The sequence below is a fragment of the Patella vulgata genome, chromosome 4 (genome assembly GCF_932274485.2).
Source record: "Patella vulgata chromosome 4, xgPatVulg1.2, whole genome shotgun sequence".
Lineage (NCBI taxonomy): Eukaryota > Metazoa > Mollusca > Gastropoda > Patellidae > Patella > Patella vulgata.
In genome coordinates, this window is record NC_065882.2 from 22436274 (window position 1) to 22496618 (window position 60345).

General features: G+C 34.4%; 2 protein-coding genes and 1 long non-coding RNA gene across 3 annotated transcripts; all 3 read left to right on the forward strand.

Moving 5' to 3' along the window:
• The first annotated feature begins 9931 nt into the window (after window positions 1–9931).
• Window positions 9932–33349, forward strand: LOC126817480 (3-hydroxy-3-methylglutaryl-coenzyme A reductase). The gene is made up of 11 exons (XM_050544491.2): window positions 9932–10089; window positions 22572–22778; window positions 24301–24415; window positions 25142–25229; window positions 27475–27665; window positions 28070–28176; window positions 28296–28418; window positions 31276–31439; window positions 32257–32426; window positions 32799–33010; window positions 33230–33349. Exons 1-11 carry the CDS (start codon window positions 10078–10080, stop codon window positions 33347–33349), a joined length of 1509 nt encoding a protein of 502 aa, XP_050400448.1. The 5' UTR covers window positions 9932–10077.
• A 3952-nt stretch (window positions 33350–37301) lies between these two features.
• On the forward strand, window positions 37302–42184 carry LOC126817481 (uncharacterized). The gene is made up of 3 exons (XR_007679026.2): window positions 37302–37387; window positions 40433–40539; window positions 42153–42184. It is a non-coding gene; the product is annotated as an uncharacterized LOC126817481 (long non-coding RNA).
• Window positions 42185–42282: 98 nt separating this feature from the next.
• LOC126817854 (3-hydroxy-3-methylglutaryl-coenzyme A reductase) lies at window positions 42283–43710 on the forward strand. The gene is made up of 4 exons (XM_050545020.1): window positions 42283–42357; window positions 42619–42777; window positions 43020–43174; window positions 43620–43710. Exons 1-4 carry the CDS (start codon window positions 42283–42285, stop codon window positions 43708–43710), a joined length of 480 nt encoding a protein of 159 aa, XP_050400977.1.
• The last annotated feature ends 16635 nt before the right edge of the window (window positions 43711–60345 follow it).

Genomic DNA, 60345 nt, shown 5'->3' on the forward strand with positions numbered 1-60345 from the left:
GATATTCCAAATCTATGGGATGTGAGCGAAATGGATCTAGGGTAGCAATATGCCACAGAAACACCACTGCTTGTTTTGGAATTGTAACTGGTGTGCAACCATAACCTTGCCCTCCTAACTGCATTTCTGGTAAGTCATGGAGCTCGTTAGCAATGTTATCAAACGTTACATGGGTTAAACGAAAGTGTGATTTAAAGGAGCTAATATTTGGGACCTAGAAATTGACCCTAATGGATCGCAACGCATAGAATAATGTAATCTGATTGTATATAAACTGATTTACATTCAATTGTTTCCGTTTTGTCTCTGATTTCAAATCAGTTATGTCCAGCGAAATACGGCACGAGTCTCAACCGAATGGCAATTTCTAGCGTCTGGTTATTCCGGTCTATTGCGCATGCTCTCCAGATAATAGTATGTCTATGGAGTTGTGGAATATGTCTAGCATCGTTCTTTCTGGTCACTTGTTACAAATGACGCTGAAACGCACTATAGTACACGATTCGTGTGCCAATGGTAAAATGTTTTTTTTGTCTTAAATATTGGATATTAGAAGCGTCCCTTTTCCCAGTAAGATCACAACATCAATGTTGATTTGAATTGACAAATAATTCGTGTTTTCAACGTGTAAGAATTTGAATGATATTGAGTAAGAGACTTATATAGCTACTTTAAAGTCTTCTAAGGATTGTAGAGCCGGACTGTATGTTCTGCATAATATTCTATCCTTGGGGCTTTATTTCGCTTCTCCTGTTTTAATTTTTCCAATAAGATGCCAATGAAAAAGTCTGTATCAATTAAAGTTTGTTGGTATTGTCTGTTCGCCGTTATTTATCAGAACACCAAGCCTAATTGTTTGGCGGCGTTTATCTTCCTTTTTGATACCTGAAGAAAGCGCCGCGCCGTTCGATTACCCGTTCCCACTGCGCATGTCGAAGTGTACTCGAGGATCCTGGTCGAGTAAGCCCGGAGCAAGTAATCGAACGCGATGAAGGTAAGAAACAATAGAAGTCCGCAGAATACAGAACTACAGAAACAAACATCCTGGGAAATTTCAATACAAAAGACTCCCTGCACAGGCTAACCAGGTCTGCAATACACGTTACTGGTTATTTGTTCAGCTACAGGTACTTATGTTTGTAATCGTTATAACCAATTCAGAAAATGCGGGTGTTTAAAGCTAGTCTGTTTTAACACTGAAGCATTTTTCCTTGGATCAATATTTTGTTACACTTCGGATTGGAAGGTCAAGAGTGATTTTTAAGTTCGACACCGGGGCGGATACTACAGTTATTTCAGAGAAAACTTTCAAATGTAAGGCTGTCAAACAAAGATGTTTGAAACAGACACTTGCGGTGTCAAGTTCAAGTGGCCAGGGGCCGGTTGCTCAAAACTAAGTTATTAGAGTTTAACGGATCGGTATCTTGCTGGAAAGTCAATTTCATTATCCGTTAGCCAACGGAATGATTAAAGTTAATCCAAAACCCGTGATTTTTCGTACAATCAGGGGCCATAATCCAGAAAGTCATAGTCTGAAATGCGCAAAGATCGAAAGAGACTCAGATCTTCGGGATATAAACATATTTTAAGTTTGATCAAAATCGGATAAAATTGTGACCTCTAGAGGGTCTACAACCTTGGTTTATACACTTTTACACTATTTGGGTACAAGGAGCGGCCATTTTGTCGGGCAGTTTTGATCTTTGTGAAATTCGAGTTCAAACATCAATATGGTGTAACGGTTGATATATTTAAATGGTTTTTAAAATCGGGTAAAAATTTTGACCTCTAGAGGTAATTGTGTCAACAATCTACCGGGACGACATGTTGGGCTTGATGACATTTGTTTAGGAAGTAACTTCATACATATTTACTAATAGCATGTGAACCAATCAAAATCGTAGTCCGTGAAGAAGTAGAACTCAACCTTAGGCAGCAAGATCGGATTATCGTAATGATCAGGGTTCCAATGGAACAATTTTGAAGAAAAGTAGTGATAAAGTTCGTATTTGCGTTGACCTGAGGGAACTCAACCAGTCTGTCAAAGGAGAGAAAAATATCTTGCTAAATCTTGAATACATTGCTCCTCTTAAAGCTCTACTGTATTATAAGCACTATGGATGTTTCAAATCGTTTTACCAATTACGTTTATAACACCCCTTTTTGAAAATAGTGTTGGATTATTATAAATTTGTGTCCAATGGTTCCTTTTTGCGAACAAAGAAAAATTATGGTGAAACATAGTAGGTAGCGACACCAAAATAACATTAGAAAAGAGTTATGGTAGAATGGTATTTTCATATTGTAGCTTAATAGGAACGGACAAGAACAGCGGTAGATCGTTTCCAAAGGAACTGATCTGTGTATTGGTTTTAACTTACATTTTATTTGAAAGGAATCCGTGAATACTGTAGCCTGTAGATTGAAGACAGAAAGATTTTTCTAGGGTCGGTGCCTTTTCGTTGTGAACCAGTGGTTGCAAGGCAAGATACGCCCACATTTTGCAAGAGATGGATAGAGAAGAAGCTAAAACAAAAACGTGATTTTTCATACAATCTGGGACCATAATTCAGGAAGTTACGATCCGGTATGCGTGAATATCGAAAGGAACCAAGATCGTTGGGTTATAAACATGGATTTCAAGTTTCATCAAAATCTGATAAAAATTATGACCTCTAGAGGGTCCACAAGCTAAAAACGTGAGTTTACGTACAATTAGGGGCCATAATCCACGAAGTTATGGTCCGATACATGCCGATATCTTTGAGAGATAGACCAATATTTCAAGTTTCGTCAGAACCGGATAAAAATTGTCACCTGTAGAGTGTCCACAAACAAATTGTGTTTTAGTGGTACAGATTTCAGCTAATCTAGCCTAACCGTGGTCTGGAAATTAAATTACTCTGGTCAGGGACAATCCACCGCTTCAAATGTAGCTCTGTCAGGAGTACCTCACCACTAGAAATGTCTGTCAGAGTGTTTTTGTAATACCTGAAGATGTATGGTACACTGCTGTACGATTTTCTGGTAGTACACTTTTGAGCTAATCTAGCCCAAGAATTCACGGCCCCGAATCACGACCCTGCCAGTCACACCCAACATCAAAATCCCGATAGAATTACATTCTGATGATACCAGATATACACGCATTGTTACCATAAAGGAGGAAATGGGTACATTTTTCAGTTTTACCCTCTAGAGCGTCAACAAGAAATTTCAAAGTGATTAAAGGCCATAACTCTGATAGTAATTATCGGAAATCGTCTCCGACCTTAAAAACTGTGTATAAATTTAAAGTCAATCGGATATTAAATTTAGTCTCTAGAGCGTCCACAAGATTATTTAGAGTGATCAAGTGTCATAACTCAGGTAGTAATTATCAGAAATGGTTGAAAATCAATAGGCCCATTCGTCTAGAGGATCAACAAGAAATTTCAAAGTGATTAAGGGCCATAACTCTGATAGTGATTATCGGAAATCGTCTATGACCTGTGTATAAATTTAAAGACAATCGGATATTAACTTTAGCCTCTAGAGCGTCCACAAGCAATTATGGACGCCGGACCGACCAACGGACGGACGGGGCGATGACAATATACGACCACATTCAATGTAGATGTGGCACTACGGTGTCGTTAAATAGATGAATTATGAATTACTTTCACGTTGTGTATACGGCTCGTGACGCTAGGGTGACACTTATCTTATGCAGGACTTCCACGCTGCATATGAAACCTCAATTATCAATTGACTCTGGAACACTGTGTTTTTATAACTATGTTTATATGTGAAATACAGGAAACTACAACATCTATGATGGTACATTAAAAGTTAAATTTCGCTATCCCTTCGCGCATGTTCTGTGGCGCGAGCCATTCCGGCCTCTGAGTGGTGTCTACCCTGGGAACCTCGAGTGATCACCCTCTCTAAGCCGAGGAGGCTGTGGGTATGAGGTTCCCCTAGGAACTCCGAATGATCTCTCTAAAAGCTAAACCCCGCACGTTCCTTATGAAGAAAATACGTGCATGAGTCCGGGAAGTTGGCCAGGTGCTTGCTTTGTCTGATTGGGCAGTTGCATAGAAGCCACCCTGGATTTGAACACAATGGTCTAATATGGTCACCAAGGAGAAAGAGCGGATGACGGGTGTCCACTTTTCTAGAGCGAGAAATTCCATATTTGGATAAGTGTTTCATTAACCTTATGTTTATAACAGATGAGCTAATTTGTACTCCAGAGTCCTCCGATCTGATGTCTTATCGTTACGTACATTTAACACCTCGAGATATGGTGGCAGGGACATCGTTAACCCTTTAACACCCTATTTGTTTAACCACTTCACTAATATATTAAACAGAACTGAAATTATTGAAATTTAGAGTACTGAAATTACCTCTACAGTGTATATAGTATTACATGGGCGTATAAGTATAAAAATGCTTCTGGAATCATTTCGAAACACGAATCTACAATTCTGTAATTATCACGACCACATGAATAAATTGTGTGCCTTACAATTATCTCCATTATGTTATTTTTGTAGCATGTCTTCTTGTTTCTTGTTTAGCTTTATTTAACGTTCGCTTCCACCGAAGTGATATCGCAGACAATTAAATCTTATATATACAAGGTGAAAATATTTACAATGTGATTAGTGGAAAAAAAGGATATTTAGGTTTTTATATATATGTACAGAAGACAATAAATAACGGGACGTAACGTGATATAACAGGTGCAAAAATAAAGAAGTGCCAGTAGAGACGATCACAGACTTTGACAGACGAATGAATATGGACGAACATTTAGACAAGCATAGACATTTACATACGGACATTTTGACAAAACAGACATGGATGTGGACAAACATTTAAACATAGTGACATAGTATGTACATATATATATTTCTTTGAGTCGTTTTCGTCGGTGTGGTCGATTTGTCCGGTTGAATGACAGGGCGGTGCAATTCTTCCTTGGGGCTTGTTGGTGAGTGTATGGCCTGGTCCATTCTTCCTTCCATTTTTGGTTTTATTGTCCGGTATGGTGGCTGATTTCGTCTTTAGTTTGTTATTCGTTCCTTTTGTTTATTGGTTCTCTGAAGGAAGAATCCAGCACCTGAAAAGAAAGAAAAGAAGAAAGAGAGTATACTGCCTCCTATAGGCGTTTTGGTGTTATCTAATACCGTAATCCAGACTCCTGAACAAGAGGATTAACAGCAATTAAAGCAAAGATTAGGATGACGGAGACATCTGGCGATGTGTATACTGTGGTTCGATGTGTATTTGACATATATATATATAAACGGTCATTATTTCGAATATTTGTCATAAGCTTGTTCTGAAATTGATAAACCCTGGCTTCAAGGTACATACCACTTTTATATGGCCATTTTATGTGCACTCTTTAACATTTTCGAAAGAAAGTGCATATTATGTGATATCACTGTTGGTGTGCCCTTTAAAGGCTTGATACAAGACCTTAAGAAAGACCGTTCGATTACTATCATACCTGCTGACAAAGGGAAATCTACAGTGATCATGAATACTAACGATTACCACTTCACTGTTAACAATCTACTCCAAGATACTTCCACCTACAGGCGAATAAGAAAGAACCCTACCACCAAACTAGAGAAAAAACTAAATAGTAAACTAAAAGAAATAAGAGAAGGAGGGCAGCTCACCAAAAAACAATTTTACCAACTCCGGTGCAGTCATCCACGACCACCATATGCCCGTGCCACTATCAAGACACATAAGAACGCAATAAAATCAAGATTACTAATATGTTCAAGGGACTCTGTTTTCTACAATGTTACCTAGCATCTCAGCAAGCTTCTCTCTCCATCATGTTTTGCGAAAAGATTAGATATATAAGTGACCCAAGCAAAATTGTATCTTATGACGTGGTAGACTTATTCACCAATGTGCCCCGGGATGAAGCTATGGAAGCCCTAAAATCACGAATTAACAAACTTGAAGAACCATTGGATACCAATTTGTCAACAGAGAATATAGTCAATCTAGTCAGTACATGTATGTGCATTAACTCCACCTACTTCACCTGGGGAGACAAAACTTATGAACAGATCCATGGCCTACCGAAGGGAAGCCCTTTATCACCACTCATCTCAGAAATCTATTTAACACAATTCGAAGAACGTACCTTGGAATCATCTCCAATAACACCTATTTGTTAGTTTCGTACGGTCGATGATACCTTCGTCATCCAGGGGAAGAAGATGGCCCAGCAGTTCTTCTTGACCACCTCAACAACTAGCACCCGAGGATTAAGTTCACTATGGAGAGAGAGGTCGACCAATCGCTCCCCTTCCTAGATGTTCATGTCCACAGAAGTAACAATGCTATTAAAACCAGTGTGTACCGTAAACCAACCCATACGGACCCATACATCAACATCAACTTTAACTCCACACATCCAACCAATGTTAAAGTATCTGTAGTTTCCTGTTTAGTCCGCAATATATGTGAACCAGAATATCTCAATGCAGAACTTGAGCACCTCCGACACGCCTTTTGTACCCTCAACAACTACCCTCTAAAGTTTGTCAACGATATTATTAAATCTACTCTGAACCATATACCGACAAAAGAGATAACCCAAAATCTGAAAAACCAGACATCCGAGTGTTATTGCCCTTCTATGGTAAACTATCTTACCAAGTTAGCAGAATCCTGAAGACGGTGAATATTGGAACAATATTTACCACATCCACAACCTTAAAACAGATACTCAAGGCAAATGGGACACTACTACCGACCATCTCAATTCAACCAAAAGGAGTAGTCTAAAAAGTTGATTGGTCCTGCGACAGATCATACATTGGAGAAACGAAAAGACCACTAGACAAACGGATTGCAGAACACAAGTCCATAGCCAAAACCATTGTATCCGCAATAGCAGAACACATTACCAAGAACCAGGACCAGAGAATACGCAAGCTAAAAATGCGATTTTTCGAACAGTCAGGGGCCATAATCCAGGAAGTCAAGTTCGAGTATCCGCGATTATCAAAAAGAACCAAGACCTTAGTGTGTAATGGTGATATATTCACACGATTTTTTTTTAAATCGGATAAAAATTGTGACCTCTACAGGGACCACAAGCTAAAAACGTGATTTTTTGTTCAATCAAGGGCCATAATTCAGGAAGTTACAATCCGATATGGGCGAATATCGAAAGGAACCAATATCTTTGGGTTATAAACGTGTATTTCAAGTTTCATCGAAATCGGATCAAAATTGTGACCTCTAGAGGGTCCACAACCTTGATTTACCAGATGTGTACACTATTTGCGTACGAGGGGCGGCCATTTTGTCCGGCAGTTTTGGCCCGATTTTCACGAAATTCGATTCAACAAACATTACGGTGTATATTCGAACGTTTTTTTTTTAATCGGATAATAATTGTGACCTCTAGAGGGACCACAAGCTAAAAACACGATTTTTCGTACAATCAAAGGCCATAATTCAGGAAGTTACGATCCGATATGCGCGAATATTGAAAAAAAAACCCGAGATCTTTGGGTTATAAACTTGCATTTCAAGTTTCATCAAAATCGGATCGAAATTGTGGCCTCCAGAGGGTCCACAACTCTGATATACCAGATGTTTACACTATATAAATTTGCGTACGAGGGGCGGCCATTTTGTCCGGCAGTTTTGGTCTGATTTTCATGAAATTCAAACTCAGACAAAATTACGGTGTAATGGAGATATATTCGAACGTTTTTTTTTAAATCGGATAATAATTGTGACCTCTAAAGGGACCACGAGCTAAAAACGCGATTTTTCGTACAATCAGGGGCCATAATGTAGGAAGTTACGATTCGATATGTACGAAAATGGAAAGGAACAAAGATATTTGGGTTATAAACATGCATTTCAAGTTTCATCAAAATCAGATGAAAATTGTGAACTCCAGAGGGTCCACAACCCTGATACACAATATTTTGACAATATTTGCGAACGCGGGGGCGGCCATTTTGTCCGTCATTTTCGGTCCGATTTTTACGAAATTCGAGCTCAACCATCCTTTGGGTGTAACGGGGATATATTCATACTTTTTTTTTTAAAATCGGATAAACATTGTGATCTCTATAGGGTTCACAAGCTAAAAACGCGATTTTCCATACAATCAGGGGTCATAATTCAGGAAGTTATGGTTCGATATGCGCGAATATCGAACGGAACCGAGATCTGGGGGTTATAAACATACATTTTAAATTTAAACCAAATCGGATAGCAATTGTGACCTCTACAGTGTTCACAAGCTAAAAACGTGATTTTTCGTACAATAAGGGGCCATAATCCATGAAGTTACAGTCCGATACATGCCAATATCGAAAGGAACCGAGATCTTAGGGTGATAAACCTATATATAGAGTGTTCACAAACAATTGTGGACGTCCGGACGGACGGACAGGGGCGACGACAATACGTCCACATGAAAATGTAGGCGTATAAAAATCATAGAAGCCATCCAAGTCAAACATCACAGCCCAGAACTGAACAGAGATACAGGGTTAAACATTGCAAGGGCCTACGATAAAGATGGATAAATGATAATAATTATTTATTTTACACAGTTAAATTTGACATTTCAATTATTCTTATATCTCAATTACATTTCTTTCAATCCTTCTATATCTCACTTTACAATTATTAAATGTTTATTAATCTTGAATAGAATTTTACTAGTAGGGTACAGTAAATGTGTAATTAACTTTTTTTTTTCTTTGCTTGATACGTCATTTATAGCGCTATAGGAATCTCTTGCAAACTACAATATTGTGGAAATTTAATCCATAATAGGAGTATCAATGTAAAAAAGGTCCAATTGAAATCAGTTTTCTCAATCGATCTAAATTGTTTCAATGGCATTTAGTAACTGAACTGGGTCTGTTTCACGAAATTTTAACTAAGATAAAATCCAAATTTTAGTAATTTGATTGGATAATATTAGATTGATTTTGCTTAGCCAATCAAAATTGAAGTATCTACTAAAATTGGATTTTATCTTTAGTTAAAATTTCGAGAAACAGGGCCCAGGAATATACATGTAACAATTCTATGAAATACAAATACTGCTTATTACTGAGCGACGTTTCGATTAGACTTCTCTGGTCATTATCAAGCAATGATAAAATTAACATGAAAATATAAAAAGCAATATGACATGCACACAACAATACTAGGTTAATGCTGACCAACCAGAGATACCCCTTCTGATTAGTATGTACCTAAAGGGAATCTGACGTAATTAAGGATTATAAAAGTTCAATGAATAGAAGTTAGAAATTAGACGATGGTACGTTTGAATTTTGAAATTTTTTAATCTAATATACTGCCATACAGCATATCTCAACGTTTTCAGCTACGAGTGGTGGGTGGGTTCGAAGACCTTTTGGCAGCCAGCACCTTCCCTGGCACCGCCTCTGGTTGTTCAATGATAGAAGAAAAATGTAAACTTAATACAAAACCCTATCTAATTAAGATACTACCAGGACATCTGGATATAGTACAGTATTCAATGTCTGGTTCTAACTACATCTAGCTACCAACTTCATACTCATAGATCCACCCCAACGTAAGTAAATGCGTCATGAATTTTAATCGATAGTGTTGGCTATTGAGAGGTTTTCAAATATTTCCATTGATATGTTTTAGTATGCATTTTTGTTTTGTGAAACTGTTGATACCATGCGTCAATTTACAAATATTGTGTTTAATAACCAGTTATTACTACCATGCGCGAAATATGTTCTTTTATAGTACAAGATAGTGTTGGTAGTGAGCATTAAATTATATCTGTCGAGGTGACGATTGGCTAAGACCGACCGCGTGGTCATGCTGTCTGGTGATGGTTCAATCACGCCATAACAGGGATAGAAATCTCCTAAAGGGCAATAGCCTTCGATTGCATTATAATAACACGCATCTAAAACTAATCTAGTCGCCTTCCGAACATCTGACTATAGGTAGACCACTGGCAGTGTTTTACATTTTTGTAAATATGTAGGCCCCCATTATACGTTGTCACAACAAGTATCGATAACAGCCATGCTGCATAAGGTGAGACAATGTTTACCTCATCATGTTTTTGTGTATTTGTTTTATTGGCGTTGTCTGTTCAATTGCCCTTTTCGTGTTCATCTAACCTTTTACAAAAAGCCTACCTTTAACTTTTAACTGAATATTCTTCATTTGACATTTGTAGACCATTTAACACTATAATTGATCTGTTAAAACTTTCCATTTTTTTTTAAACAATGGACTATGTGAAAATATCAATAATATTGAAATTTTAACAATAACCAGGATTTTTTTTGATTTTTTTTTTTGACTTCAATATTAAATCACCAGCGTCATAAACCGACCCGTGAGAAGCGTGATAATATTATGAGCTACCAATATAAGTATACTATAAAAGCACTAGTCAACTCTTTATCTTTGATGTCCAAAATTTGTGTCAAAGCATAGTTTGATAGCTACTCGCCGCCCCCGCCCCCCCCCAAAAAAAACAAAACAAAAAAAACAAACAAACAAAACAACAAAAAACAACAACAAAAAAACAAACAAAAAAACAAAACAAAAAACGAAACAAAAACAAGGCGTTATTTTTTTCGCTCCCCCAATAATTCGGTCTTCAAGCGCTGATACATCCGTATCAAAGAGCTTTTAAAAGATCTATTAACAGTCATTGGATTGACGTGTAGGTTTGGAATCCAGGATCGTTGTTTGCAGAGTTGCTGTACTACCATCGGGACCTTGGCAGCATTCTGTGAAATTTTTGTGTTGAAATATGTCGAAATTGTCAAACGGATCGTGAGTCAGAACCCAATTCAATTATTTTGGTCTCGGAACCTCGTAAATACTGCACGAGTCAAAGTGTTTACTTTGTAAAATTCTGGACAGATTATGTTAAAAACTTCAATATAGTGACAGCTTTTGAAATTGTATTATCTTGCCATTTAAATCAAGTTTTTGGTCTGTGAAGAAATTATGCTCAGAATGGAATATTGGCAATCTTTGTAAAACAATGAGAACGACTTTTGGGTTAGCGGGCGTACATGTTTCATTGCATATTTTCATTAGGCAGTTACGAGACCCCCCCCCCCCATCCTGTGGGAAAAATCCGAACCAAATGATTATTGCTTTTTTTTGTGAGGAGGTATGTACACAGTAATTCAGGAAACAATCCGCTGTCATCCACCTTGGGCAATTATTTTTATGGACGATTTAGTTTTGGTATTAGTTTTGGGCTGGTTTCCTATAAACTGAAGTTTGGGGCGATTTGTTGTTTATTCGGACAATGACATCTAATTACTTGATGGTTTGCAATCTAGATCCCTTGCTTCAGTCTCATCTATTCAAACGTTTGACTTTTCTACTTTGTACACTAAAATTCCCCATAGTAAATTAAAAGCCCGGTTGAAAGACATTATTCACAGTGTCTTTTCGTCTAAATCAGGTACTGCGAGATATCAATATTTAGTTGTAAATTACAATTCCACATATTTCGTTAAGAATCAGTGATTCCAAAAACAAATTCACGGCTATCAAGATAATTCAGATGTTGGATTTTTTTTAATTGACATCTTTGTTTAATTTGGAGGGGAAATATATCAGCAAGTGGTTGGCATTCCCATGGGCACCAACTGTGCACCTTTGCTTGCTGATCTGTTTCTCTATTCGTACGAAGCCGATTACATACAGACGCTCGTAAAAACTAATAAACGATCAGTCAGACTTTTTAATTTCACTTATCGATATATCGATGACGTTTTATCACTTAATAATCCTAAATTTAGTGATTATGTAGAATTCATATATCCTGATGAGCTCGAAATTAAAAACACCACTGACAGTGACAATTACGCTTCCTACTTGGATCTGCGTCTCGATTTTGACAATTGCCATAAACTGAGTGTTAAATTGTACGATAAACGTGATGACTTTGACTTTCCGATTGTTAACTTTCCATTTATTAGTAGTAACATTCCAATACCACCAGCTTATGGAGTGTTTGTGTCTCAGATAATTCGTTACGCGAGAGCTTGTTCCTTTTATTCTGATTTTTTAAGTAGATCGAGGCATTTGTCATCTAAGCTTCAACTACAAGGATACTTGCGCACTAAACTTATTAAAACCTTTAAAAAGTTTTATGGCCGTCATATTGATTTGATTGGTAAATATAACGTGTCTCTCTCGGCTATTCTAGATATATTTAATTGACACGTATACTATTACTTTCTCCCTGATAATATCTACTACATCGTTAACACAGTTCATCGCGTGCATTTTGCATACCGATAGTTCATTGGCCAATCACGCTATTTTACCGACATTCGCCTAATAGTTTGGATGCAGCTATGGCGGGTGTGGCGCCAGGCAGGGTAAGCTTACTCTTCCGGACACCTGTTACCACTGTTTGTCGTGTAATTTGTACACGAGGAGCAGTCCATTTGCTGATTACACTATTTTGCTTGAATACACTATTTTGCCTATAACGTTTTTTAGGACTTCGAATTCTGTCTTATGGTTTGGATTGTTCGTACTTGGTTTTATTTTATCTAGAAAGGGACGGCAGTTGCCTCTTTCTGTTTCCATGTTGAATTTAATTTATGCTGTGTGTTGAGTCTAGTAAGGATTGGAGTGTCTCCATTCATCAGCATGCAGGCGGAAGTATGATGGATGATGAACTAGGGGTTTATTGGTCAAAGGCTGTCAGGTAAACTTTGCCTAGAAGAGGTGAAAGTGGGCTTCCGATTGGTAATCATCTGGTTTGTTCATAGATGTCTCTCCATATGAAGTACCTGGCAGTGATACAGGTTTGGACTAGGGTGGGTATTTCGTGAACTTACATGAGTTGGTGAATTATTTGATGTTGGTATCAAAATCAGAATGCCTGTAACCTTTTTTGCCCGAGGCCGCTTTCGACGGATTTCCTCTGACGTATTCATATAGACCTTTCATAAAAAGCATGAATCGTTTGTTTTTGATTTTTCCCCCACAGCTCAAGTGAATCCGAATTTCTCCTACCAGCCTACATTTAACATTTAAATAATATTGCAACCACCATAAACAGAACGGGCGACTTTGCGACTTAATTTCATTACCTGGCAACCTATCCTTTCCTATATGTGACCTGCATTATGTGTCATGTTGCAGATCGAAATGTCGACAATATCAATAGAAAAAAGACATAAATTATATAGACTGTAAGGCACGGTATACTCGATGGGGTGTGTTGAACTTAAATCCTTTAAGCCATCTTCATGGTGGGTCGTATTATATTTACGTCATATTGTAAATTTTTACAAATATTTTTTTGGCTTCACCTCGTCTCTCATAATACATGTTACACGTGTCTAAAATTATGCATTGGGTTTTCAAGGAATTGTCATTTCCATAAACTGTTGTTTTGGAAAATATTTTAAAGCGAGATATCGGTAAAACAACAAGAAAAGAAAACATTCAGCGTGTGGTAGAGCGAAAATGTATGTCGTAAGCTAATACGTTTGCAATATACAAAACACTGGAATTGGTTATTTGGCGTTTGAAGGGGTCAGTTTGTGGTGGTCTAAGACTTATTTTCAATTTATGATGAACAAGAATAGCTACAAAGTAATATTTTATATTCTTGAATTGTGGTAAAACGGCTACCTCCAATGTCGTTCGGTTTGGGGGCTTTGTGTTTGTAGCTTATTTCAAACGATGCATTTAAGTTAAGACATCCATTATCAAAGCTCAATGTCATGCCCGAAAGTCTGTTTACATCAAGAAGGAATAATATGAGCTTTCAAGTTTTTAAAATAAATGCATTAAATTTAATGTATATATATCCTGAAAAAGAAATATAGTTTTTACAATGATTTATATCGGAGAGTGGGTTAGATAAGAAAAAATCTGGAACATAAATATCAGACAGATCTTAATTTTGATGGAGTATTGTGGCTGCCTGTGTGTAATCGTGTTTTATTAGTTCTTGTTTGGACTACATATTATAGTGGACTCTGTAGCAGTGAAAGTAATTCACCTTTCTACATGCAATGTCTTTAGATGAAAACAACTGAATTATGTTCTTAAGACTGTTGTCGAATGGAATATGAGTCTTCTTTAAAAGGAATTAATATTTGGATGTTTAAAGCGCAAATTACTCAATAGTAACCACTTAGTGGAAATGCTCTGCAACATCTGGTTTATTAGTTTTCGAAAGGTAAGAAAAGAGTCAGTATTTTAATTCTTACTAAATAAAATATTTTTTAAAAAAAAAACCCAAATAATATTGTTTAATAAATGTATAGAACTGGAAAAAAGAAGTAAACAAGTACTTATATACAAATTTAAACCGAATCCAAATAATATCTAGATCTATTTTTTTTTTAACTTTGTAAAAAGTTGAGCGTGATAAGGTTAGTTAGCGCATAGGCCTACATTAATTTTTGGGTGTTATCAATATTTTTCGGTGTATGCTATTAGCATATAGACATTTCAACAACCACCGAACAGTTATTAAATTTTCCTAAACAGTTTATTAGTTTGGCCTGAGCAGGATCTGTGAGAATAAATCGAAAACTGTTTAAGAGTCAATGATAAACTATACACAGTTACTGTTCATTTCTGAAAAAGAGATAACGGATATTTTTTCACTTCTGTGGTTAAAAATAATTCGTTTTTCAAACAGTTTTTGTTTTGATTAATATATCTCCCGTCAGATTTTAAGTCTGTAATGGTCTTATTAATTTTTATGAAATCAGATTAAATTAGATAATAATAGCATATTGGGTATAATACTAATTTAGTGGGAACAAAAAACACTTTATAGTCAATTTTCATAATATCCGCTGCCAGAGATTTGTCTCGTTAGTGTTTTTCCAGGACTCTTGGTTGCCCCCTTATCACATCTATTTACTTGATTTTCTTTCTATCATTACACTCTCAAGACAAACTGTTAATGTATTCTTGTATCAATAAATGTTGTCTGCACCTAGATTTTTTTCTTTGGATAACCTCCCTTGATTATTTAACCAATCACAAAGTACAAATACATCAGCTGACAGCTCGCGCGATCGCCTGCTTTTGTATCGGTTAGCTCATCAGCTGTGGAAACTAACGGCAAGTTATTTGGTAGAATCTCATACAGAAACAGAATATTTACTATATTCAGGTAGATATATTACTTTATGACATTTTCCCTATAACATATTTTTAAAAAGAAGAAAAAAAATATATTCGATTAAATAAATCTAGATCTAGATCTACTAACTAAATAGGCTAGGCTTGGTCCTCCTAATTTTTGAATGAAATTTCACTTGTCAAAAAAATAATTTAGGCACTGTACTTGTAGGTAGTGTGAGTGACTGGCATGTTACGCTGACCACATTTCTTTTTTTTTTTGGGGGGGGGGGGCGGGGGAAGGAACTTGTCTATAATATTTTATTGTTTATTTGTTTAATTCTCATAAATTTATGGGACGTGACCGGCCGAGTCATCGTGTCATGGACATGGTACGATGTTGTCTAAAAATAGAACGCCGGGTGCCATCCCATGTTTCTATAAATAGATTCTATAATTTCTATAATTAGCATCCGAGAAAATAGGAAATCTATATGTTATGCTCTTGAGTTCCTGAGAAATTTATTTAGATCCCATATGATCATGTTACAATAATGTATTGTGGACTCTACAGCCCATTCATCAAAGAATAATATTTGTTTTGGCTAAAATACGAAACTAATTCCAAAGGCTCCTTCAACTTAGTGTGTGCGGAAGCTCTAAAATGAAGACAATATAAATCATATGGCGTAAAGGCCTAGTATACTATAATTCAAGGATTTCTTACGAAATTATTTTGCTTTTTAAATCATAACCTGTGTTATGGGTTTAAAAGACAAATGAGCTTACAAATCATCACGTGAGTGAACTTTTCTTGAGTCAGACTGATAATAGTGATAGATATCGAAATAGCAGACAACCGAACCGACACTGAACAGGCCCGTGTAGCTGGCCAAAAAATGTTTGTTTTTATTGGGGGGGGGGGGGGGGGGGCAAGGGATTCTGGAGGCGCCGATTGTATACACTTGACGGTCCATTATAATAATTTGAAGGAGGAAATACGACTTTAGCGTACTTATTATAATTTATGAGAAAACCTAAAAGTTCGGAAGCGGGTTAGACCAGTGTGACTTGTTGGAATGGCGTCGATTTTTTCCAGCCCTTCCCCCCCCCCGCAATCTATGGGCCTGCTGTAAAGACAAATTTTGAGAATTAATTATGAATTTCTAAGGAAAAATTCACTGTACTAGTATTCTATAGATTTATAACTCAAGAAGTAGGCTATATGCCATGCAGGAATGTCTTTTCAGTTATTACCATGTAAAAGACCATGTTTACAGTGGTGTGAGTAAAGACATTATAACTGAATAAGACAAAAAATCAAAGTCATCAATTTCATTCAAGTTGTCTAAATAAAGTTTGAATACAATTAGAATGCATAAAAAAGGCATTTTTGCAGTATAATTTTAACAAAAAACCTTTTGTTTTGTCTATCAGGAAAAGACATACTTTGAGTTTGACTGCCTACACTCATTCACATTGCATAGACATGTATGATATTAACAGAGTGCTTTGAAAACTTTATTCTCTGGTTTTCTTAGTGAAAACCTCTCCATCAGTCAGTGTTTTATGCCTTGGAACAGACCAACGGAAGAGACATACAATTTGTGCGACAACCATGTGCTTTCAACTTAATTGTTTGAATTTTCCTTTCTATAAACTGTTTCTTTCTATTAAAGATACATTATGGCAGATTTTAATAGAGAGTTGGCCATTCTTGCTCTAACAGTTCAAAAATAGATGATGAAAGAAGAATATATTGAAAATTTCAGTCAAATTACTTTATTCTGAACAAAGTTATCCCCATTGTAATTTTTGACTAGAAATAGGAGTCAACTCTCTCTTCACCATCTCCGAGAATGGCCGATCGTTTGATTGACTGTAAAAACGACAGGCGTTAACTCGACCTACATAATCTCAATTCTGTAAACGCAAGTGACAAAAGAACGTATAATACCGACATCCAAACTCTCATTTTAACCACAACTAAACATAATATCAAGACCGTATATACATTGAACTTTCAATCAAATTGACTGACATACGGCCTCGCTCAACAGCGGCCTCGCTTCGTACACTCTACTTAGCCTCGATCTAAAATTTCGGGGAGTATGACGTCAAAGTAACGGTTAATCTCCTCTTACGACGCCATTTAAAAATTTAATCAATCAATGAAATCCTTTTTAAATCCAAGCCGAATACAAGCCATCCGTGGGTCTACAGAGTTGATTTTGTGCTTGTTGTGTAAACAAAGATCTAATTTATAATTTCTATGACATCTAATGCTTAAATAAAGAGTTGCAATAATCAGATTTAGGTCTTGCATAATGTATGTTAAATATATTATATGGGATTTACCTGCTTGACCATAACCCTGTCTTTGCTTTAATTGACACCTAGTGACCAGGGCTGTCGACAACCAGTATCGCAACACAATTGGCGATACATATTTTGTCTGTTGCTAATCAAAAAGTAAAATCTTAACGTTTTTGATTTGCAGTAACTGCGAATCATTAATATGCCTGTCATTTTGGATATTGACATGAAGATTAATCCACATTTTGAAGACTAGTAGGTTAAACTCAACACTTTCAACGTGTATGAATGATGTCAAATAAAATTTTATAAACAAAACTGAATTCTCCGTGTGACATTTTCTTCTGGAACTACCCAGACACAATTCATCATACTATATAATACGGGGACATAACTCTATAAATAGGGACTATTAAACTGGAAATAAGGAACCAAGTAATACAACTCATGTTGCGAGACATGTCAATTATATCAGTATTCAATTTGAAAAATATAAATCCAGTATATCCCCCACGTATTGTAAATAAAATATAAAAAGATAAATACATGTAAACTATTGTAAAATGAAAAATGAAAGTAAGAATTCCTGTAAAATATTATTGTTTATATCGTGTGTGTCTAGTTAATCTAGCTTATTCGTTAATTTCCGCTTGAACAAAAATAGTAACACGCGATAAAACTTATTAAAAGGCAGACAAAATTGTTTTCTAACAAAGATTTCTAACGTTATAAAGAAATAACAATTAAAATGAGTGGGGCTTCAGACATAAGACCTAACCAAAAGTCCACATCACATTCACAAACTGTCACAGCTACCTCTAGAAGTGCTAAAAACATCTAAGAATGAAATCTAATCAATTGTTATATGTATATCTTGTTATTTGGGTGTTTTATGTTGAAACTGAAAAACTGCTAATCAATTTCTAAATTTGCTAATCAATTTTGCCAAAATTGGACCTATGATTAGCAGTGATGCTAATCTGTAATCAACTGTGAAAAATTACCAACAGCCCTGCTAGTGACAAACTTGATAATGTGACATATGGCTAACTCAGTAACAAAGCATTAATGGAGAAGACAAATTGTTTGCAAAATTTTGATGGGGGGTTTGATGGCCGAATGGTTAGTGCGTGCACGTTGTATCATAAGGTCTGTCATTGAGTCAAAACTGACGTGGTTTCACTTTCCTGGTTGTACGTGACAAGGAGTAGGGTCGCCTGTCCAACCTCGTGGGTTTTCTCCAGATCCTCCGATTTCCTCCCACTGCTAAAGAACCCTCTGCGCAAGCGAATTATTGAAATAAAAAATTGAACCATATGTTAGTCCCGAAATAACCTAGTTTGTGTCGAGTGGACGTTAAACCCCATTTCTCTCTCCCTCTCTCTCAAAATTTTGACAGAAACAGTATTTGATATAGTCGATTTCTATTTCTTTTTTGAATAGTTAATAGGACATTTTATTCCCCATATATTGGATGGCTAATTAAAAAGCACTTTAAATTTTTACTGACCTTTCAATTTTAAAAGGATATTCTAAAGTTCAATGTTGAGAATGAGCAGTTTTACCATGTAACGGAATGGACATTTTGACTACATAATTTGATATGCTGATTTTATTTTGAATAATATTTTCCCAACGAAGTTACTTCCATGCTGATGTACAATATATAGTTTTGTTTCATGGTTGTGAAAATTTTATATGACATATTGGGTATACCATTTATTTCCATTATTTGTGTACGTTTTTTGTAAGTAATTCATGCTCTTATCAATATCATGTTAAATTTTGTTATGCCTTTAGCTTTAACAAAGGCAGGGGACTATTAAAATGTGTTTGTCTGTCTGTCACACTTTTTGGGACACAATATCTCGCCTTCTAATTGAGCTAGAATGTTCAAACTTGGTGTAGTTGTTTATTAAGTGAATGCCTTGATGGAGTTCAAGATGAGCATTTTCTGCTTAGGGTAAGCAGAGATAAGCAATTTCGTTGGTCGATGTTTTGATACACAATAACTCTTCTCCTAACTGAGGTGGAATGTTCAAACTTGGTGTAAGCGTTCATTAGATGAATGTCTTGACTGAGTTCAATGATTAACATTTCCCGCTAAGGCTAAGCAGGCTGATTTTATTGTCACACATACACTAAATGTAAATTTTCGAGAATGGTACAAGAAATAGTTGATTTAACTTACCAAACTAATTCTCTGATCTCATATGAACCAAATCTAGGAATCCACTTGTATTTCCAATCTGTTCTTAAATGTCTTTGTTCAAACCATTAAATCAGGGCTATTCTATGTTTGAATACGCACCCAGGTGATACATATGGATGAGCTATGAGTGGGGGGTGGGTGTAGTTCATTACTGATGGGCAGTATTCTGGTGAAGGTGGTCACTGTGCATTAAAAGTCCAATTCCAAATCCGTTTCAATATTCCTTTATACAGTTAAATATACATTATATACAACTTACAAGGTCATATCAAAGGGGTAATGTCTTAGCCCTATCTCTCCTCTCATCTCTTGATTTCATGTCTCCTAATGTCTGTGTAGGTTTGTTTTTTTAAAGAAACTAATTTGCATACAGACATAAGGACAATTGTTTCAACAAATAAGATTAAAGATACATGTATAGTTAGGGATAAATGTATATTGTAACGAATCAAACGAAAGAAGTTAAATTAATATAAATTTCATTGATTAAAGTTAATAATAAAATGTTATTAAACATACATTATGCAAGAGCTAAATCTGTCGCCTATTGCAGGTCTTTCTTAGGCCTAAAATGTGTTCTAAATTATTAAACATACATTATGTATTGGTACATGTATATTGAATTGAAATTGAATACAAGATTCGATAAATAAGGCTTGTATATAATTTGTAGTGACCTGTTATGGAACAGGAGCGAAAATTGCAATCTGTGATCCATATGGTGTGCAGTGTGTAGACTACAAGGTAGCACAAGTAACATTATTACATGTTGCCAATTATGACATCCTCTTGGGGAATATTGTGGGCAGTAAAAACTTGTGAATCTACACGATCTTTAAATACAGCTCTTGAAAAATTAATTCATAATATACGATGAATTTCTGAATACATAAATATGGATGTTAATTTACAATCAATTAATATTAATAGCTTAATTTCAATGCAAGTTACATGTTTAATTAGAAAATTTTAGATGCAATCAGGCGTTTTGTGCTATCAGCTGGTCAAAGTCTGACAGCTACTTATTTTGTCAGTAAGCCGGCAATGACGAATAATGGATGCAAACAGGATTGATGCTCTGCACCTTCTCTGGTTCTTTTATTGCATGTTAAATATGGTTAATATTTTGAAAATTGAAATAAATAAAGGGATAAAGGTAGGCTAAAAAAAAATCTTTCATCTTTACAAATACAAGATCTTGTCAAGAAAAAACCTTTTGAGGCATTTTTACGTACAGCAGGCTGGTAGTAAGAAGCAATTTTTGATTAAACTTGATTTCAATGACAATATAATTGTATATTATGATAGATACATGAAGTTGCTCGTTATACTGATTAATGGTGACCATGTGAAAATTTGGATGATGTAAAGATTTCAAAATAAAATAAAAGGGTCTTATAAACATGTATTTTGGCAGATATGGCAATCTGTGCAACTAAATCTAAACTAATTTTAAATTCAGCAAAAAAAGTGTTGGTTCCATATGAAAATTCCAGCAAATGTCTGTAAAATGTGACAACTAAAATGTTTTCAAGACAAAATAATACAGTGTATAGACCAATTTTACACCCACGGGTTCAGAAATCACTTATTGTAGTACTGGGTAAGCCCTTAGTTGAAGATGTTTCAGTTGCTTGTTAATTGTTATAATAATAGCTTCTTTAGAAATATTGGTCATATTGCCAAGGTTAATGGTGTTGAAGTATTTTTTTGAATCCTGTAGATTTAAATCTGTTGTCACTATTCTTGAATGTATTACTAACATGGGTTTTTTTGTCCCCCGCCTTTCGTAGAAAGCAGGGGACTATTAAAATGGATCTGCCTGCCTGTCCGTCCGTCACACTTTTTGGGACACAATAACTCTCCTTCTAATTGAGATAGAATGTTCAAACTTAGTGTTAGTGTTTACCAGGTGAATACTTTGATGGAGTTCGAAGATGAGCATTTTCTGCATAGGGTAAGCAGAGACAAGCCATTTGATTGATTGATGCTTTGGGACACGATAACTTTAGTTTGAAGATGAGCATTTCCCACTAAAACTAAGCAATTTCATTGGTCGATGCTTTGGGACAAGACAACTTTGATTCTAACTGATGGAGAGTGATGAAACTTATAGTTTCACTACCAGGTACTTCAAAAACTTAACTGAGTTTGATCGTGAACATTTTATGCTTAGACTAAGTATAGATAATCAGTTTGATTGCTCAATACTTTTAAAAAAAGATAAATGTGCAAATAATCAATATGTGCCATCTATTTATTTTGGGATTTTGGGAGGGACATCAGCCTCACTGTTGGCTTGTTTTTTTTATACTCTTAAAAACATTGTGGAAATCAACAGTTAAAGATGCCAAGCAATATATAAGAGCCTAAGAAAACTTTTTTCTAATCTTAAGAAAATATTTTTGTAATGTATTATGATTGATTCTATTTTGATTCTTTTCTCCTACATGTATGTTATAATGCATTACAATACTGTGTTATTTCTTTGTTTAAAACATCAATAAAACTCAAATAAATTGAAGAAGTCTAAGCTTAAAACTGTTTGTTAGAGAAACAAATATAGCTGTTTGACAAAGTTTTTCCGTTGATATAGCAACCAGTGCAATGTAAAATAAAAATTTTACAATCATATTATTGTTCTCTTAACAAAGAAATACATAGAACACCACTAAACTGAGCTAATATGTTAAAAATTGATCTAACTAATAGTGATTATAAAATATAAAAAAAAAGAAACCTGAACACGTAGAACAAAAAGTGGCATGGGAAGGAAAATAAAATTTGTACCACTGTGTAACATTCATTTTTTTTTTAAATTTTTTTTTTACTAACTTAACTTATAAAATTGATGGAATGAAAATTATTTTGCATTTATTATAAGCTTAATATTTTCTTTTCTTTTCAGTTAATACCTCAGTTCGCTCCTGGTAGTGTCACCATGTTGTCCGGGTTATTCAGGGCTCATGGTCAATTCTGTGCCTCCCATCCATGGGAGGTTATAATAGGAACAGTCACCATTACACTATGTCTAATGTCCATGAGTTTATTTACAAGCTCAGAAAAAGTATGTGGCTGGAATTATATTTGTCCTCACGAAGATTTACAACTGAATGTAAGTAGACTATAAACTTTAATGTGAATTTGAGATGTACATGTATTTTACTTGAAGAATTATTCAATTAATTAAAGAGCACATCAAGTGAGAAAACAATATTATATGTATGTATATATAGCCAGTGGTTACTATATACACGTTACGGCAAGTACACACCAATATGAATAATATTAATCAAGCTATCTTCAGTTAAAGTCGCAAATATAGACCTGCTGTAAAAACGACTTTGCCAAATATTCCATAATTACCTATACACACCGTGATGTGTACTCATTAATGCCTGACTGATTCCTTAATCCCCTAATTAAATAAAACAATTAACTAGGGATAATGTGATTTGTAATTTATTTTAATTTTAGATCCTATTTAGAATTTGTTTTACGCCTCCCTTCCTCGGGCCCAACCTTCCACACAAGTCATAAAAAATATGCCGCATGTGCCTACTCGTGGTTTATCCATTGTCAGACATTTCCATACGGCCACATTTCCAATTTCCATGTAGACGTATATTGTCGTCACTTCTGTCTGCGTGTCCGTTAAAAGTTAACGTTTAATTATCGGACATATGAAAACATTATAATATGTTGAATAATTTTAATCAGATTGCTGATTGGTGTGAACTTGCGGTAATGTATATAGTAACCACTGACTGACTATATGTAATATTGTTCTCACTTGATTTGCTTTTTAAGATAAAATATTCAGATAAATCAATCTACTTAAAAGTTGTAAATCCATTTCAATAAGAAACTTAAGTCAGGAAAAACAAATGAAATGGGGTGTAACGTCCTACTTTTCTGCACTAACCGAGCTATTGAAGTAAATGTTGCCTGGACAGTAATTGAACTCCGAACAGTCAAGGTTTCTTTTACGTTCATGTCAATATGTACATAGAGAACATCTTTTTTTTTGTCCCATTCGAATGATTACACACTTTTCCTTGCCATGCTCTCCATCCTCCACCAGTGTACAAGGGGGGAAACCATGATGAGGATCCTGGGAACTATCTCGACCAACGTCGGGATCGAACCCCAGACCTCTTAGTTAATGATCCAGCGCCTTACTTACAGAGCCATTGTTAATTAGCCACTGTGACTCCAAATTTAGAAAAAAGAACTGAGCCCTGTTTCTCGAAATCTTAACCAAAGATAAAATCCAAATTTTAGTAGATATTTCAATTTTGATAGGCTAAGCACTAAAATCAATCTTATATTATCCAATCAAATGACAAAAATTTGGATTTTATCTGAGTTAAAATTTCGTGAAACAGGCCCCAGGGTTGTAACTGGGTAGTATAGTGGCTAAAGAAAAATATTGATGTTGCTTTGAAATAACAATAGAAATATGATAAGAATTTGAGCTGAACAAATACATTAATTAATGTCTCTAGACCCCAAAGATAGTACACTGAGAAAGGATAAATTTGATTGCATGGTTTGATCTTCATACTAGTAGTGATATTAGGTCTGGTGTGGTGTATTATTATATTTTGTCTATGATATTATATTTTTTTTTTCAGCCTGATGTAAAGAGTTCAGATCTTATTATAATGACAATAACTAGATGTCTTGCTGTAATTTATATTTATCTTCAATTTAGAAATTTACGACGTCTAGGTTCCAAGTACCTTTTAGGTTAGTAATACTTGTACCTTAAAGATGTCTTCCCGCGTACAAACTGGGTGATTTAATGGTATATATGGACTAAAATATATTTAAACTAATTAATTTGTCATAACTTTGCTTCAAATCCTTCTCAAACATTGTAATTGCGAAGGAATGTCCTGCTATAAAAATTCGATCAAACCAGGTCATGTTTACGTCACGTGACTTACCTCTCTTGGAAATCAGAAGAGAATTCATTGCATACATAAGCCGAGGTTGTCTTTTGTCGCTTACTATTTATTACAAATATCAAATCCTAATTAAATTCTCGGATTATCCACTACCCGTGTCTTTTTCCGTCATTTTTATCTCAGAAATTGTTGTATGTCTAACTCTTCATAAAGTTTATCAACTTACATCAAGCGCTCAATGTTCGCGTGTGACCTTTGACATCATGCGTGCAGAAATTCCTAATCGTCAGGCTGTTGATTAGCCGAACTCTTACATTTTTGTCCTGTATACGCTCCATGAGTGTTTTTCGGGGAATCCAGTATTTTTCTAGTAAGATTGGGTATCTCTACTTTCCATATATACCAAAATTACTATACTTTTATTGGAAATAACCACCCGATAAATACTTTTCTGGGAACCCATCTTTAAAATTCAATATTTTTTATATGCAAACTTAGATTTGATTTTGGACAGATTTTCATGATATATTTAGAATTTATAAAGCTACTTTTTTCTTTTCTGTAGGTATTTCTGGAGTGTTCACCATTTTTTCTAGTTTTGTGTTCAGCATGGCTGTTATTCATCTACTTGGCAATGATTTAACAGGACTTGAGTAAGTGCATATGTTCATATACATCTATTCCAAATTTTAAGATACATCATTTATTAACAAAGGAAAATAGCAACTCATCCCAATAGAAATTAAATTGTGTTTTGAAACTTTTACTGAATTAGCCAGGAGTAGTTTTCGTAAAATAACTCAATCTGATTAAATTACAGATCTATATTTCGTTTCGTTTTTTTATACTTTCGATGGCCTACACTACATGAAGATCTGACAAGTTATTGCGATAGGTCATGACAGGGGTCAAAAGACCGACTTATTACCCTATGACGTCCGACATTTGATTAACCAATTAGCATTGATGTTACTAGTGGATTACCCACAGTTCCTTGAAAAACACGCCTAAAGCTTGCCGTAACGGACCGTTTCATTGGCTTATCCCTGACGCCATTCAGAACACGAGTTAAATAACAACTCTTCCAGATCCAAGTGTAGTAAAGACAAGTAAAACGAAATTTTGAACTATAAAAACGAAACGAAATAGGATCTGTGTTTTAACCAGATTGTAAAATAACTGTATATCATCCAAGACCTTCATTGCATTTTTTCCATTTACGAAATTTGCTGTCAAGAAGGAATGGAATTTGCATATGATTCATTGGCTGATAGACTTGAATTTTGTACTGAGTAGATTAGTCTCTATCATACAGAAAAATATTCTATGGATATTAGTCCGATGTGTTGTTGCATTGTCAACATTTTAGAATAATGGGAGATTGGCTAGATTAACCAGTCTTTTACATTATCATAAACAAAGTCTGAGGTAACTAGTCTTAAATTCAGATGTTGGCGCCCATGATGGGAGACTGCATTTTTCGAATTTTAAATCTAACTCCATTTACGAAATTTGCTGTCTACTAGGAAAGGAATTTGCATGATTCATTGGCTGATATACTTGAATTTTGTACATAGTAGATTAGCCTCTATCATCCAGAAAAGTATTCTATGAATATTCGTTTGGATGCGTTGATGCATTGTCAACTGGCTGGATTACCAATACCAGTATTTTACATTATCAAAGTCTAAGGGAGGTAACTAGTCTTAAAACATGATGTTGCCGCCCACGAAATTAATTTAATGCCATTTCAGAAAATCCATTTGATTTCATTGGCACTTCAATATTCAACAATCTTATTTTTTTTTTTTATTGTAAAATTTCTTTCTTCGTGGACCATATCTATATTTTTTTTTTTTTTTTAATTAATCCTAATTCGTCGTCACGATTCATGTTTGTTTATATTATTGCAAGAATTGTGGGATTTATTGCGGGAAGGAGTGCAACTCTTACTTGACTTGGCCAAAATACTGGATAATCAACCATATAAATATAAAAAAAAAAAAACCTCCTGCTAGGCATGGACAATGGAACTTTCGTCAGATATTGACAATGGTCCCAGACCCTCCATACATTGAAGACTAGGAGGTGGTGGGTGACCAAAACTAATAGTTAGGGCTGTGTATTGTGGCCAAGAATCGTATGCGATATATTGCAGTATTGCAATACTTTGATAAAGTCAGGGTTTATCACAGTTTTATTTTGAATGGTTTTATTGATTTTACACTTATCGTTTACTGCAAGGCCTATAATATGACTGTTTATGTGAATACACATTTCACTTTATTGGTTTTTACAACTTGGGTCTTGTCTTTGCAGACTTATTGTTTATTACAAAGCCTAAATAATATGACTGATTATGAAGTCTTTATAAAGTCTAACATTTGATGTAAAATAAATGTAGAAAGATATCAATATGGCAAAAATGTATTGATTCAGTTTATCGCGGACGATCGTATTGCAATAATAGCAATATTTTTTGACAGCCCTACTAATAGTAGATATAATTGAATTTTTGTGGTCTAAGGGGAGATAATATGATGTTAGGGTAATGTAGCAAGAGTTATCCCCCTTCAATCCTATTTGTTCCTCTGACAGAATAGCAGATTGATTTTATATACAGTAAGAAATCAACAAGTTTAGAATGCAAGACTCTTAAAGTACTGAGGTATGAATGTGCCAGAATATGCTGGTAAAGATTTATACAATCAAAAGTTTTTTCTTTATTAAAAAGCATTTTTCTCCAGAAATTAAACATCTCTATCAATCTTTCCTGCTCTGCTTTATTGATGGAGCATTTTAAAATATTATCAATCTGGCCTGTTCTGATTTATTGATGAAGCATTAATATTAGTATGAATATATGTTATATATTTGATATTTTTCTTGGTTTTTCAGTGAAGCTCTTCCATTTTTTTTATTACTCATTGATTTGTCTAAAGCTAGTGCCTTGGCAAGATTTGCCCTAAGTTCGTCTTCTCCTGAAGAAGTAAAAGATAATATAGCTAAAGGAATGGCTATTATAGGACCTTCTATAACATTAGATGCAATCGTCGAAACACTAGTCATAGGTGTAGGAACACTGTCAGGTATGTTCCAATATGGAATTTTATTTCATGCAAGTTAGTAGGTTAAGTGGAATGTCTAAGCTTACTATCCATATAAGCTTATTTAAGCTTATCATGGGGATACAATTTTCAATTTTAACCACAGATATTCTCAACAACTTAGGTCTTTTTTACTGATGTGCTAACAAGCAAGGTGTCATATAACATGTAGCTTTTCCTCTCAGGTTAAACCTGTAAGTATTTTTGATGGGTGGAGCATTGTTTGTTTACAGGTTTAAACCAATCATCATGATCAAACAAACTTCTATTCATATTAGATCTTCTCTCATACATGTCCTTAAAAATATTTCACTTGTAGAGAGTGGTTGTGATTTAGCAAATTTTTTGGATAAGATTTTAATAATTCTATTTTTTTTCTTCTGCAGGTTTAAGACAGTTAGAAACAATGTGCTGTTTTGGTTGTCTTTCCGTTATTGCCAATTATTTAGCTTTTATGACATTTTATCCAGCTTGCCTTGCCCTTGTTTTAGAGGTAAATATTCATATGTTCTTATTCTTTAACCTTAATGAAAATTTAATTTATCCAAGGGCATTAATCTAAAGAATATTTGATTGATAATAATATACTTGACTGATGTTATTATTTTTAAGTTGTCAAGAGATAGAAATCAAGGAAAACCTTTGTGGCAATTACAGAAAATATCAAAAATATTACAAGAGGAAGAGGAAGAGAAAAAACCTAATCCAGTTACTCAGAGAGTTAAAATAATAATGGTAAGTTATGCACATAGAATTTTATTTCTAGATTAATTGAATTTTTATGCCAGTAAGAAATTTTATTTTCATGTAGATGACAATCAAGAGATTGTACAGTATGTGAATCATACGTAAACCTTGTAATCCACAAAACCTTGAAACTGAGTAAATGATGCAAGTCCAATTACATGTCCAGTACTTAACATTTGCAGATATTTTTATGATTTATTACTGTGTGAAAAGGAAATTATGGAAATGTTTTAGCCATGACGTGTGTTATCAGGCTTATGTCTGGAAACACATGTGACATAATATACTAAGCAGCAAAAGAAACGTCAGTTTGGTATGTTACTCTGAATAGACGCATTGCATAAAACTTGCCAAATGTTTTTATTGTATATTTGTGACCACATCTCCAACTTTACCTGAGCAATAAGTAAGGCTGGGAATCGATATGAAATTTCAATATCGATTATCGGCAAGAATTTGTCAGCGATTATCGATAATAATCGATTATCTTTTTTCGGAAAAATTCGAACTTTACCGACCTGTTATTTGTGTTGATCGAGTTACAGTAGTGTTATTATCCTAGTCTAATACTGTGCCGATGTACGTAAAAAAATCAATTAATGTAAAATAATTAGTTGCTAAATGTAGGACTAACTTGAGTATTATTCTAAGTTCTGTTCTTGATTCATTTGAACCTTTTTTTATCTCAGATAAATACAAAGACAATACATGGTTTCTCTTTGCAAGTGACTGGCGATCACACAGTGTTACTACTAATAGAATAAAATAAAATAGAAGGCGTCTATTGATTGGACAATAAAAAAATAATTACGGGCTTTCAAAGTAGAATTTTTATGATTGGTTAATTTAGATGAAAACCAAAGTAGAATTCTTCCACGAAATTACGAGAGATATAGATATTTTCCCTGGAAGTCAAAAACGTGTTTTGTATGGGCTGTATCTGACATGATTTAGTAATAAAAGCGGAGTTGATCATTAATAATACAATTAGTTTTATCTTGAAAGCAGACGATTTCTCTACAAATCAACCAAGAACAAAGAAGAAGATAATTCTAATTTTACTATATATCACATGCGATTGTCATTGTTCACAAAGTGCGTGACCTATTTTAATTTCAACTAGTAATAACAACAAAAACAACGAAAATATTAAAATAATGTATTTAATCTTAAAGTTTAGTTTTTTACAATAATATATTTAAAATGTGGCAGTTTGTAAGCAGAGGAGGGAAATAGTTGTGTTGACGTTGTGTATTCATTCATTCGTCTGCTAATGCCAGACTACAGCAAGTTCAGTCATGTGAAAGTGACCGTAACTTGCCGTCAGAAGGTAAATATACCGATAATCGATATTTGAATATCGATTATCGTATCGCTAAATAACTTCTAACGATTATCGATTATATCGATATTTTTGCACAGCCTTAGCAATAAGGCTCCTTCCCAAACACAGAATTGAACCCAGGAAATGTTCTCAAAATCACAACCTGACTTCTGAGATGGTAATGTGTTCTCTATGATTTTCATGTAACTCATGCTGCAAGTGCTGTTCAATGGAACCAGCACTATAAAATGCACCCACGTACCTGGTTGAATCATTCACATTACAACGTCAGCAGCATGTCACGACCTACGACAGCTCAAAGGAACCAGGCGCTTGGAAGACTCAATGCTGGCCACACTGCCCAAACCGTTGCCAATCACTTCCAGGTCAATGTTCGGACCATCTACAGACTTCAGCAACGCTTTCGGGCCACCAACACCATGGATGATCGTCTCTGAACTGGTAGACCAAGGGTTACCACAAGGTGCAGAATCCCTTCACACAGGCATCTGAGACAGCACGTCAGACAGTGGAAACACACAGAAGATCCATCAGTACCGATACAGTAAGCTGACGTCTTACCAGAGAGAATATCCATCGCCGTACATCTTACCGTGGACCGATCCTTACCCCTCGCCATCGATGTCTACAGTTTGCCCAACAACACCAGAACTGTCGACACAGGCAATGGAGAACTGTTCTGTTCACAGATGAGAGTCGGTATTGCGTATATCAACTGCAGATGGCAGGACCAGAATATGGCGTCGACGTGTCCAGCATTATTCTGACCAATGTGTCATGGAACGAGACTCATGGGGAGGTCCAAGCATAATGGTTTGGGGTGGAATCGGCCTGAACCAGAGAGTGGGTCATGTGGTGTTCCAAAATCTTGGTCCAGGGTGAGGAGGCGACATCACAGCAGTGCGCTACATCGATCAAGCTCTCAGACCCCACATCATACCACATTTCGCACGTTTACCAGCATGACAATGCCCGTGCCCACACCGCCAGAGTTACTTGGGACTTTCTACAGCAGAACAGTGTCAATGTTATGCACTGGCCAGTCCTTAGTCCGGAATTAAACCCGATTGAACAACTGGAGACCAACCACAGCCGATGGATTGCGGCAGGATTTTCTGAGAGCGTGGTTCCAGGTACCAATGGCGTTCATCATTCGTCTGGTCCACTCCATGTACAGACGCTGCGCTGCTGTTATTGACACTTGCGGTGAACACACCAGATACTGATGTATAGACTGTGTACAGACTCTTCTTGTAATGTCTTGGAATTGTAAAGAATTAATCACTAATGTCAGTAATGTGTCAACATACTGTTCACAAAAAATTACTTTGATCCATTTAGTAAGTCGTTTTCTAGAATGATTTGATTAAAGTACCTCTCTGATTTTGAAATCGTACTGACGGGGTTTTTTTTTGCTGTTTACGGGGTAGTGTAGTAAAACAATTGAGCCAGTAAGACTATCTTCAGATAATGACTTAATATGTGTATTCATTTGTTTAGTCTGCAGGATTAGTGTTAGTACATGCTCACAGTCGTTTTTCTGCTGGATTTACATCATCAAATACCAATCCTACTTTAGATGCTAGGTTTCCATCAACAGAACAAGTTTTTATGGATAAACAAATCAACCCTGACCTGCCATTGTGGCAATTTTATCTTTTCAAGTAAGTTTTTTTTTTTATTCCTCTTAAATGCAATTCTACTATGTCCTGTCATGTTCTTAAGGTTTTGAAATGCTAGAAGGCCTAGTGATAGGTCAAATTGGTGTGAAATAGCTTTTAGATTTGCATTTTAAATAGTAATACATTATTGAAGAATAAGATGTAATGACAATTTAATTAAATAGGCAGTTGATGTCTCAAATGAATATTTAGAAAATGTGCATGTTAAAGCTGTTGGTATTATGTAATTATCCAAGTATAAAGAAACCTGCATGAAGTATAGCTGGTTTGTACGAAAAAGATGGCAGAATTATTATTCATTGTTGTGAAATCTACAGAGAAAATTAATCTCAATGGCTATAGGATTGATTGATTTAAACCAAAATGTTTTTTTTATTTAAAGAATCTCTATATTTAATCTTTTCTGTCTCATGTTGAAGCTCAATCTAATTAAAACACAGATTTTGTTTCGTTTTTTGTAGTTCAACATTTCGTTTTACTTGTCTTTACTACACTAGGATCTGGAAGACTTGGTATATTACCTGTGTTCTGGTTGATGTCAGGGATTAACTAATGAAACAGTCTGTTGCAGCAAGTTCTTGACGTGCTATGTGCGGAACTGTGGATATCCTACTAGAAACATCAACCCTGATTGGTTAATCAAATCTCTGACGTCATGGGGGTCAAAAGCCGCTCGTATGACCCCCGACACGACCTCCCACTACAACTTGCCAGATTTTCATGTAGTAGAAACGAAATATAGATCTGTAGTTTAATCAGGCTTTAAGTTTTCATTGTGTTCATGTGTTTCATTTTTCAGGCTTCTTACTTTCAATACAGAATATAGTATAACGCTATGTTTGGCTATTATATTAGCTATAAAGTATGTATTCATGGATGATAGTGTTGATCGTGAAGTCCAGAAACTATTACAGTCTCATAGTGATATTAGCTCAGACACTAATAATGAATCCAAGTCACAGAGTAATGGTAAGTTCCATTTTTCTACACCTTAAATAGGAGTAGTTGCCGGGTGACTTCAAATTGATTTGACCTGAAATAAAATAGGGTTTAACATTCTACTTTTCTGCACCAACTGAGCAGTGTGTTATGAGGTAAATTTTGACCAGACAATGGCACAGCAGCATACTAATTTTCGAATTGCAACCGGCAAGGGTTCTTCTACGTGCACTCCAACATGCACATGGGACCTAGGTTTTGCATCTCGTCCAAAAGACTAGAGGCTGATCTTGGCAAGGTCCTGAATCCTGCACCACCGACAATGGGAAATAAGCCGGAAAATCCTGAGGAACTTTTTAGTAACCCTGACTATATCTGATTATTTGCTTTTGATTTTGGCAGGTCATATTCCAGTAATAATGACTGAAGAAGATTTTAAACATGATGCATCCTTTATTATTGGTGGTGATGATAGTGATGATGGTGATTATGATAGTAAAGAAGATAAAGAGACACAGACAGAAACTATGTATGATTTTAAACCCTTAGATCTTGTTAAATCATCACTTCCACCACGTACTCTAGATGATTGTCTTGTTACAATGAAATCAGATGTAAGTAAAACTAAAAACTTCATTGAAAGAGCCATAATGATTATGATATGATAGATATGTTAATGTTCATATTGATGGAACTTGTTTTTGACATTTTGGATTATCTGTGCTGTATTTGTATATTTTATTTTGCAGCTTAAAGCCGAATAGAATAATTTCAAATATTAAGTACCGGTAGTAGTCCATTATATTTTATTAATCCTATTGATTAATTTTTAGGATGGTCCTAATAGTTTAACAGATGATGAAATTTTAATGTTAGTAGAGAAGAAACACATTCCAGCATACAAACTAGAAAATATGTTAAGTAATCATGTCAGAGGTGTAGATATACGGTAAGTGTATTGTTTTATTGAACAATTTAAAATGGTGTATGTTGAACAAGCGAGTTCAATTAATTGCATTAGATCTAGCTTTGGTTAATAAGTCATTTTCCACCATTGAAGTTATAATAAATGCTGGGTGATATTTATGTCTTCAATGGGGAACAGTTGCTTCTAGACTCTGGTGTGAAGGGCATAAATTTTCCTCATATGTCTAAATAGGTTAATTAATAATATATTTTTTCCCCAGATTTATATTTTGCACAAATATTAGTGACATATTAAATTTGTTTGGCACAATATTTGAATATATTTCATTTTATACCCTTATTATTTAACAATATGTATTGAAATAGGCTAAATTATGACTGGGCTGAAATCTTGTTTTTTTTCCCAAAATGATCCCTGATACTAAAAACGTGAAGTATTATTTTGAAAATTTTATTCAAACATTGGTCATCTTATTCTTTGTATATTTCAGGAGAAAATTGATATCCGAAAACTTAGTAGATAAAGAATCATTAAACAAATTACCTTTCATGCAATATGATTATACTTTTGTAAGTTGATTTTATCTACAGCCACATGAAAAGATAAAGAAACTTCATCTTAAGTTGTTAAATTGTTTTAATGGTTATAATTTTTATCCATAGCTCTATGGGATTTGGGTTTTGGGGTTTTTTTTGGTTTTTTTCAAAATAAGTTTGCAAGCACTTTTTCATAGCTCTTTTCTTTTTTTATATGCTGATATTTTATTGCGGTCATATATTGCTGTTACGCATGTCCGTACTCCAACGGTCTGTAATTTGCATTTTTTGTTGGCACATCTTTTCGAAATTGATGTGTTGACTATCTCATTTTAATAAAGAAACTGATGGATTTACAACTAAGCTTCCAAATATTCTCCTTTGTTATGAGATCTCATTAGCAGTTTCTAGGTTTCATTTATCCTATATAAATGAAGAACCACAATGAATTTCAACTATTTTGATAGTTATTCTTAGATCATAACTGCTTGGACAACGCTGCTGACGGGTATGTGTTTTGTTGCCCGGCAGCCTATGTTTTTGAAAGTCTACGAACTGTTATCAATTTATATTAATAATGCAATAATGATAATACATTGACTATTGTAGGTTGAAGGAGCTTGCTGTGAGAATGTGATAGGTTATATGCCAGTACCTGTAGGTGTCGCCGGTCCATTATTATTAAATAATAAAAAATATTATATTCCTATGGCAACCACAGAAGGTTGTTTAGTAGCTAGTACTAATAGAGGTTGTAGAGCAATTGAGGTAAGATATATTAAATATTTTTACTATTATTTAATTTTTACAAAAATAAGGACTGACAATAGTTTTTATAGATGGTAATCTAGATGATTAAAAGGAAAACATAGTTTAGATGCTATTTTGATCAAAATGTTCATGGATGGAAATAAATCATTGTTTTGGCTCGATCAAAGCTTAAAAAACATGGCATGAAATCAATAGAAAGTAATAGGAACTATAGATGCCAAAAATTATGTTCAGAATGAAGGATTTGAAATTTTTTTGACTTGCATGCTTTTGGTAAAACCACTTGAAATTTTGTTTGGTCTTAAAGTCCATATGTGCATTTTAGTCTGGGATATTGAACTTTTAATTTCAACTAAAAAATCATTAGAGATTGTAATCTTTAAAATGAGTTTGTATGAAATTCTTCTGCATTTTTTGAAGGATATATAAAATGATTTATTTAATTCTATTTGTCATTTCAACTAATATCACAGAGGATTATATTTATAATTTCAATTAATATGTTTTTTCAGCAAAGTGGTGGGGCACAAAGCACTGTGATAGGGGAGGGTATGACAAGAGGACCTGTTGTAAGGTTTCCTAAAGCTAAAATGGCAAGTGAAGCCAAAATCTGGTTAGAAGATAAAGATAACTTTGACCAAGTACAGGAATGTTTTAATACAACTAGCAGGTAGGCCTACATTCATCTATTATTGGAGGATGAACAGAAATAGCTTTTTGGGTTGGGTTTTTTTTTTGAGTTTTCACTCCCATTTCCTCCCACTATGTGGTAGAGAATAGTGTTGTATGCACAACTACATGTTTATGATTCTTGAGTACTAACCAAATGAAGATTTACTTTATTTATTAGTCTGCAGCTTTTGTACATTATGATGATTTCATTAAACCAGTTACAAATATTTCAAATGGGATCCTTAAATACAAATTTGATTTAAAAAAAAAAAAATTTGATTTAACCAGTTAAGTATTTGACATGGAATCCATTAATTATACAAGTGGGTTAAAGTATATAGATCAGATACCAAAATGCATAGAAATGACATAATTATCTGGTCAGAAAATAAGAGGTCAACATCAACAAAATTGCTTACCAATAGATAATTCAAATTAAGAATTTTGGCCTGTTGTTTATTTGACAACCCTGTTACGGCAAGCTTGTGGAAAACTAATAATAAATATTTCTTTGGAAAATCAGAATTAAGCAGTTTTTACTGAAAATAATATCTGGAATAGCTCCTTTAAAGCGATGTCAGTGCCTCTTATACACATTGGTTAAGGTTATGAGATGAATCTTATTGATTTTCAGCGATTTACGATAATTACTGTCAGAAAAATTTTGTGACTCTTGAGACCAAAGTTATCATCCGAATGACTGTTGATTTCCAATGGTTTCTGATAAATATTGTCAGAGTTATGGTTCTTGATTTTTAACGATTTCTAATAAATAGAACAGCTAAATTAATAATATTACATGTTTTGTATACTGAACGTTAGCTTGGGGCAGAACTTCGAGCCAAGACAAATCTCATGGTTTCTGATATTTACATAATAATAGGTTGTTACTCTTCTTCAGACTTTAGTGTGTTGTAAATATTTTCATTACCAACAAAAGAAAAAATATTTGACACCTCTTTTTGACTTCTCAGACTTCTTAGCTGCTGTGGGCGTATGTTTTATTGCTTGGCAACCTATCTTTTTAATTTATTAACACATTGGTTATTATTTTATTGCTAGATTTGCAAGGTTACAGAGACTACAAATAGCCCAAGCTGGTCGTTTATTATATATTAGATTTGTAGCATCAACAGGTGATGCTATGGGTATGAATATGTTATCGAAGGTAATTAGCAACTTGTCTGGGGTTTTTTAAATGTGATCGTATGTTGTCACCCCCGTCCGTCCGTTCACAAGCTCTAGATGCTAAAGTTAATATCCAATTAAATTTATGCACAGTGTTTAAGGTCATAAGAAGGAGAAGCCTATTGATTTTCAGCGATTTCCGATAATTACTGCCAGAGTTATGGCCCTTGTCCACTTTGAAAAATCTTGTGGACACTCTAGAGGCTAAAGTTAATATGCGATTGACTTTAAATTTATACACAGTGTTTAAGGTCATGAGACTAAGAAGTTTATTCCTTTTCAGCGATTTTCGATAATTACTGCCAGAGTTATGTCCCTTGATCACTTAAAAAAATCTTGTGGACGCTCTAGAGGTCAAAGTTTATATCCAATTGACTTTGTACAGTGTTTAAGGTCATTAGACGAAGAAGCCTATTGATTTTCAGCGATTTACGATAATTACTGCCCTTGATCACTTTGGAAAATCTTGTGACGCTCTAGAGGCTAAAGTTATCATCCGATTGACTTCAGATAGATACACAGAGTTTAAGATCTTGAGACGAACAAGTATATTGATTTTCAATGAATTTTTATGACTTGCACAGCCAAATCCAGGATGTTAAAAGTTTTGTATACTAATACTAAACATTAGCATGGGGAAGAACTTTATAAAAACCAAACAAATTCTAATGGTTTTCTGATAATTACTTAATGAGTTGTTACCCTTAATCAGATTTTAATGTATTATAAATGTTTCATTACCGAAAAAAGTAAAAATATGCGACAACTCTTGTTGACTGCCCGGACGATTTAGCTGCTGTGGGCGTATGTTTCGTTGCCTGGCAACCTATCGTTTATTATATATTAGATTTGTAGCATCAACAGGTGATGCTATGGGTATGAATATGTTATCGAAGGTAATTAGCAACTTGTCTGGATTTTTTTTAAATGTGATCGTATGTTGTCACCCCCGTCCGTCTGTCCACAAGCTCTAGATGCTTAAGTTAATATCCAATTAAATTTATGCACAGTGTTTAAGGTCATAAGAAGGAGAAGCCTATTGATTTTCAGCGATTTCAGATAATTACTACCTGAGTTATGGCCCTTGACCACTTTGAAAAATCTTGTGGACACTCTAGAGGCTAAAGTTTATATGCGATTGACTTTAAATTTATACACAGTGTTTAAGGTCATGAGACTAAGAAGTTTATTCATTTTCAGCGATTTTCGATAATTACTGCCAGAGTTATGTCCCTTGATCACTTCAAAAAATCTTGTGGACGCTTTAGAGGTCAAAGTTAATATCCAATTGACTTTGTACAGTGTTTAAGGTCATTAGACGAAGAAGCCTATTCATTTTCAGCGATTTACAATAATTACTGCCCTTGATCACTTTGGAAAATCTTGGGACGCTCTAGAGGCTAAAGTTATCATCCGATTGACTTCAGATAGATACACAGAGTTTAAGATCTTGAGACGAACAAGGATATTGATTTTCAATGAATTTTTATGACTTGCACAGCCAAATCCATGATGTTAAAAGTTTTGTATACTAAACATTAGCATGGGGAAGAACATTATAAAAACCAAACAAATTCTAATGGTTTTCTGATAATTACTTAATGAGTTGTTACTCTTAATCAGATTTTAATGTATTATAAATGTTTCATTACCGAAAAAAGTAAAAATATGCGACAACTCTTGTTGACTGCCCGGACGATTTAGCTGCTGTGGGCGTATGTTTCGTTGTCTGGCAACCTATCTTTACTTCTGCACAATTAATCATCATTCCGGACAGTATTATACCTGAACTTTATTTTCATAATTTTAAAATCCTTCATAAATGTGGGAATTTGGTGTATTAAGCAAAACCAAAATGCTTACAAAAACTACAAAATTGAAATCGATCATTTCACAATTTGCAACTGTAGAAATTTATCACTACGAATACTTATCAGGTTGAAAAATAACCATGTAACTATAAGAATACCGTAAATTCTAAGGAGGAATTCGAGAAAGTAATCTGTATAAAATCATGCAATGTCAAAAATCACATCACCTGTCCATCTATATACGGTCCATGATATCACAAAGATCTTGGTTCCTTTCGATAATATCCGAACGTAACTTTCTGGATTATGGCCCCTGAATGTTCGAAAAATCACATTTTAGCTTGTGGACCTGCTAGAAATCACAATGTGTATTCAGTTTTAAAAACCGTTTAAATATATAACTGTTACGCATCAATGAAGATTGAATTTGTATTTCGTAAAAATCTGACCGAAACTGCCAAACAAAATGGTCGCTCCTTGTACGCAAATAGTGTGAAAGTATGTCATACCAAGGCTGTGGACCCTCTAGAAGTCACAATTGTTATCAGATTTTGATGAAACTTAAAATATATGTTATGTCCCAAAGATCTTGGTTCCTTTTGCTATTTGCGCATATCAGATCGTAACTTCCTGGAGTATGGCCCCTGATCGTACGAAAAATTATGTTTTTTAGCTTGTGTATTGTCACAGTTTTTTTATCCGATTTTAAATAAACATTTAAATGTATCAACATGCCACCATAATGAAGGTTAAATTTGCATTTCGGGAAAATCAAAACGAATCTGCCTGACAAAATGGCCGCTCTTTGTACGCAAATTGTGTAAAAGTATGTAATACAAAGGTTGAACCCTCTAGAGGTCATAATTTTTATCCGATTTTGATGAAACTTAGAATATATCTTTATATTCCAAAGATCTCAGTCCCTTTTGATATGGCCCCTGATTGTACGAAAAATCGCTTTTGTTTTTAGCTTGTTCTCTATCCAACCCTTGGAAAATGTGGGTGTATCTTACCTGGCAACTGCTGGTTATTTGGTCCAAATATACATCTGGAAAATCCAACTTCAAATGATGTGGTTGTACGAGATGCAATACTTGTACCACCAGACACTGAAGAACTTAGGTGCCCTCTTAGAGTCCAATTTAAGCATGGACAGTCACATAAGTGAAATTTGTCGAAAATGTTATCTTCAGTCCAGGAACATTGGTCATATAAGATTAGCCAGGAAGCAGCTGCTACACTTGTCTTTTCTTTGGTATTCTCAAGGACTGACTACTGTAACATCTAGTGCCAATATTTGAAAAAAATCAACTTGTGCAAAATACCGCAGCTTGAATTGTTACCAAATCATCAAAATACTCTCATATTACTCCTGTTCTGAAATCACTCTATTGGCTGCCAATTAATAGAAAGAAACATTTTTTTCTTAATGGAACTGGAACCCACGTTGATTTGGTTTCCAGTGCCCTGTTACATTTTTCAGTGTGTAAATAAAGTGGGTTTTATTTGTCATTTTTTGACGAAAACTGTTTGTTATTTTTGGACAAAAATGGAGATTATTTACTATTTAACGGGTTGAGTGCCACCTAAAACTTAATCTTAATACTATAGATCATTGCCTTTTTAGTCAGCATTCCAAAAAATTCATATACCCGCAGTGGGTGAAATATAAATAAAATAAAATGAGCTATTTTGGTAGATTGCAGCACTAAGACCCTATACTAAAAACCTGTTGATGAAAGTCCATCAAACTGCCAGAATATAACCCACTAACCATATCTGGTACCCTATAAAGTTTCGTTAATCTACTCTTTGTGGTTTAGTTGTACCCGGTCATGAGTTTATATACATCCTTTACCAGATGTGTCTCCTTGAGCATATTAGGTCATCGATGCAACTGTTAATTATATATCAAATAATTTTATAATTATCAGGAAAAATAAAATTATTAACTTAAATTATGTATTAGGACGGGTTTGACAAGGATATATATCTATAGACTTTAAATGATAAACAAAATGAGTTAATGAAATAATTTATTTTTGCATTTACCATGTTTTGCTCTTGCAATATAGTCCGGTTGGTGCTGACCTGCCATTTAACACCATTTCATTTCATTTGTTGTTGCAGGGTTCAGAAAAAGCTTTAAATTTTATTGCTGAAAAATTTCCAGAAATGGAGATTGTTAGTTTAAGTGGTAATTATTGTACAGATAAAAAACCTGCTGCAATAAATTGGTAAAAATACAATCTATATCTTCATTTCCTTTCATCTTTGGGAGCCACAGTGGCTCATAGCCCACTGTATGGCACATGCCCTTCCCCAATAGTTGGAGTAACATTAAATTACACAGTGAATTTCTGTATTTGGTTTTTTTTATGATATTTTGTCAACTCAACCCTCTTTCACAGTCTGCAGTTGCCACAGGAATTGTGAGCAAGCGGTTACTGATATCACAAGGATATGAAAATTTCCATTCATCCCTAAAAGATCTACCTTTTCCAAATGCTCTTAAGATTTTTTGTTTTTCGAAATATTTCTCTGCTGCAGACTTTTGAGGTACATGCAGACCCATTGTGGAAGTTGATATCACTTCATCATTCAAGGATATAATATTATCAGATGGACGAGAGCTGATAAAGTCAATAGACTTTGGGCATTTTGGAGGTGGAATACTAAAAAAATCTGACATTATTTTATCGGACGTTGACGAAGGCTGTTCAATTTTTCACTAACCACGATGAAACTTGATTTATAGTTGGGGCATTTTGGAGGTGGAATACTAAAAAAATTGTGACATTATTTTATCGGACGTTAACGAAGGCTATTCAATTTTTGGCTAACGATGATGAAACTTGGTTTGTAGTTTCATTACATAAATACCTTGACTAAGTTTGATAATGACAATTTTCTGCTTAGGGTAAGCAGAGCGATATGCAATTTGATTGGTCAAGACTTTAGAACACAATACCTCTCCTGATTGAGGTAGAATGTTCAAACTTAGTGTAGGCGTTCATTAGGTGAATGCCTTGATGGAGTTCGACGATGAGCATTTTCTGCATAGGGTAAGCAGAGATAAGCCATTTGATTGGCTGATGCTTTGGGACACGATAACTTTAGTTCTAATTAAGTGAGAGTGATGAAAATTGGTGTATAGTTTCATTACATCAATACCTTGACTAAATTCGATAATGAGTATTTTCTGCTCAGGGTAAGCAGAGATAAGCCATTTGATTGGCTGATGCTTTAGTTCTAATTAAGTGAGAGTGATGAAAATTGGTGCATAGTTTCATTACATCAATACCTTGACTAAGTTCGATAATGAACACTTTCTGCTCAGGGTAAGCAGAGTGATAAGCAATAACTCTCAGGACTTCGAGGTACAATGTTCAAACTTGGTGCAGGCATTCATTAGGTGACAAAGTTCAATGATAAACATTTCCCACTAAAGCTAAGCAGAGCTAAGCAGTTTCATTGGTTGATGCCTTGGGACAAGATAACTTTGATTCTAACTGATGGAGAGTGTTGAAACTAAGTGTATAGTTTCACTACCAGGTACTTCAAAACCTTAACCGAGTTTGATCGTGAACATTTTATGCTTAGACTAAGTATAGATAATCAGTTTGATTGCTCAATACTTTTGAAAAAGATAAATGTGCAATTAATTAATGTGACATATATTCAGAAAGTTTACTGTTCAGATGACTGAGCTCAGCTGTTATACACAAGACTTAGTCACTTTATAAATAGATCATTTGATGATTTCTTGGCATGATTGGAACACAATACGAGCATAGTATATATATATTTAGTTGTAAAATCTAATGACAGGATGAAATTTGTATTATAGGATTGAAGGGCGAGGGAAATCAGTCGTAACTGAAGCCATAATACCAGCTAAAATAGTTACATCTGTATTAAAAACTACTGTACCAGCCCTTGTAGAATTAAATATTAACAAAAACCTAATAGGATCAGCAATGGCTGGTAGTATTGGTGGTTTTAATGCACATGCTGCTAATATAGTTACAGCTATTTATATCGCTACTGGACAGGTGAGTCTTATTATGTTATATTTTTCATATTCATTGAGCTGAATAAACGATTCTGAAACCATACAAATCAATTTTGTAAGAAAATGTTTACATCTAATGGATTACAGCACATCACATAAATGTGGGTATATGGGGAAGGGAGAAATTAAAATAAAACAAAGTATTAATATTATCTGTATCTACTGTTTACTGCATATCATGAAGAATGCATAATACCATAGTTTAGAATGGCATGAATTAATAATCAAAAATTGTTTGTAGGATCCTGCTCAGAATGTAGCTAGTTCTAATTGTATGACATTAATGGAAGCAACTGGTGATAACAATGAGAATTTACATATAACATGTACAATGCCTTCTATAGAACTAGGTACTGTTGGTGGAGGTACAGTTTTACCACCACAAGCAGCATGTCTACAGGTAATTAAAACTACATGTAATTTTGTTCCATTAATTTGCTAAGACTACAGAGTAATAATACTTTTGACCTTGATTAATCAGATGTCTGGATAATCAAAGCTTTTCTAAAGATTTCACAGAATTTTCGGCATGACATGTATAAGGATGAACCCTTTGAATTTCAAACTTTCATATAGTAAATATCCAACTCATTTTGCAGAGATGTTTTTCTGTGTGTTTAAGTTTAGTTGATTATATTTTAGATGTTGGGTGTAAAAGGAGCAAGTTTAGAAAGACCGGGTGATAATGCTAGATTATTAGCAGAAATTGTTTGTTCAACAGTAATGGCAGGAGAACTATCTTTAATGTCCGCTTTAGCTGCTGGTCATCTAGTTAAGAGTCATCTTAAACATAACAGGTATTATATAACATTATTTATCTAGACACTTGTGTCATACATATATATATTTATATATCTATCATAACCTGCAAGTGATGGCCATCAAGCTCACATAACTTTCTGTTTGTTTATTCACCATCCTTGCCTGAATTATCACACAAGATTGTATCTAACATGGTTGCGTTTTTGCTAAAGTAGTTCCAGTGTTATTGCCCACTGATAGTGATAACGTAAATTACCGTTTTAATTCTTCACTGATTTACCTTGTATACCTATTACAAGAAGATGACCCCTTTAGTTGGCAAGTTGTGTTTGACTTCAAAAAATATTTAGTATCTAAAGAACACTTTTCATTCCTTATTTTTGTTAAATTTTAATCAGAATGTTTATTGGCCTACGGCCAGATTGCTTCTTTAATATTTGCAAACGATTTATATCATTGCGTTTCATATTTATTTTTCAGATCTAGTTTAAATGTGGCAGCAGGACCATTATCTACAAAATCTAGTGATACTCTTAAACCACCAGGAACCTGCACTCAATCAGCATCATGATCAAACAAAATACTATTAATTTATATGTAAAATTGGAAAATGATAATAAAATTAATATTTTTGATACAGTGTAATTGTGTATAACATCATTGTTTAGTAAAATCGCAATACAAATTACATACATCATTATTAGTTATTAGAAGGAGCATTAAAACTGTTTTGTTTGTCTTGATTAAATAAAGGTAATTTATTATGGATAAGTTTAATCAATCATAAACTTAAAAGAGTTCATTTGATTACTGGTATCATCATTTATTATTTAAGATACATTCAGCCCACATGAAGGATTTGTAAATTGTTCTTGTCCGGTGTTAATGCATCTAAATAATGATACTAATTCTAAATAATAAAGGTTAGCCTAAGAAAAGTCAACAAATAGTTTTACACAGTGCTTGACATCAAGCTATCTAATCAATGAGCAAGCTGTGAATCAGACTGGTCTCATTTCGTTAATTGTAGCAGCATGAGAATAGCAGAATTAGAAAAGTTTATCTGTATTATTTTATTGATTTCAATGAAAATTTAAAAAATATAGAGTGACCATCTGGGAAGTCAGCCATCAGAGGCTAATTAATGGTGAATTCTACTTTTTGAGTTTTTTTTTTAAAACTGCCATGCTTTAAATGTAACTTCTGGCCATTAGTGATTATATCATGCTCACAGTAATTTTATATTATTGTGTTGACAGAAAGCTATATTGTGTATCAGTATTAATATGTATATATACAATGAACATAAGATAGCTTGTGTTATGTGTATAAGAAATAACAAAGAGTTGGATATTCTTGACTTTTATTAATTATTGTACTGTTGATTTAAGTTTGTAAAAAAAGATCATTCTGCTTATACTTTTAAAGGGGGGGGGGGGCTATCCGAAATTTTTTATTCTGAAGTGTTAGTTATTCAATTGAAAATAGTACAAGTAGTTAGGAAATGTAATAAACAAGGGAAAGCTAGCATTAAAAAAAAGTTGTTGCCAGAGTAACATATTTTGGGGGAAAAGTTAAGAAAAACGTAGGTACATTATATCTCTGTAACTAATTAAGATATCTTCACCAAATTTGCAGAGTATCTAAACTAAAATCTACCACGGAATCAGACAGAAAGCAATTTGAATTATCATTTAAAATATTTCAAAAGTTATCAAAATATTTCTCCAAAGACAAAATATTGTGGTGCGGTCAATGTTTTAAACACCATTTTCCAACAAACTGTAAAAATTTTAGAGAAAAACTCTGTCTGGTTTGGGGGTTATCATTAAACAATGAGCAGTCCGAAAATGAGACATTTATCTATATTAGTGCCAGAGATATGGTGTACCTACATTTTTCATACTTTTTTCAAAAAAATGTGTTACCCTGGCAACAACTTTTTTTCTCTTTATTTTTAATGTTAGTTTTCCCTTGTTTATTACATTTCCTAACTACTTGAGCCATCTTCAATTCACTAGCTTTGGAATTTCAGAAAGCATTTTTCGGGTAGCCTCACCCCTTAATAGACCAGGAGGAATAGAAATGAGACAAGATTGTTTTTTCCTTTTATTTTTATGCAACAAATTTATTAAATGCCTCAGTTTATGGCTATAGCTAGATAGTAGACTCATATTTTCAGATAAAATCAGTTTTAAGGGTGGAATGTTTAACCTAATCATTTCATAGGAATAATAGCTTTAAGACAGATTACCAATTCTTAAAACTTAAAACAGGATAAAGGTCACCCAGAACACTTTTCTTTTGTGAGGGACAGGTCAGAAAACCAAAGATCTGGTCGCTAATGATTTTATTTGTCATTTTTTGGACCAACTAATAAAGAGTACAAAAATATGACATTAACATCATGAACAAGACCTTTTTTTTTCAGTCATTTGCAATTGTCACCAATTAAATTTAACAGTCAGGGTTCTACTAGTATCCTGTTCATTAACATAAATCTGTAGTACACTAAATACAAGGAGTTTTGCAGTGGAGTGACGAATATAAAGGTTGTTCTAAAAAAAATTATCAATCTGTTATTTTTGGTAAAAAAAAAAAAAATAGAATTAATATACATTGTACATGTAAACCACATGATTAAACATTTCTGTAATGTGAAGTGGTTATTGTTAAATATTTTAACTATTGTTATAATATGTTCATATGCTAAAAACAATTATTTATTTATTATATTCTATTTATATTGTATTATGGGCGTAAATTGAACGTTAAACTTGTGTAGATATGCAAAGTTGTGACAACGCACGAGAGGTTTGAAAAAAGGTTAGTTTTGTAAACGATCGAAAATGCGTTGTTGGTCCTGATGTATTACGTGGGTACAACATTGTGTAAAAGTTATTTTGTTTTTCAAAATTGCATTTTAGTTCACATTTAATAATTAAGGTTTTGTGATAAACATACGTAACTAAACCAAAATGGATGGCAAATAAACAGACGACCCGAAAAATAGTTTCAAGTTAGTTTAATATGGTAAATATAAAGTTAGTCTCGGTCACCCAGAACCTCATATTCTTCAGCGTACCCGGGTGGGGGCGCCGTTCTCAAGATTTGACGAAAAGTTCCATTGCCCATGCAATAATGACCTATTATTCTCAAATGTTGACAATAAAATACTGAACACGCATCTTTCCAAATAAAGAAAACAGAAACGCAGGTGTCTTAATGGACTTGTTTGTGAAGAATGGTCAGTGAGAGGAAGCACACACAATCTTCTGTGATAAAAATGAAATGGGGTTTAATGTCCTACTGTTCTGCTCCCAACTGGGCTAATGACGACGGGCATACGCCATACAGTGTACTATGAGGGTAATTTTGCCCGGACAGCGGCATTACGGCCTACTCTGACATCGAATTCCAAATGTTATGGGACCTTTTACGTGCACGCCAATTTGTACACGGGACCTCAGGTCTTTGTCCCATCCGAACGACTATTCTACGATACAATTGTTGTATATTGACAAGATTGATGTCGTCCATACCGTCCTTGGTTCAAATTTCTTGTAAGTACAATAGGGCTACAATAATCCATTTTTTTTGTCCCCCGCCTTTCGAAGAAAGCAGGGGACTATTAAAATTGGTTCGTCTGTCTGCCCGTCACACTTTTCTGGACACAATAACTCTCCTAATTGAGCTAGAATGTTCAAACTTGGTGTAGGTGTTTATTATGTGAATGCCTTGATGGAGTTCGAAGATGAGAATTTTCTGCTTAGGGTAAGCAGAGATAAGCAATTTGATTGTTTGATGCTTTGGGACACGATAACTTTAGTTCTAATTTAGTGAGAGTGAGGACACCTGGTGTATAGTTTTATCACATCAATACCTTGACTAAGTTCGATAATGAGCATTTTCTGCTCAGGGTAAGCAGGGCGATAATTAATTTGATTGGCCGATACTTTGAAACACAGTAACCCTCCTAATTGAGGTAGAATGTTAAAACTGGGTGTAGACATTCATTAGGTGAATGCCTTGATGGAGTTCGATGATAAACATTGTCTGCTTACGGTAAGCAGAGATAAGCAATCTGATGATAACTTTGGTTATAATTAAGTGAGAGTGATGAAACTCCGAGTATATATTCATTATATCATTAGCTTGACTAAGTTCAATGATGAGAATTTTCTGCTTAGGCAAAGAAGAGATAAGTAATTTGAATGGTCAAGACTTTGGAACATAACAACTCTGCTTTTAATTGAGGTAGAATGAAATATCTTGACTGAGTTCAATGATTAACATTTCGAGCTAAAGCTAAGCAGAGCTAAACAATTTTATTGGTCAATGCTTTAGGACAAGATAGCTTTGATTCTATCTGATAGAGAGTGGTGAAACTTAGTGTAAAGTTGATAATCAGTTTGATTACTTGATACTTTTGAAAAAAATAAATGTGCGATAAATTAAAATGTGTCATCTATTTATTTTGAGATTTCGTCGGGGGACATAAACCTCACTGTTGGCTTGTTTAAATTGATATGGGTTGTCAAATTGAAAAGCTCATTGATTTTCAACGATTTTTAATAATCACTTTCAGATATTCCCGTTTGTTACGAAGTCTGGTTAACATGGTAGAGGCTTCAGTTATGAACGATTACATAAGTGGGCTTTCACAAATTACTAACTGATTTAGGACTAAATGTGATGACATTTTAAACCAATTGTGTGTGACTTGAGTCCGCCTCACACAGCTAATCCCGATCAAAATGCTACTTGATTGTCAACGGTTACCCCCACCTTGCGATTAGCCGTGTTACGGTACGGTTATCTAATATCGGCTATGATACAATTTGCAATTTTTAACCTGTTTGGCCATCAACTTTATAGAGAACTGAATTCTTAAAATAGATTTTTGGCTAATTTTTGCGAACGCGTTTTGTGGAGTTGTCCTTCAATTCGCATCACGATACAGAAACACGTTTGGAACGAAGCTTGTTAAAACTTAGTGGGATTGTTCATGGATAGAAGGCTATAAGAGGAGGGAATCCTATTAAGAATCCGAATAATTCATTGATATATTTTAGCATTAGTGTTCATTTCCACTATTGTCGTCGCCCCTGTTCGTCCGGACGCCCGTCTGTCCGTCCACAATTGTTTGTGGACTCTACAGGTCAAACTTGAAGAAAATGACTTAATTTCTGACATCATATTTCCAATAAAATCATTCATTGCCTGGATTATTAGGCTTGATAATGCCTCATGCAAGCGCCTTCCAGCAACCCCGTGTAGGACCGGTACAGATCATTCAGGAGTTCAACAAGGATCAGTCCTTGGACCTGTCCTTTCTGTAATGTATATTAAGAATTTAGGACAACTTATCGATAATCATGGCGTATAGGACGACATTCTTACACAGATGATACACAACTGAATGCAAATTACTCCCTTTGAAAAACTTCAATCCCCTAATTATTCTGACATCGAATTGTGCACACATGACATATAAAGATAGGATGATAAGAAATATGTTGAAATTAAATGTAATTGAATTAAGTAACCCAGAATAATAATAACGAAGCACATTTTTAATAACGACCTGCTGATTTCGACGATATTCTCCTTAAACATATATTATGTTCTGTAAGCTGATTCGTTAATAGCAGGAAATCTTCACACATGTGCCGGAAGCTATACTCTTAAAATCAGACGAGTTGTCTATTATGCTCCATCAATTATTACAGCATGTGTGTTAATTGTTCACCCGTAACAATCCATTTTAACAGGATTAAAAAATTTAACCTAGTCTTTTATTTTGGGGAAGTATATTTCATGTAATTGAAATATTTTCGAGACATATTGAAGATTGTGAATTGCCACAAATTTCCTCAGAAACCAATGTAGGGCATAATCATGCATGGCAAATCACTGGAAACCCACAAAATAGACGGAATAAAGCCTGCACATAATTAGAAAGCGGTCTGTTAAGGACTATTTAGTAGGAAACCAGGGCGATTTTTTTTATAAATCAGGAGGTTTTTCTTTTTATTTAAAAGAAAGTCGACCATCGCACAAAATCAACAGGAATAAGTGTCCTTCACCCCTTCAAAATAAAATATTAAATTTCTATGCTAATAAATTTGTTCAACATAATTAATTATTATCACATTTTTGACAATATGATGTACATGCATAAGACAGCTATAATATAAGTTCGTAAACTGAATGCCTTTCCTCACCTTTCATTGACATGTACTTTAAATTGCACAACCAAACCTAAAATAAAAGCTATATTCAGCACAAAACAGAAAAAAAATATATGCTGTTAAGTTAAGTTAAAAATCAGGAGTGTCAGGATTTTTTTTTCTGCTGAAATCACACAACCCTATTACTTGCAATTTGGACAGCACGGCAATTGGGGACGCTATATGTTTACCGTTAAAATGAATTGTGTAGATTTTCCCGCTGAATCGGAAAACATGCCCCTTCTATCGCTGATTTTGACAAACATATTAAAATCCTGTCGAATTTTCAGTTAAAACTGTCAAAATGTATCTTCGTGCATTGAAAACTCTGTTAATAGTTCCACCCTTACAGCTACGTTTGAAATACAATGGGAGCAAATGGGGCATAAATTTTAAATCCAAAAATTGATGTAAATGGGAGAACAAATTAAAGGAAGTAACTACCTATCACATGACAGAACAATTTTTTCCCAATGTGATACCGATCTCCTTTTCTATCAACATTGCAAATGATGGGTGTGGAACAGGAAATGTTTCTCACTATATAGAATTAGACCTGAATTTTCATGTCCCTGAATATAAAACGGATATCGTCGCGGGCAATGCGTCCACGTGAATATTCCAGATTGTGCCCAGGCTTGTTTATAAGCCCCAAATACAGTATTGCGACGGTGCAGAGGGAGTAGGGCTTATTTTCAAGATGGTAATTGACATTAAAAAGCCTCCATCAGTATTGAATGGGTTTTTTGGGGTTGTTTTTTTAAAATTTGTTCAAGTATCAAATACTTTGTGTTGATGATAATCTCATTCACAGTTCAACTTGTAGATTGAAACAACACACAAAGAGATAAGAAAATAGTAGCTGGTATTTTTCAAAGTTTCACAAAGTAGAATTATTTAGGCCCAAATCATTTACTCCCGATTTACATGCTTCATTTGGTACAATCTCAGTGAATTTGTTGCTAAGATCGGGTGGAATGTTTTCATGATTATGGCAGTTTTTCTAATACAAAATATCGTCATCATGATATTGTCTGGAAAGAATCGAGGATAGACAGCCATTGGAAATTAACGGCACAACAAAAATGTCTGAACTCAACAGAGAAATGGTAGAATGAGCTGTATATCTAAATCAAGCGGGCCCCTTAACTTTCAATAAGAATTGTAAACTCTCCGATATGCGTTAACGAACATGGCTCAAAAATGTTAGCAACCGATACAGTTATAGCGTTGAAGAATGTTGGCAGTTTTTATTTGATAGAAGCTATGTAGAATGGGTATGAAGAAGATTTCGAAGCCCATTTTAGTGTTTATTTTCAAGCAAAGGCTGGAAAATTTATTCTGACGGATTGTCCGCTACGATATCAGTTTTTATTTATATTTATCTGATTCATGTCATGGGAAATGTTCAGAGACATCAAATTGTGGTTTTAAGGGATTGGATTCGTGGAACAATAGATTTTGAAATATAACAGGCATTATATTTTTTTTTTAAGTATTTCTTGTTTGTTAGTTTGTTTATTTGACTAACACAGACATGTATAAAATATCAGCATGTATAAAAATTAGGAATGTTTGCTGATATATTACAGTTTTTTTATTTCTTGATTCAGAAACTTATGCCCCAATAAACAATCCATAGCTCTGCTCTGTATCACGTTCACAACTGTTTTAAAGTCTTAATGTAGATTTGAAAATTATATTTTTAATAACAAAAAGGCACAATTTAATTAAATTAAAAGTATAATCAGGTATCTTGAACGGTACACCGTACTCTCAATTAAATCTGCTTAAAATTTATTAAACCGAGATTTTTTTTTAATTGGCAAAAGACGCAATATCATAGATATAATATCATATGTATGTAAATAGTCGTTTCTGAAATATGCTCCGGCAAAAAGAAGTGACAGAAAATAAACTATACGGTTTGCGAGGAAGTTGTCACGGCACCAAAGGCTGGTGCGTTCTTAAAATTAATAGTATTTAAGGATCGACCTGTCAACAATATGATCTAACACGAAAGAACTAAATAGTATAATATGTCCTTTTATAATTGCATAAGTGGTTAGCTATAAACCGCGGAAATGATAAGTTTCCGTATTTACGGCATACGCATTTGTATACACAATCTATACAAACCGGCAGTATGAGGTTGGTTGAATACAGCCGTACGGGTTATTTAGAATGTCCATCATTATTTATTTTGTGGAATTTCGTAATAATTTACGTCAATTCCTTGAGGTGGGGAATGTGTATTACCATCCTATAGGTATAGTAACAATGATAAATGTGATTATATGACAGTTTTTTAACTATAAAAGATAGGCCTACATATTAAAATATATTATTTGGTGATGTGGGGTCTAAATGAGTGAATGGGCTTTAACGTCCTACTGTTCTGCTCCGACTGGGCTAATGAAGACGCACATTACAGTATGTGCAATGGGGGAAATTTTGCCCGGACAGCGGCACTAAACGCTCTATTCTTACATCGACTTCCGTTTTCCGTACCATCCAAACGACTATACGTTGTCCCTTGCCTGATCCTGTGTCCTGCATCACTGACAAGGGGGAACCACGCGGGAAAATCACGATGCACTTTCTCGGCCAACGCCAGGATCGAACAAGGGACTTCCAGGTTAGCTAGCCATCGTGTTTCTCACTGTGTCACTTAAAGATACATTATGGGAGACTAGATAAAGAGCTGGCAGTTTTCACTATAATAGTTAAAAAATATATAATGTAAAGGCAATTTGCTGAAAATTTCAGTCAAATTGATCCACTCTGAACCGAGATTTTAGCGATTGAATTTTGCGTCTAGCCTCGATCATCATTACTAAAGTCGGTACGATAAAAACAGTCTCGATTATCCACTTTTCAAATTAATTATCAATGAGCGTTAAGCAGCAGATATGATTCTAATCCAGAAAATATCGCAGGCTAGCGATGACATCGAAAGTTGATTATAGTCTGGATAAGTTAATTAATGTCTAATTAATATTTTAGATAACATTCCAGACCTAAAGAAAGACGTGCAATTGGAAGATTTAGCTTCTGTTAAAAGATGTAGCCCCTATCGTGTTTGGAGAAAGAGGGGGGGGGGGATTCAGGAACACCACATTTGATATAAATCTGTTGAAAAACTGTAGCCGCTATTGCTTTTCGGAGGTTTTCAGGGGTTAACTCCGGAACAGAGTTTTGTGGAGCACTGATTATTGATGGAGTTCGTCCTCCCATGAACGTACAATCAGGGGTAATAATCCAGAAATTTAAGGTTCGACATGTGTCCGAGTTATTTGGGAAATAAACATATATTGTAAGCTTCATCTAAATTGGATAAAAATTGTGACCTGTAGAGTGTCCACAAACAAATGTGAACAATGGTAACAGCATGATACGAGTTGATTATTGGCTTGTCATGTGAATAAATGTCTAATTAATACTTTATATAACATATGTTCGTTAAATAAGTATTAACATTAGTGTTACTTTGCTCTTATTTTTTGAAAAATTTTCACAAGTTGTTTTCCTTTATTTTGTTAATGTAGAATGGTAATGAACTGCTCTTTTCATTTTCTTTGTTTTATTTGTTTCGTTTGAATTTGATTTATCTGTTTAGTTTTTGATTGTTTAATTTTTGTTAATGAAGTTGATTCTTTTAAACTTCGTTTTTTATTTTTGAACTCTACTTGGTGTAGGTGTTCATCAGGTAATACCTCGACTGAGTTCAATATAGAGATTAGCCGGTTGATTTATTGGATATAAACCTTTGAATAATAGCGCCTAACAGGCAGCTGTGTTTAATTGTGTTTAATTGTGCTTAATTATGTTCTCCTGATTAGGGTTTCACACTGCGTAGCTTGTGTGAAACACTATTGTTTTTGTTAAAATTATTCTTATTATTATTCTTCTTCTTATTATTTTTTTTTTTTTTCCAATTTGCTTATATCTCAGCAACTTCTTGTCGGATCGATACAATGTCTTCAGTTATACTGGAAAAGTGGGTGTGACTTAGAGATTAAAGCTATTCCCGGCATTCTGCGACATTGCGAAATGTCCGAAATCACCGAAAATGTCGTTTTTTGAAATATTGCCGTAATATTAACAATAATCATTGGATTTTAGCATATGATGCATTTTGACATAGCCAGAAACAGGGGACATAGCTATGTTACTTTTGATTTTTGATTTTCGACAAATCTTGGAAGATATTAGGCGCCAAATTTTGAAAATTTAAATTTTTACAAAAAACTTTTTTATTTATTAATATTTTTATATGACATTTTAACCAAGGTTAAAGAGTCATCTGATTTGAACAAAAATGTCAACATTTTTTGTTTCCGTAATTTTCCTTGGCCGCCATTGGCTAATTCAGTTTTTCAGTCCTACATTAATTATTTATTGTTCGATTTGTATAAAACCTAGTTCATATGTTCCGTGGTTCAAAATGTCATTTTTTTTTGTTACCGGTAAAGTTTCCTGTCGGAATCGGAAGACGCGTAAATTTAGCAAAAACTACAATATTGACAGTTCGGTACCACTTTTTGAAAGCAAATATTATTTTTTACAAATCTGATATTATCCAAAAGATGCGCACTGTTAAGGTGCACAAAATCTGGGACTCAGTTTTTTTAATTTCGATTTCGTTTTCGGGCCATTTCGATTAAAAGGTAAAAAAAGGGGTAAAAATAAGCTATTTACAACCCATCCAGCGCCTTCATATATTAAAATATTTCTTTGATACGTTCATAAACTTGTAGAAATAACCCATACGAAGAGAATGTATGTGAAAAATAGTTTGTAATATGAGCAGTTGCCGAGAAATGGGCAATTTTGCATGAGTCACTTTTTACGCTAGTTTGCCTGTAAAAGAGTCAATCATTACTGGATTTTCATAAAAGTTACACCATTTGGTGCGTAATGTCAATTTTAACTAGGTCAAACCAATTCAACATTACCAATATCACCGGAAATTACGTAATTTGGGCAAAAACCGTATTTATAGCCTTCGAAACAAATAATTTATTCAAATGAGTCATATTTGTTATTTGTTTAAAATTTTGATATTTGATTCAAATCAACTAATACAATGAACCCTTACGACCATATAGATATCACAAAATGGTTTCTAACTTGTTCAGTTGCGGAGAAATAGGCAATTTTCAACAGGTCACTTTTTAAGGTTTTTTGTCAATAAAAGTGTCAATTATTATTCGATTTTCATGAAATTTTCACTGTGTGATACATAATGCCATTTACGATTTCATACATGTAATTTAAGATTTTCATTATCACCGGAAGTAACGTCATTTTGGCAAAAACTGTATTTTTAGCCTTCAAAACAGATATTTTATTCAAATGAATCAGATTTGTAATGTTTTTAAAATTATGATATTTGATTCCAATCAACAAATAGAATGAACTCATTCGATCATACAGATACCTCAAAATGGTTTCTAACTTGTACGGTTGCAGAGAAATAGGCGATTTTCTACAAGTCATTTTTCAAGGTTTTTGGTCTATAAAGGTGGCAATTATTATAGGATTTACATAAAATTTTCACCATGTGATGATGCTATTTCTGATTTCATAAACCAATTTAACATTTTCATTATCACCGGAAGTAATGTAATTTTGACAAGATCACTGACATGTAGCAAATGAATTGATTGCTGGATTTGGTTGTTTCTGCGTCCATTTTATTTCATGTGTGCAATGCTTATGTGGAAACCTGTTTAACGGTTTCATTGGTACCGGAAGTGACATAAGTTCAAGGGTAACGTGGCACCGGTGAAACCCGTCATTACTGCTTCGCAGTTCTAGTTTTGATTGTTTCTGTGTGTTTGAAGTAAATGTTTGTGATTTGTGCTTAGAAACACTTCATGTGTAATGAAGCGCTATATAAATCGAACAATAATAATAATAATAATGTATGTTTAATGTTTAACTTAAATAAATACAAAACCTACACGCTAGAAGAAGAGGTTGCAATAAAACAGACCAGATCTATGATTTCACGTGGGATATAAGCCCCGTTTCACACCACAACACACTATTTATTAACCCATCTTTCACGAAGCACTTTTGTAAGTCTTAATCTCATCTCTTATAAACCCGTAACAGTAAATCTTTTAACTTTTTCTATGCCCGGAATAATTTGTGCTGATTGGCTAGACCTGAAACACGAGTATGGATCCTTTACATGTTTATGTGAGTCGTTTTACGTAGAAATATCCTAATATATTTTAAACTGCGTATAGGATAAATGGCGCCCGAAGCCCAATAGGACGAAATATATCTAGCATGTTAAATAATTTTTATTTCAATTTGAACTCCAATAGTTCGAATTCACAAATAGTTTATTATTTTTAATTATACTTTGAACGTGTGATATTATTTATCACCCAATAAATTTCATAATCTGCTGCGATATTTTCTTCGCTTTACATGAATTTGATTGTTCAAAATTGTTAAACAGGAACTACTTTTTTTTATTTTCAAAGAAGAATTAATTTTTTATTAAAAGTATATTCTTTGTTATTAGACAGGAACTATTTTTATTTAATTGACCTTGATGGAAACACTGGGTCAATATAAAGGACTTTGCTGTCAAAAAATAATGCATCACTATGCCGTAATGTAGCCAGGTTCAGTAAAAGTGAAATCTACAGCAAAAAATTTATTTATTTTTTTGTGCATGTAAGAAAGGGTTGGGTGATAAAAAAAAATCTCATACTCGTCTTTTTTGATATCAAAAAATATCAACACAAGTCGATAATAACGTAAATTGAAGAAGGCAATGTGGCTATAGTAGCACAATTAATTTGGTCGTAACAGGACATCAAACTAAAATTAAGTTTCCATGTGTATTTACTTGATGTGCACTTGTCGACGCGTATAAACTGCTCCTATGTATGCCTAACAATGTTTAGTCTGCTGCGTGACATTTTTTCCCACGACATTGCTTTATCTCATACGGACATAAATACTAGGAAAACCCCTCCTGGTTACGTCATACGTGCTATTCGCTAGGCCCTATACACATCGCTCGTCACGCAATACATGCACACTAAACGATAGACTTTTCCGAAGATAAAACTCAAGCATAACAGCTTACCTGTAACGGAATATGATTCTTTTTTGGTCCGTGTAAAAGTGGGGGGTTGGATGGCTGAATGGTTAGCGTGCGCGCGCTGTATCATAAAGTCTGTCATTGAGTCGACTGGCGTGGTTTCGAATCCCCGGTTGTACGTGACAAGGAGTAGGGTCGCCTGTCCAACCTCGTGGGTTTTCTCCGGGTCCTCCGGTTTCCTCCCACTGCTAAAGACCCCTACGCGCAAGCGAATTATTGAAATAAAATTAAACCATATGTTAGTCCCGAAATGACCTAGTTTGTGTGTCGAGTGGACGTTAAACCCCATTTTTTTTCTCCGAAAGCTCCCGCTCAGCTGCTCTCTGCATATTGGCACACACAAGTATTTTTTTGTCGCTAATTGAAGCAAGCAGCAATTAGGCCACCAGCGATGCCGTTGACTATAGTTAGCAGGCGATGTTTCAGGGATTGCCATCACTGATCTTGCAACTATTCAAAAGGCAATGTCCATTGTTGAAAATCTAGTATGATCGTGGGATATTTTAGCTTGCACTGAAATAGCTTTTTGCTGCAACACAGGCAATATGTCGCCGAATTTCAAACTTTATTTATATTTTTGGATATCTGTTGTCGTTACAGTGACGCGCTCGCGGATCGCTGTCACTCAATGGTATGTATACGTACGTACGTACGTCTGTTTTCTTTCATCGTGACTGCGATGGACACCTAGTGGGCGATAATCACTATGATGAAATAAATACAACCTTTTAAAATTGTTTAATTATTTACATTATTTCAACTTAAAGACTTCGCAGACTAAATTTCTTCCTGTGAGACTAGGAAACATTTGTCTGGCAGTCTGTCCACACAGTTTCTATTTTTAACAAGACAGGCGTATAGCTTTTGTTCAAGAGAATAATATCACTAATCTTCGAGCACAAGCAATCAATAAGCAGACGTAATATCTAATACACAAATTCGACAAAATCGAGGAACAATTAATCGCATACATTCACAAACAAGTACCCATTCGGAACAGAACAGTGGGACGTCAAAACCCCATTTCATTTCATTTATAAACAAGTAACCTATAGCGTTCAGATGGATTTTAGCTTTTTATATATTTAAATATTTCTGTTCCTTTTTGTCAAAATACTGATTATACATGCTTGGCTTAGAAGGTTTATAATTAATTTAAAGGGTTAAATCACCCAAGGCAATTATGACGTCAGGTTTACGATAAATGGTAACTGAATTCTAAGCAAACGAATATTTTAAAGAAGTTCCTGAGAAAAAATAACGTTTTAAAAAGCATCTTTAAAAGGCATTTAGTGAAAGCGATATGCATATATAATAACAGACAGCTTTATAGATATCATTCACTATTAACTGCACACACTGATCAGCAGTGAATTTTCGCTAGGCCGCTACAATCACTGATAAGGATGACATCGATGCGACTTGAGTCCCAAATATTAACTTTTTTCTTCCGTCAAATTAAATTCTAAAACATTTTTTTCATTTATTAGAAAAATAAATAAAGACGTTTGAATTGTTTGTAGGTAAAAATCGTTTCTATTTAGTGTAAATGGGTATTAAAATAAGTAAAATTCACCATTTAGCCCGAATCAGTAATGTCTTATGTAAACAATGCACGTGCTATTGAGCCAATGATTGACGCCGCTTGATGTGACGTCACGTGTCGAAACAGTAATCTGTAACAGAGATATTAAAATATCTCTGTGAAACAGATTGTTAACTGCAACGTTTCAATGAGGACACTCTCGCCGTTATCAAGCAATGGTACAAACGCGTTACAAAAGGTTATTTACAAACTAATTAATAAACTAATTAACAATTTGAATTCGATGCCATTCAAAGTCAAACCACATACCTAAGTGAACTATTATTAATCAATAAGAAGCCCTTAAAGGGAATGAAATCTACAAATTCATGCTAAAACAACAAATTTAAAAAGCAGTTGTTGCGAAATTCCGCCAATATTTCCTGACCCATTATTTCCTACTCCTCAAGCAATGGTACAAACGCGTTACAAAAGGTTATTTACAAACTAATTAATAAACTAATTAACAATTTGAAGTCGATGCCATTCAAAGTCAAACCACATACCTAAGTGAACTATTATTAATCAATAAGAAGCCCTTAAAGGGAATGAAATCTACAAATTCATGCTAAAACAACAATTTTAAAAAGCAGTTGTTGCGAAATTCCGCCAATATTTCCTGACCCATTATTTCCTACTCCTTGTCACGTACAGCTGGGGAATAGAAACCCCGCCAGTTGACTCAATGATAGACCGTATGATACAGCGCGCACGTGCTAACCATTCGGCCATCCAACCCCCGGCTCCCCTTCTGATATAGGGGTGTTAACTTCGTGTAGAAACAGGGGAAGTAACTTGCCATGGACCCTCCTATCAATCCTTTGTGAACAAACACATTTATATTAAACGTTTTTGTTTCGACTACAAACGATTTCCACATATGTTCGTGACTTTTGTTTTAACTAACTGAGATGAAATTCAAGACATGTTTGTCATTGGTTTTTGGCATTGGTGCGATTATTCTTATTAAGAAGAACAATAGTAAAATTCTTAATTTGGGCACATATTGTAACTCTAAATAGAGGACTTATCTACCACTCTACATGTATATTTTAATAAGTATTTAAAGCATGTGAAGGTGATGCAGCCCAAAGTTCTAGCTGGCGTTTTCTTAAACGACGTGGAATTGTTCACTTGGGAATAATAAAGGACCCTATTCAAAAAGAGAATTTTTAGTCGTAAATCACCGAGTAACCTTAAAGTGTAAAACCGGTGAACGAGATGCTGGACGGAGTTCTCGCTAGATTTTTTCATCCGATCACGATACATGATAGAAATTCTTAAATACACTGTATATCGATAGTAAATCGTGGAGAAAACGACGCTGGTTAAAAACTCGACCAGCGAAATTCATCGTAGTTGGTTTTGTAGCCAATCGGACAACTTCGGCGATGATGGGTTCTAAAGCAGTGTCACCCCCCCCCCGGTATTATTTTTAACAAATATTGTATATAGCTCAGATATTATGTACACAAATTTACTAGCTCTTTAAATCAGCCACGTGTTAAAAAAAATGGAAGTAATGGGCTAGAAGGAGTAGGAAACAGGTAATTACTTTCCGGTTAATAAAGACAGCCACCCCTTCTTAATACAATGAATATGATTGGCAGTTTTATGTTAAATATATGTTAATAATGTCACGTCAAGTTTTATGTATTTATAAGTGTCTATTTACGCCTCATATGAATGAATGGCTCAGCACGCGCAAAGAGGTGTGGTTCATGTTTCCCTATTCTGTGATTTAATGATTGGTTTATATAAATTCTCACAAATCATTGGATAACTTCAAAAATTTCCGTGAATGAATTATAACGTCCCACCTGTAAGTATTTTAACATTAAATTAAATTTCTTAAGTTTATCATCACAGATGTGTTCCGCGCGTGTTTTACAACACGTGAACATCTTCCGGCTGACTAATTCTAATTGACCTTGTATAGTTTGTCAGTGATTATTTAAATACGGTTGATTTTGAAGGATTTACTATCAGTTGACGATAACGTTGATGCCTGTCAGTCAAGAAAATCTGGACTGGTAAAAAGTAACTTGTTTTATATTTATCACACCAGCAAGGCGACAGTATTGAATGTACTTTGAGCAGACACACTGAGTGCAGACTTGGAAATATTTTTTGAATACCCGTTGTGTATGTTTAATTGGACGTGAAAGTTAATTTCAGTATATCACTAGTTCAGTAAAAACAAAATATAATACAGGTGTATTTGGAATTTTTTTAATCAGTAGATAATTGCATTGC

Excerpts from the sequence above, each read along its gene's own strand:
- LOC126817854 (XM_050545020.1), top strand. The coding sequence starts at position 42,283 with ATGGCTGGTAGTATTGGTGGTTTTAATGCACATGCTGCTAATATAGTT. Across the intron at positions 42,358-42,618 it reads TTTATATCGCTACTGGACAG|GATCCTGCTCAGAATGTAGC; the intron begins GTGAGTCTTATT and ends AATTGTTTGTAG. Across the intron at positions 43,175-43,619 it reads AGTCATCTTAAACATAACAG|ATCTAGTTTAAATGTGGCAG; the intron begins GTATTATATAAC and ends TTTATTTTTCAG.
- LOC126817480 (XM_050544491.2), top strand. Across the intron at positions 28,177-28,295 it reads GCCTTGCCCTTGTTTTAGAG|TTGTCAAGAGATAGAAATCA; the intron begins GTAAATATTCAT and ends ATTATTTTTAAG. Across the intron at positions 31,440-32,256 it reads TGGCAATTTTATCTTTTCAA|GCTTCTTACTTTCAATACAG; the intron begins GTAAGTTTTTTT and ends TTCATTTTTCAG.